At 34.6% G+C, this 72,089-nt stretch overlaps 1 protein-coding gene across 1 annotated transcript; it reads right to left on the minus strand.

The window, feature by feature from the left end:
• Positions 1-32,142: 32,142 nt before the first annotated feature.
• Positions 32,143-36,945, minus strand: LOC131041511 (bifunctional levopimaradiene synthase, chloroplastic-like). Its single transcript, XM_057974627.1, has 13 exons — positions 36,812-36,945; positions 36,133-36,439; positions 35,800-35,983; positions 35,490-35,707; positions 35,228-35,348; positions 34,979-35,091; positions 34,534-34,760; positions 34,252-34,367; positions 33,773-33,871; positions 33,457-33,672; positions 33,026-33,164; positions 32,696-32,944; positions 32,143-32,553 (listed from the first exon to the last, which is right to left on the minus strand). The coding sequence occupies exons 1-13, from the start codon at positions 36,878-36,880 to the stop codon at positions 32,260-32,262; spliced, it is 2,352 nt and encodes a 783-aa protein (XP_057830610.1). The 5' UTR covers positions 36,881-36,945; the 3' UTR covers positions 32,143-32,259.
• Positions 36,946-72,089: the final 35,144 nt, after the last annotated feature.

The following is a 72,089-nucleotide window of genomic DNA, read 5'->3' on the forward strand; positions in this document are numbered from 1 at the left end:
GGATCCATATTTTTTATTCTTTATGTATATATTGTTTGTTTGCAGGTACAATTCTCTTTCTTTGGTTCCTCCTACCTCATCCAAACTGGATAAAGGTTTTTTATCTCTTAGTACGGTATGAACTTGTCTCAGGATATGATCAGCCTAAGATCAAGGAGGACGATCCAAGTCATGCATGAAAGGAGATAATCCTTGTTTGTTCCGCAAGCAATACTCAGGTCAACTTGATCCATTATATCAAGTTGCTTGTATTAACTTGCTATATCAAATCCATGTAAGAAATACTCTGGTCATCTTGAATCTTTATGTCAAGTTGCTTGTATTTTCTTACAACATTTTAAAGCTCAATGATGAAAAATAAAGCACTATGGATCGTCATTTCATCTCATCTGTATATATTGCATTTCGTTGCATTCCACCCATCCATACATTCATAATAGCTGCATATCATGCATACGTAGTCATAATAATGCATACTCTATTTTACTCATCTTCTTCCATAGGACTCGGTCCTAGTCCTCCATATCTTCTATCTAACATCGAATCCCCCCTCACCCTCCCCATCTCGATAATCACCATCACATACCCTACATCATGTCCCAATCAACCTAATCAAGCCACGTTCATCACCATCCATCTCTAAAATAGGAGGGATTGTGTTTCCTATCCTAAGTCATCCAATAAGTCAAGAAAGTTACTCTATTTTGCACAGATACATCGACTCCCACACACCTAGACTATCAACAGATACTCTGATCAAGTATCTTCGGGTCTCAACAGGTAATCGATCATGGTAATCCTAGACTACATTAGGCATTTATCATAATGACCTAGTCTCAACGGGGCTGCTATGATTCCCCACAACCATCCATCACACGCACATACTATCAATTGATCAACCAATCAAACACAATCCAATGGACAATTACATCAATTGTCTACGTCTCAACGAGTATTTTTCTTCATATACCTTGACTTCATCGAGCAATTACATCAATTGTCTAAGTCACATCAGGTCACTTTGATTCACTTACTCAGACTTTATCATGTCCAAGTGACCAACTGACATCAACTGTCACGCTTTGACTTGACCGGGGCAATTAAACCGATTGCACCAGATTGTCCAACCAATTTTGATCAATTGTATAGCATCAATCCAAACCCCACACTACATCTGCTATGTATCTCTTGCATGACCTCAGGGTATTCGTTGGCTTGTTGTTTCTTCATATTCACTCCATTTTCTCCCATTCTTTCATCATTAGTTCTAATTTCTTCTATTCTACCTCCCCTCCACTTTGCATTCTTTTTCGAGAGATTGCCCGATTTAAAAAAAAAAAAAAAAAAAAAATTCGGCCCATCCCTCGAGGGGGCATACCACCCATTAAATTTACATTTTATGGGGCATTTCTTCACACCTATTTTTCTTTCTTTGAAACGATGCGATAAACTGCACCGTCTCAAAGAGGGGCAAATGTAGTCACATAAATCTGTCCACTTAATTAAATGAATATTTAGTATTTATTTGATTATTTAACCATCAATTAATAATTAATTAAATTAATATTTAATTAATTCATCTTAACCCTCTTCTCCTATTAATTAAATAAATTATTCAATTTATTTGATTTAATTCACTTAACCAAATTCAGACCATTAATTAAATAAATAAATCATATTTATTTAATTAAATATTCTCTCACATTTAAATAAATTAATATTTATTTAAATCCCCCAAAATCCCACCTCTCACATTTAAATAAATTAATATTTATTTAAATCCCCCAAAATCCCACCTCTCACATTTAAATAAATAAATCATTTATTTAAATCACCTTTATCCTCCACCCACTTGTATTTTCCTACAAAAGCAAGTTGCACAATTATTTTAAATAAATAATTTATTTAAAATCACCTTTATCCTCCACCCACTTGTATTTTCCTACAAAAGCAAGTTGCACAACTATTTTAAATAAATTATTTATTTAAAATCCTATTTATCCTCACCCACTTGAAACCTTTAATGGTTTCCCTTAAAGTATTCAAACTTGATGGCTTTAAAGTCTTCAAACTTGATGGCTTCCTTCTATAGTCTTCTTAAGACTTTAATGGTTTTCCTTAAAGTCTTCAAGCCTTTAATGGTTTCCCTCAAAGTCTTCAAGCATTTTAAATGCTTTATCTTCATTTTTCTCATTTAAATAAATTAATATTTATTTGAATATTTATCCAAATGCAAATTACACCATTTAATTGAAATAAATGATTTTATTTTAATTGAAAATACCAAAATTTCTCCCACTTGCATTTTCCTACAAAATCCACTTGTATGCCTAAACCCCTTCTAGATTCTTCTAAACCCTTCCTAATTAGCCTAATCCATCCCCTAAATATTGTCACATTCCTAAGCAAATTGGAGTCACTTCTCAAAGACTCCAAAGTCTTTGAAAAACAATTAATGCTTTGTGTGTTCAACAAATTAACCCTCAAAGTCTTGGATAACCTTTGAAAGCTTCCAACCTTCAACCACTAAATGTCTCAAAGTCTTGGATAACCTTTGAAAGCTTCCAACCTTCAACCACTAAATGGCTCAAAGTCTTTGATAACCATTGAAGGCTTTCAACCTTCAACCACTTAATCCCCAAAGTCTCCAATAACCATTAATGGTTACCTCAAACCCTCCCACATGGTTAAAACATTTGTTTTGACTCAACCTCTACCCAACCCAAGGGTCTCATCAAGCCTTTAATGCTTTGACCATGATTATCTCTTAATCATTTGCACAAAGGTTTATCCTTGCATTAACTCCTAATCCAGTGGGTAATCTTAATTTAGACTTGACCCTTACCTTCTAGATAACCATGAGGTCTTCTCAGGCCTTTAATGCCTCCAACCTCTTCTCTCAACCCAATCCTATGTTGACACTTGTCACCATTTTATTGGTGCCAATTGTGCACATGGATCCCCAACTTTCAAACTTGGCCCTTGATTAAACCATTCAATCTTAACCCTTCATTTCCCCATTTCTTCTATAAATAGAACCCTTCTCCTCAAGCAAGGAGAAGCATTTTAGAGTATTGTTGTTATACTGGCATTAGCATAGAGCTTTTTCATAGCATCACTATCTACTCTAGCATAGTATTTAGCTTTTCATTTCATATTTGAAGCTTAGTATTAAATCTCAATCCTCCATAAGCATCCATAGTGCAAAAAGCTGCTGAGAGCTACACTCATTTGGGACTTGGAGAGGAGAGGAACAAGGGAGGAGCAACTATGAGCATCTTGATTAGCTATTTCATTTTATGTTTATATGCTTTCTATTTCATGCTTAATATCTCTCTTGATATGCCTGTTTAGGATAATCTTTTGTTGCTAACACTAACGTTTGTTTCTTGTGCTCTTGTGTGTGTTGCCATCAAACAGATTTTCTAATCCTTTTTGCAGAGCATCATATATAATTTGAGTTATGTCTATTGATTTCATATGCTTCCATGTTTGATTTGCATGTTTACTAACTAATCCACCTCACGCTCCTTTTCCTTATCTTCATTTTGGCATGCCTGGTGGGACCCACATCCCGAATTTAACAAAAAAATTGAGGTTTTTGTGAAGGTTTTTCATAGGTTCACGCTTCAGCGTGAGCACACGCACATCAACGCGACTGTTTCTGGATCAATGTGACCGTCTCAGCTTCGGCGTGACCACACGAAATTTCAAAAAAATTTGGGTGCCTCACTGTGCTTCAGTGCGACCACCTCGGCTTCAGCGTGAATGCCACAAAAATTATTCTATCTCCTCATTCTTCCTCTTATTCATTCTTCTATCTTCTCATTTCCATTTCCTTTCTATTGTCACTTCAGCACGACCACTCTACAATTAGCGTGAGCATTTTTGTTAAAAATTTGAATTAATTTTGAGCGCGAACTATAGTTTTTTTTATGCGAGCCCCCGCACATCAACGCGAGCGCCTGATAATCAACGCAACTATAACTTTCATTTTTCTATTATCTGTTTGTTTAAATATTAATAATTTGTATGTTAGAGCATCCGCTCACGCATTAGCACGACTGTCTGCTAATCAGCACAACCACGTGGATAAGCCATATCTTCTTCATCTTCACTCTGTTTTCCTCCAAACTTCACTAGATCCCCCACAATTTCATTTTGAACATTTCCTTCTTTGAGGAACTTATCCCAAATTCCACTTTTTGAAGCCCAAAATCTCACATTCCTTTATTTTTAGGGTTTACCATAACTTCTAGCTTTATCCAATCACCTCCAAATTTTTCCATGTTATCCATCTCCAACTTTTGTTTCTTTGTCCCTCTTGGACAGTTTTTTCCATTTCTTCACCTCTCCTCTAAAATCCCCATTTTATGCTTGCCGATCCCTTAGAAAGTGGCAAAAACCTAGTCAGACCCCATTTACCCATCAAAGTTTCCTCCAAATCTACATTTGCCATTAGTAGAAAAGTTTTTATTCTTGTTTTTCTACTCGTTCTCAAAAACTTAAAAAAATAAATAAATATTTTTGTCATTCTTTTGTCTTTTGCAAGATGCTTGCTGAAGACTTCATTTTCAAACTACTAATCCACTTTTTTGCATGTTGCCTAAGGAAATCTGACTAAACATTGTGTATTTCTTAATCTTTTTATTTTAGGCACCTAGATTTTAATGAGAGGTAAAATAACTCTTGCTTTTTATGTTTGAGGAAAGTGTAGAGGTAGGAGAGTATGCTCTTGTCTGCATAGACAATTAGAAATCCCAATCCTCAAACCTTTTCTTGTTTTATTTCATGCTTACCCTTAGCGGGCTTGCCCTCCCAACTTTCTCTTTGAGAAGGTAAGAGGGGAACAACCCAAGTGAGTACACCTAGACCTAGGGGTCCCAACTCACTATAATAAATAGGCCATTGACATGAAAGGGTCAATGGTTGGGGCTATATGAGAGTTGACTCTCACATTGGGTGCTTAGTAGGATCCTAGAGATCTCAATCATGCTTGTGTGACTACTAAGTTCTTGGTGCTTCGTTGGGTTGCAGGCCTCAATTGCACTTGCACAACTTCGAAGGGTAACTCCTAATGGGAAGCCATACTAAATACCTTGTGCATAGTGGCCAAAAATCTTCTAGTCATTGGTGCAAGAGGTCGGACCTCTGAAGCCACCCATATTTTTATGGCCCTTAGTAGAGACACAAATTTCTCCATGAGGAGTTTTCATGGGAATTTATGCTTGGCTGCCTCGGAGAAGTGAGTGTCATCAAGGGGAGCCAATGAGGTCAAGCATCTAAGTGTCCATTGTGGGTAAGTGTAGCTGGGAAACCAATTGGGATCCATTGACTATTGTCTTTTCTCGCCATAGGATATGTTTTGAAGGAGCATGAGTGTATTTTGAATCTAACTTCTTTTGACCATTGTGTTTTCTTTACTTTACTTGACATCTCTTTCCAAGTCCATCCCCCACAACCAATCAATTATCCCTCTTTCCAAATTTTATCTTGTTATCATCAAATCTTTAATCCATTTCTATCTATCCAATAAATTCTCCATTCCCCAATCCACTTTCATCCATTCAAACAATCATCCTTCCTCAACTAATATTCATTCTTCCTCTAGTCCAATCAAATCCCCAAAATTCCAATCAATCAAATCCATCTATCTTCCTAATCCGGTTATCCAATCCAACCAATCAACCAATCCAGTCCAATCCAATTCAATCCAATCCAATTCAATCCAATCCATCCAATCCAATCAAACCAAGTCCTAATCCAAGGACTAATTCAATCCAATCAAACGAAGTCCTAATCCAGGGACTAATCAAATCAAATTAAATTAAATCAAATCCAATCCAATCCAATCCAATCCAATCAAATCCAATCCAATCCAATCCAATCCAATCGAAATCGATCCAATCCAATCCAATTCAATATAATCCAATCCAATCAAATCAAATCAAATCAAATCAAATCAAATCCAATCCAATCAAATTCAATCCAATCTAATCCAATTCAATCCAATCCATTGAATTGATCAACCAATCCAATCAAATCAAGTCCTAATCCAAGGACCAATCCAATCGAATCAATTCCAATCCAAATCTAATCAAACCAAGTCCTAATCCAAGGACCAATTCAATCAAACCATTTCCAATCCAAATCAAATCCAATCCAAATCTAATCAAATCAAGTCCTAATCCAAGGACCAATCCAATCGAACCAATTCCAATCCAAATATAATCAAATCTAATCCATCATCATTCCAAGCCAAGTCCTAATCCTCATCTTCATTTAGCATCATCTTCATAGTCTTTCTCCTCCAAAACATATTCATCCAATTCCAATCTAATCCTTTACTCTCAACATGACTACCCAAAATTTCAAAGCTTGGTATGAGAAAATGGTCAAGGAAGTTCACAAATTTTCCTACCAAGTTAATCCCATAATCTCCCACTTGCCTATCATACCTTCATCCATCCTATCTCAACACATTACACCCAATCCAAATCTATACCATATCTCCTATCCTTCCTCTACCTGCGACAAGGGAAATCCATCTTATTCCCCATCCATATTTGCATATTATCCCTCATCCACATACTCCTCTAAATCCCAATCCTTCTATAATGCAATCATTGCCTCTACTCCCCATCTAAATCCTTTACTCCATAGTCCTCCAATCATTATTCCTAATTCCCCAATCCATTATCCTAATCCTCCATCCAATTCCAATCCCAATTCTCCATCTAATCCCAATCCTCCAAAATCTATATTGTCCACGTCCTCCAAATCCATCATCCATAATCTTATCAGACATGCTAGTAAAGGAGACAAAATCATCACCTCAAAGCAAAGTGGCCAAGTGTCCTCAAGTCCTCCATCCACCCCAATCACCTCCACCTCAAAACAAATCCCAATCATCTGCACTTCATGATACCATCATTCCTCCATCCACCCAAGTTGAAGCTTCCATACTTGCCTCCATCACACAATCCCCACAACTCCAAACATGCCAAAAGTTTGTTCCAAAGCATGCTAGCATAGAAACCTCTCCATCTCATGATGCATCTCCCTCCACTCCATCTGATGATCCCATCCCCTCCACTTCCTCTCATGATCATATTATTCCTCTATCATTTCATGATCCTCTTCCATCTCATGATCTAATCACCCCACCCACTCCATCTCATGATACCCTCCCTAGTCAAGATAAAAGTATCCCTTCATCTCCATGTCATGATCCCAATCCATCTAAAGATCCTAATCTTCCTTCCACAGATCATCCCCCTCAAAATGGACTTGCATCTTGTTTCTGAAATAGTGAGAGTCCTCAAGATAATGCTCAATATGTTGTTACATCCTCTATTCCTCCTAAATCCAAGTTTCCCTCATACAAATCAAAATCCCGTTATCCCTCATCTTGTGTATCCATTTTGGGACCCTATAATCCAAAGTTAAACCCTTCATTCCTTTCATCCATTTTGGGCCCCTTTGTTCCGATGCTCAATCCTCCATCTCTTCCATCCATATTGGGTCCTTACATCCCTCCATCCACCACTCAATCACCTCAAATAATCCCTAAGCAAGATCAACAAAGGCACACATCCTTGGATACCTCCAAAAACTCTCTTTCCACCATCCCATCCATAAAATCCATCAATCTTTCATCCTCATGAACCCATCCCATTGGTATTGGAAGCAATTTGGATTCCCAATCTAAAAATAATAAAGCTCAAAATCCATAAAAGTCAAAGGATCAACATGTCCCCTCAAAATGACATGCTCAAAAGAAAAATGTGATCCAAAAGAAAGAAAGAAAAATAAAAAAGGCCCCAAAAGAAAAAATCAAAAACTATGTGGATTCCAAAAGAATCAATGCATCCCAAAGTAAAATCAAAATTGGCATCCAAACTTGATAATCCAAAAGAACCATCCATTCATAGGTCCTCCATCTTCAAAATCCATTTTGGGTCCTTATGTCCCAAAATCCACCATCCCAACTCCATCATCCCCTTCTTCTATTTTGGGTCCTTATTTCCCAATATCCACACTTCAACCCCCATCCAATTTAAAACACTCTCCCCCACTACTCCACCACCCTTCAAGGTGTGTGCCAATGTTGATATTCCACAAATTTTTCAAAACCCCATCCATTATCCACCATTCATTCTTTACAATCCCATTCCATTAGTCCAATCCTTTCAAAATCCTTATCTTCCTTCCCCTATCCATTTCATCTCCCAAATTATTGTTACCAACATCTATGAGCATACCTCCACTTCAAAAAATACTAAGGGATACCATCTATGGAAATAGATGCTTGAGTCCTCCCTTCCTCTTTCATGCATCCACTATCTTCCATATCTAGTCATCCTTCCTTATCGATCCAAACTACAAAAATTCAAAAAAAAAAAAGAAAAAAAAATAAAAATCATTTCATCCAATGGTGAAAACCACTTCTTGTAGTGCCTTGGGTAAGTACCATGATGAAAACTTGGAAAAAAAGCATCATGTGTAATCCCCTCATCACCTTGCACGCTACACTTGGGGACAAGCTTCATCCATGCAATTCTCCCATCCATCTACATCATATGTAAATCCATTATCCTTTCCTATATTTGATCTTGACTATCCTATCCATATCCTCCATCTCATATCCCTCATCCTATCAAAATAAATCCTCCATTCCCATCTTTAATGTTGATCATATAAGAGGAAAAACAATGTATATGCATGCATGCTTTGGAAAACACAAGCCTTAATCCTCTACCATCCATATTTATTCACCATCCTTACATCCTTAATTCCACTACCTCTAGTGTGGGGCATTGCACTCCTTTGCAGCATAGTCCTTGGGTTTCCATCACCCTACCCTCCATCCTTTATTCCTCTATTTCCTATCCATATCCATCCACTTATTCCCTCCATCTCCTATCCAAACAAATCCCTCATCCATCTATCCTCTTACAAATCCTTGGTTCTCCCTTGTGATTGGTTCCATTCAATCAAATCCTATCAACCAATCCACCCCATCCAATCCAATTTATAATCCAATCCTATCTTATCCAATCATATTCTCCATCTCTTCCAATTCAATCATTAATCCCATCCCCAATCCGATCCTATTCAATCATCCATCCCCATTTTTTCATCCTATCTAATCATTTATCCTTCTTCCAATCCTATCTAATCCATCAAACTAAGCTTTCCCCATCTACCCCAGCTCGCATTGACTTGTGACTAATCCAAGCACCCATCCATACTTTGCTAATCAAATCCAAGTGGCAATCCTCTCATCTATAGATCTTGCACATCCAACTTGTATTTTGTCATCCATCAATCAATCCATCACCTGCCCATTGAAACGTCTCCTTCCCTAGTCCGGCAGCTTATCCAAATCCATATCCTACTCTTGGAAAGAGATATCAGTTGGTCAAGTGCATTTTTTTTGCATGCTTGATATTTTCGATTTGTTTTTTCATCTTGTGTCCCAGGACTATACTTGTTTAAGAGTGCCTTGATCATCCTATATCTTGGTATGTCCTGGCTGGTGTATAATGGGGCATAGTTTTCATGGCATGGTGTGTTTTAAGGTCTTCCTTGTACAAAACAAAAACCCTGCATTAGTGTTTATCATCACTTGCATGATTGTGTGCAAGGCATTCGTGTTTGATTGAGCATCAGTCCACACCTCAGATCTTCATATCATCATGGTTCTTATAATCAGTGGTGTAGACTATCCATGGCAATATCAAATATAGGTTTGCTCTCTATACTTTCTCAACAAGATATCCACTCTATTTGTCCTTTCTTTGTCTCATTTCATTCACAACACTCCAACTCATCCTACTTCCCTCTTTCATTATCTTAATCCTTTCATCGCTTATTCTTCTAATTCCTTTCGAGAGCACACCTATGTCCTTCAAACCCTCATGTTCTCTTGAGGGGGCATACCACTACTTCCTCGTCATCCTTCCTCCTCGTCATTCTTCCCCATCCCATGAATAGGGCATCATGCTACTAGTCCTTATAATTTTCTTCCACTATGTTTTATTCTTCTTTGATATAACATCATTTTACAATGCTATATCAAAGAGGGGCAAAATGTAGACACCTAAAATTAATATTTGATTAATTTAAGCCTATCAACATAATTAATGAATTTAATTATATTATCCTCATTCTTCTCAGAATCAATTAAATCTAATTTAATTAATCCTATCACTATTGTCCAATAAATAATTTATCAAATAAATTAATTATTCCCCTATTCCTCTAAAGTCCCTCCAATAATTATTTCCTCTTAACCCACTCAGTTAATTAATTCTAATTAATTAGCCTAGTCATGTAATTCCTACAAATCACTTTTCTTAATCTCATTAACTTAATTAATCCTTCTAGAATCTCTCATAATCATGGTTATCATTATTCCCTCAATTTTTATTCCCACTAATGTCACATCAATATTGAGTCTCTCAAAGAGATTCAAATTTCTTTGAATCCCTCAATGCGTCCTTATTTTGGAATTTTTAATTCCTCAAGTTTTGAATTCAAATTTCTCCCCCCTTTTTCAAAGGAATTTTATATTCCTATTTATTTTCCCAAGGCACCCTTGATCCATGTCTTCTATCTCAAATCAATCTCAACCCTTCATGATCAAATCAATCTTGGTCCTCCATTGGCCTTCTCCAATCTATAAATTGGAGCCTATTATCCTTACAAATCATCCACTTCTCATGCATTGTGATGATTCCTATTACTTCTCTCATCCTCTTCTAATCCTCTCTCAAATCTATCAAATTCATAATCCATCACTCAAATCCAATCCTATCAAATCTATCAATCTATCTTGTTCAACACAAAGGAGATCAATCCACATCAAGCAATCAAAGGAGCACATCAAGTGGAGCATCATCAAGGGGTGCTTTCACTTCATCAATATCAATCCGAGGGAGAGGTAATAAGGTTGTGAGGTATATGCATTTTATTCATGTTTTTATGTGATTTGAGTTATGTCTTTTGATTTCATATGCTTCCATGTTTTATTTGCATGTTTACTTACTAATCCACCTCACTCTCCTTTGCACCATCTTCACAAAGTATCATGGGGAACACTCACTTTGGATTGCAATGCAATAGGCCATGAAATAAAAATTAGGATGCAAGGCTACTTTGGCAAGTTTAACATTATTCTAGCCACAAATTTGAATTAATTGCATTTTATTTTAACCTAGATAAAATATCAAATGAAGGTATGGGGCTCTAGAAATTGACATGGGAGATCATTGAAATACAAAAAATCATAGAAATTTTTGGTTTGACTTGTTGATCAAACAGTAGCACAATATCACAATTTGAAATTAGCTACTCAAGCTAATTTATCAGTATGTAGACATAGCAAACCCACCTCATAAGCCCAAAAAAAGTACTTCAAAAACTCATCAAATATGATCTTGGGAAGTTACAAATGGTCATGGACACTCACCAATAAGAGGTTAACAAGATTCCATGGTGGTTCCTTATGGCCTTGAAAGTAAGCTACTTTGAAAAAAATTTCAAGGGTGTTTTGTAAATGGTACAAGCAATTTTCTTCTCATGGGTTCTGAAAATTTGCTAATGTTTGGAGGTACCAACACCAAGAATGGAAATTAATGAAAGAAAGAAAAAAACATAAATAAGTTATGAGCTAAATAAATTTTATTCAACTAAAGAGAATTAAAATCATACAATGAAGGAGAATGTGCATATGAGAGCAATGTGTGAGTACCTATAGAACCTACCACCCAAGAAACTAAAAACACAACCAATATGGGATAAATTGACAAAGTCCCTAATTAAGCTTATCTAAGTGTGAAGAGAGATATAGTGGAAAAATAGCTAATAAGGAACTAGATATAGCTAAAGAACCCTAGTCACACTAATAGAGTGAATTGTAAACATTTCATGATGTTGAAATATTGATAAGATTCTTTGTTTTTTTGAGTCTATTCCATTATGTTGAATATGAGTTGCATGCCTTGAAATTTTTTATTTGATATCTCTATTTGTTTCTATATCAATATGTTTCTTATAGCAACAATATTATTGTATATACACTTACTTGAATAATTAGCATCTAATAGCCACAAATTCAACTACAAAATGAATATATTGTTTTAAAGACATCTTAGTTAAAAATTAATATAAATTTTTCTTTTAAAATGATAAAAGTCTCTCATAAGGAATATTAATTAGCATAAATTTTTAGTATTAAATAACTACAACTCTAACTAGTGAACTAATACAGACTAACCAAAATTACAATGGTGGTCTCTTTAATTTTATCCTTTTCTATTTATTAACTAAAATATTAGTCAATATTAAAATATGGTAAAAGTGATTGTAGAATAATTAGGAAAATGATATTTCCTTGGATAAATAATTTACAATAAAAATGATAAATTAGGTTTAGAAATTACCTAGTTAAATTGTTTCTTGTTAAGGAAGACATCTAGTTAACTACATTAATCTATTTTGACATCAAACTACTATTTTTCCTTGGTTTTATCTGCCTTTTATTTTAATAGAATACGAATGCTTGTGTGACAAAGAGGTATGTACTATCCTTTTTTGCACACTAGATTTTGTAAAACCTATCTCTAAATTTTTGCCCTATCTTAGGTACCTATAATAAAAATGTAGATAATGTACAGAAGGGTGTACCATATCTTTTTCTAAAGGGTTATTCTTAAACTATTCTATACTAGTAATCATTATAATCACACTCTCAACAAGAGAGGAGTGAAAATCAACAACTTTGCCCAAATTTTTAGAATTATAAGAGGCATAATTTCAATAGTCCCAAAAGAAAGTGGGGATAAAAATTTAGATATATATGAAAATAGAATTAACACAATGCCAAAGAACTCTAATACAAATTTGTTATAACAAAAAATGTACCACAAGAAACATGAGGGATATAGCCAAATAAATAGGAAATATTTGCCATCAGTTTCCACTTAGAAAATGATATATTTCTCATCAAACAAGCAACCCAAAGTATGATATGAGAGTTATTAAGTATATGGAAACCCCTACATAGGGAATAAAAGTGAGACAAATGTGAAAGCAATGATCGTAAAAATCCTATTTAACCAACATGTGAGAAAAATGAATTATACCATGTACATCCACAATAGTAGTGATATCTGTAACAAAATCCAAATTAACTTAGATCATAAGGAGAAAAATTAAATATTTCATGTGAATGGCATGAATGACCAAATTACCAAATAACCATAAGAAAATGATCCTCCATATATATGGTAAATATTATTTTCCAAATAGTGATTTCTAATACATCAATAAAAGAGAAACAAAAGTATATCAATAGAATAGAATATAATGATGATGATTTAAAAACTAAGTAATCATAATAAAAAAAAAGGGGTCTACAAGAAAAAAAAACCCTTATTCAAAATTTAAAAGGTAGTGGGCACAACTAAATCATTTTCAAAAAATTAACTATAGCACACCACTCCATTAATGATCTGGTTGGCCAACCAATCTGTCATGGATTTTGCCTCACAAAAATAATCAAAAGTTCTCATATGAGGCAAAATGTTGTATTTGAATCAGAATCTTATAATTTAAATTCTAGCTAGAGAATGATCTATTAATGATTGTATTAATTACCAACATAGAATCACATTCAATTATCAAACCCTACACCCCAATATTGGAAGCAATATCAATCCTTAGGATTAGAACTTCAAATTCAACTAATTATTTAATCTATCATTTAGCATTTTACAAGATGTCATTACAATTTCACTATCAAAATTATAGATAATTGCAACAATACCTAATTCTCTACTGTTTCTTTAGGAGGCACCATCAAAATTAAGTTTTCTTTTTTTCTTTCCAGGAGGGATCTACATAGTATTTTTATATTTATTCTTCTTTGAATAATAATTAATTGACCCCTGAAGAGGTGGCCTCAGTTGAGACCATTTCTTTAATAGTAGATTATCCCAAGAGGTGAAAAAGTTCAAATTATTTGCATGTCTATAAATGAAACTCATTGTTACTTTTGAAATGGATTGTTTAATTGATATAATAATATCCTATAGAAATACAATTTTTTTCCAAAATTTGCACCTATTCATTTCTAACCATAATTTTTAGATGATAACGGAGGGGCTAAGATCCCAAATGCATGTAAACATGCACTTGCCATAAATACTTTCCCAATATTAAAATTGATCTAAGAGATTTAGGAAAGAGAAGACCAACCCAATTGAACTTAAAGTCAATACTAAAACTTTTGAGAAAATCCACATTGAAGGAGAAGATAGTATGTAGATTCAATGAAAAAAACATAAAAAACACAACGGAAAATAATTATAATTCCCAATCTATGTATCCTCATCCTTGAAATAATTCTATTTTTGAATAGCTAACCAAGGAAAAGTACCAACCTTAGGGAGACATGTTGATCCCCAACATGATTTAGAGGGCAAACTTTTATTAAGAGAAGAGATGATAAGTGAGTTATAACCATCTTTTACATTATAGCTCTCTGATTTTTCTTTAAGCCAAATGATTTAATCTTCTTGATTTGAAAAGATGATAACTTTTTTATTTGAATATATAAGAAAAGGACCTTTTAAATCATAATGAATGTGAATAAAATCTGTAGACTTCCATGACACCACTCGATAAAAACCTAACAAATCTACCTATAGATAATCAACTACATGAATTCCACAAAGGCTTTTTAGAATAGAATCTAATTATGACCAATCTCTAATTTGACAAAGAGGCTTGTTGCCATTCCACACATCTTTTCAAAAGTTTACATTTTTTCCATTGTGAATTAGTAAGGAAATATGAGGAATAATGACCACTCTACAAGAGGTGAATCGGTATCTTGCCGATTTACAGATTTTCTAATCTTATTAAATAAATTGCATTCCAAAATAGTGTACCGGTAAACAAGAATTAGTGCAGTAAATAAGAACAACAACCACAACATAGAAAGCACACCATAACATAATATTTTTAACGAGGAAACCCGATGTGGGAAAAAACTCGGTGGGATTTGTCACCCACAATATTCACTCACTGGCCAATAAATGAATATTACTTACAATAGGGGCCTGCACGTGCAGGAAGGTCAACTGCCTAAAGCTCACTCCTTAATTACAAAAAGGGAAGTCTCACTAACTTAAAAAATGGATTATGCAAATCCAATATCATGTACTGCTTCGGTTTAGCATCTGCTATGCCAGGTTCAGTACCAGTTTAAGCTCACAAAATAACCATAAACCTTACTCCAAAATCTGCCTTAATATTCACATGTTCCTATTACTACTTACACAAATGATTTATAAGATCTCATACTTATATATGAGTCCTATTAAAATTCGTCCTGTTAGCTTACAAAAAGATATTACAATTAAATATATTATGCAATAAATAAAATCTTGTTAACTAGGGTGTCGGTAATCATCTTTGCCACTGCTGGTAAACTATCTGCCGGTGTAGAATGTGTCAGTGCCAGTGCCTACCGGTGTCATAGGATTGCAAGGTTGCCACCAATGACAATACATTCAATCACCTAAAATTTCTTATTGGAGTGTGCATTTTCCAACAATCTCCCCCTTTGGCATTGATGGCAACACTCATGAGAAAAATTCAAAATTGTATCCAAAATGTGTTGTCCAAAAGTCTTACCAAAACTGTCTTACCAAAACTGTGTTTTCCGAAATTGTGTGCTCCCCGTGAGCATATGATCTCTTATGTCATTTAATTTTCTCATCTCCACTACTCCCTCTTTGACATCAATGACAAAGGTTGTCAAAAATGTCAACTGAGTGTAGTTCTCAGCTGGATCCTTGTAACCGGTGGGTTACAATCTGATATAGATCTCCTAGTGCAAAATTTAGGCTGTTAGTGAACCTTTTAATATCCTTCAATGATACTTTTGTCCTTTGGATGGTACCGGTGAGTATGTGCATTTTCTCTTCCAGTGTCTTAAGTCCTGGAACAAGTGCCTCATAAATCTCTTTTCTCAAAGAGATGAGGATGTCTAGTTTCAAACCTAATCTACATTGGAGTTCCTTAGCCTTAAACTTTAATCTCTCCTTATCTTTTTCAGATTTTTCAATTTTCTCTTCGAAGCCTGCAATTTCTACTCTATTACCGATATGGGTTCTAATGAACCTATGAGATTATCAGCAATATCATTTATTTCCTTTTGTGCTTGGTTGATCTCTTTATCTATGTCCTCTGTCAAAATGTTAGTCTTGCATGAATCGTTGTACAACTTCTTAAAGTCCATTATTTTTTTTCCTAGTGCTAGTAACAATGTATCGATGTGTTCCTTGCATCTCTTTATTGACTCTTCAAAGAATTTTTCTTTCTCCTTATTCATTTTCTCACTAAAAGTATCCTTATTAATTTGATCAACTTTTAGTAGGTTGTTGGTTATATACTTAGACAATGTGTCTAATTGGGTCGAAGAATTTTTATTTTCCACATTGCACTTGGGTGCAATCAATTTAAAAATTGGAATAGTGTCATCAATTGCCTTATATGCAAGTGCATTGCAATCTGTTATTTTCTTGATGGAATCCAGCAATACCTCTGTTACATTGGTTGGTCTAAATTTTATTAAGGAGGAACCAGATGACTGTCCAACTGCTGTAACAATCTACAATCTGCTGTTGTGAGTAACCTCTTTGCTTATAATGACCTTGGGTAGGAGAGTTTGAGTTTGCATCTCTACTAGCAAAGGTTTGGGTTTCTCAGTTGTTGCCGGTGGTACTGTCTCTGTCTCAACCTTTTTCCCTTCATGCTTCCTAGAATGTACCTTTGTCGGTTTCCCTAAGCTTTCCATTACCAGTTTCTTTGATTGTGTCTCAGTGTTATCTAGTGGTTTCTTTATGTGTACCTTTGAACTGTCCATTTCTAACTTAGTAGGTTTTTCAGTGTGTTCATCAGTTGTATCTATCTTTCCAGTATCCAGGGGATCAGTGGATTGTTGAGTATGTGTTTCAATCCCAATCTCAACATTTCCAACTGTATCATCATCATGTGTCTCTACAACAATGTTCTCTTCCGGTGGCTCAGTTGCCACATCTTTCTTCTTAGTGGTTTCCTTATCAACCACAATGTTTACTTCTTATGTGCCAATATTCATGGTATACAACACCTCTGAATCAAGATTGGTGTCTTCATGTGTTGTCTCCATGCTTTGAACATTTTCAATTATCAGTGGTGTATCAACAATTTCAACAGGTGGGGGAAAGTTGTATGTTACTTTTATGCTCAAAGGACCACCTACCTTTCCTTTACCTTTATCCTTATCCTTTTGATAGACTCTGAAAGTCTTTGGTTGTTTAAGTTCTTATTAAGTTTCCTTTTCCATGAAGAAAATATCCCATTTGTCTATTGTTACTTCAGATATCTCATTCACTCTTTTAGCCATTAGTGCTACATGCCGGTGACCAGTGGAAAATACTATATGGTTTTCCTCACTTATCAGTTCATCAATTTCTTCTACTGATTTTACTAGGTGAACTGCAAGTAATTTTTCTATCTTTATCTTCTTGTCTAATTCCACAATTTCTAATCTTATTGCATCTAATCTTCTGTGCAACTTCTATCAAATTTTTTTTGTAAATGTCTAAGTGCAAAATAACACTATTTTCTATAATTTCCTTTTCCTCATTGGTAAAAGTACTATACAACTTGCTAACATTTGACAACTTTCCATCTTCAGTTATTTCATTTAGAAGATTGTCAAGTGGAGGGATAACCTATTTTTCCTTCTTCTTCCTTGGTGTTATTTTCTTTGCCGGAGGCCTTACTGCCTATTGTTTTCATCTTGTTCTCTTTGGTGTAGGAGCAGGTACCGGTGAAGGTTTTCTTTTTCTTTCTACCTTTTTGAATTCTGCTGGTATTTCACTGTCAAAGGAGGTAGCAACCGGTGAAAGATGTGCTTCTAGTTGTAACCCTTCCAACTCACTCTCCTTAATACCAGTAATATTCAACAAATCTTCCTTGATTACTTTTTCCTGTCTAATTTCTTTTCTAATTGTTTGTTTTTATTTCTTTATTTGTTTCTATGATTGAACTTTTCTTTCAATGGTTTCAACATTTCCAAATACTTCTTCTGTTGGTTCTTTAGGAGCTTCAAGGAGGGCTTTTGCATATGTTTCTATTATGTTCTCATCTATCTCATAACCCATCTCAGTTACCCAAATTGTTCTTGGAATCATTGCCTCCATCCAGATTTCATCCTTCTTTATGACAAAGCATATTTCCTTTTGGTATTTGTCAACTATGGATTGAGATAGTCTTTCCCTAATCTTCATTTTAGCCTTAAATGTCTAAAAGTGTTCAATTATGTTCTTCTCCCTATCATCTCCCATGTTGTTTAAGATATGCAAAAGTTGTTTTCCTACCAGTATGTCAAAACCAAATTCTTTTCTACCTATACCAGGAACTTCCTTGGTGATATATAGAAATAGACATACAAGTAAGTTACCAAATCTGAATGTGCCTTTCTTTTGACCCTTAATTTTCTACAGATTGTTAATTAGTTCATCCTTTAGCCATTCACATATGTCAATCTTTCCATTACTACTCACCATATCATAAGCACTTTTGATACATAAACTAGAAATAGAGTTTAGTCTGTTAGCATGTGTAGTCTTGTATCCTAGAATCATGATAATGAAGCTTACATTAATATCCTTCACATCATTGACTCTCAAGGATCTGTTATCATATGTTGCACCAATTAGGGTCATCACAGTGTCATTAGAGACCTTCTTTCCTTTTTCTGGTCTACAACCAGTGGAAGGTAAGCCAGTCACTGCCCTAAGTGCTTCTTTTATAATCTTATGGATGAAATCTAGCCAAAAGAATTTGCCATGAACTCTGCTCAATACAATCCTTATAACTTCCTTGGCAAAATTAGGAATTCTAAGTATCTCCACAAAACCTAGGGTTTCAATTCTTGTGTGCTAGTTTAACATTACCATTCTCATCACAGATTACAGTCCTATACATGTTCATAATCTCATTAGCACCAAGTTCCTCAATATGACAATGTATGTAAATCCTAGGGTCTTCAGCATAAGTAACTCCTTTGGGTTTTTTAGAGAATGCTCCTAGGGTATCATCCTGCTTCGCTACTTTGGGAATGATTTTAAATACGGGCCTAGGGCATTTAACCACTTCAATTACAGTAGAATTTGTAATGAATTCAGGTGCAGAGGAGGAAGCCATTGTATGAATACCTTAATTTGCCTTTAGGTTTGAATGCTTAGATGGTTTTTTTTACTTCTCATTGTGGATGCCTATGCTTGGGTTTTTAGTGCTCTTTGGAAATTTGAATGCTTGGTGAATATAAAAGAGTGAAAAACACTTGCTTTATAATGTCATTTTGTTCAACTACCACAATAAATGCCTACCGGTTAAGTGAAAACTTAACTCATCTGCTAGTAAAGAAGCATTTCATCTTCTTACCATCAACCGAGGGTGAACTAGCATATTTTCTATTTTTTTCCATACCCCCAAGGGATTCCTTTTCAATTAGATGAAGAATCTCCTATCAGTGGAGTGATACTCTGTTCTACTGGTGAAGGAATAACTTTATTAACATTCTGATTTAACTTTCTAATCCATTGTTTTGAAAATTCTTGCTTTACCTTATCAACCTTCTCTTTACCTTTCAAACTAGGTCCTTTGTTATTTGTTGGTGATGCCTTACTTCTACAAAATTTTACAACATGTCCAATCTTGTTACAAGAATAACAAGTCACATTATTTTTATGAATAGCTTTTCCATATCCTATGCCAGTATGTGTTCTGTATTAATTAGATAAGTGTCCAAATCTTCCACAAACATAGGATCTTACATTCATTCTGCAGTTTCCTGAATTATGACCAATTTTGTTGCATTTAGAACATTGACCAGTGGGTGCATTGGTGTTCTGATAGTTTCTAGATCTACACTGATTTTCTCTATGACCATACTTGTTACAGTTAAAGCATTTCCCATTAAATTTGTAGGCATTAGTTTGTCTTACCGATTTACTGTGATCATGATTGTTTGTAGTACCAGAGCTTTCACCAACTTCAAAGCCAAGACCATTAGTATCTCCATTAGGTTTCTGATTTTTCAGCATGTCATCAAGTTCTTCTAAGCTTTTCTTGAATTTCTCCTTGTGTTGATTTGTAGTAGCCAACTCATTTTCTAAGAAATCTTTCTATCTCATGAGTTCAGTTTTATCATGTTCCAAATGAATTAGATATGTCTTCAACATATCATTTGCATGACTGAGTCTTCGATTTTCATTTCCAGCATCATTGATTCACCTCACCAAGTCACCTTCATTCTTCTTTCGGTCTTCGATGTCTTTACAAAACCTCATAGTCATATCTTGCATCTCATTCCTCAAGGTCATGTTTTCTTGCTTCATCTTGCTTACAAGATCATTAAGAGTTTCTTTTTCATCATCATCACTCTATATTTTCTCATGAAGTTCTCTTCTTTTGTTCCTATAAATAGTGAGATTTTCTTGAAGTCCTTGAATGGTTTCCTATATAGCCTTTAGATCATCTTCAAGTTTCATATTTTTCAACTTTTCTACATCATAATCTGCAAGAGTTGTTTCCAATTGCTATTTCAAGTTTTCCATCTATACTGGTGTTAGAATCTTCCTCAAGCTATTAGGATTTTGAAAATAGAGGACCAGGCTCTGATACCAATTGTTAGGATTCCCAAAGATACTGAGAGGGGGGTGAATCAGTATCTTGCCGGTTTATAGATTTTCTAATCCTATTAAACAAATTGCATTCCAAAACAGTGTACCAGTAAACAAGAATTAGTGCAGTAAATAACAACCACAACATAGAAAGAACAACATAACATAATAATTTTAATGAGGAAACCCTATGTGGGAAAAACTTCAGTGGGATTTGTGACCCACAATATTCACTCACTAGTCAATAAATGAATATTACTTACAATAGGGGCCGGCACATGCAGGAAGGCCAACTGCCTAAAGCTCACTGCTTAATTACAAAAAGGGAAGTCTCACTTACTTAAAAAATGGATTATGCAAATCTAATATAATGTACTGCTTCAGTTTAGCATCTGCTATGCCAGGTTTCATACCAGTTTAAGCTCACAAAATAACCATAAACCTTACTCCAAAATCTGCCTTAATATTTGCATGTTCCTATTACTACTTACACAAATGATTTATAAGATCTCATAGTTATATATGAGTCCTATTACAATTCACCTTGTCAGCTTACAAAAAGATATTACAATTAAATACATTATGCAATAAACAAAATCTTGTCAGCTGGGCTACCAGTAATCGTCTTTACCACTGGTGGTAAACTATCTTTCGGTGTAGAATTTGTAGGTGTCAGTGCCTGCCGATGTCATAGGATTGCAAGGTTGCCATCAATGAAAATACCTTAAATCACCTACAATTTCTCATTGGAGTGTGCATTCACCAACAATAAGATCCTTTAAGAAATAGTAGAAATAATTTTCTCACAAAATTTATGTTTGTCAGGCCTAGGGAAGAAGGGGATACCCATATACTTTTACGGAAAATTACCAATTGAAATGTTTCACATTGAAAGATCCTCTATTCAACTAGTGGAGACACATTCATGAAAAATATGTTTTATTTCAAATTATTAATTAACTAGCATGAAGAAGTTGAATATTCTAATATAACTTTCTTGATTGATTTTGACTCTACCATAGAACCTTGACTGAATTAAAAAGAATCATTAGCAAATAAACTTTGCATAAAGGAGTATTCTACATTAGGATTTTGATTCCCTTCCATAATCTAAAGTTGTTAATAGCTCTGATTTCTCTACTAAAATCTTCTAACATATTCATGAATAGAAAAGGAGACAATATCTCATCTTGCATCATACCCCTAGAGGAGGGAGAAAATCACAAGGATAACCATTTACTAATAGAAAGAACCTAATATTAGAAATACAACGTGAGATCCTTTTAACCCAGTTTTCAAAAAAAGCCAAATTTTCTCAAGATGGCAAGAAGAAAGTCCCTATGGGAGTTGATAAATACAACACCACATGAGTCTAAATGATCTCTGCAAGTTGAATAAACCTGTAACAAGGAGAAGCAAGGAAGCAACAGAGAAAAACATAAACATAGGAAATGCTCAAGAATATGAGAGCTATGTATTCACAAAATGGTATAATAGAATAATGATACTAAAGAGAAGAATTCAACCTCTAATAGGTCAAAAAACCATAAAATGGAAAACCCTAGGCTTGCACATTATATAATTAATAAAAGAATTAATTATTATGCACCTAATGTAAGCTTATGTGTTAAAGCAATAAAGGGGAACTTAATTAATTAAACAAATGTTGTTTAATTAATCAAGTAAAGACCCGATTACTCTAACACCCCCCCTTAAGCTAGACTTAGGGAGAAGTTAAAACCTAGAATAGCTACTGAAAGAAGGAAAGATGGGTCTCGGCAACAAGGCCTAATCAGGTACCCAAATACAGGGAAATCTCTATGAAACGGAGAAAAAGGAAAAAACCCAATGGAAAAAAACTCCTCTCCAAAAGGAGATAAAAAAACATTCTGAAAGAAATATGAAGGAAGGAAGGTCTCATAAAGACCCCCCAAGGACAACTTCTATCACCCCAAGCATAGAGCGCAACTGAAGATAGCATGATGATGTAAAAGGTTTTGTGAAGATGTCTGCAACCTGCTCGGCAGTGTGAATGTACTCCAAAATGAGAGAACCATCCTGAATCAACTAGCGGATGAAATGAATGTGACACTCAATGTGTTTCATTCACTGATTCTCTACTGAGTTGCAAGAAATGTGAATAGAATTGTGATTGTCACACCAAAGAATAGTTGGACTATCAGGAGAAACTCAGTCATCAACTATTGAAGCCATAAGATCTCCTAACTTGTGAGCACAACAACTTAGTACTCATCCTCTATAGATGATAATGCATGAGCAATTTGCTTCCTGGAAGACCATGTGATAGGACCAGAGCCAAGATAGAAAACAAAGCCAGAAGTATTCTTCTGATCATTGACATCAACAGCCTAATCTAAGCCATTGTAGCCAGCAATGTAAGGTTCCCCTGATGTGTAGTGAATGCCATAAGAAATAGAGCTCCAAATGTATCGTAAAATATGTTTGGAAACTTGCCAGTGACTCTCATGAGGATCATGGGAGAATCGAGAGACAAGGTGAACTGCAAAGAAATGGTGAGGACGAGTGTGTGTCAGGCACAACAAACTGCCAACCAACTACCTATAAAGTGTAGAATATACTGAAGGAGCGGGGCAAGTAGTAATCAAAATAGCTCCTGATTGAAAAGGAGTGGGGGAAAGCTTGCAATCAAGCATGAAAAAGCATTGAAGCATGTCAAGAGCATACTTATGCTGGTAGATGAAGATCCCATCAGAAGATGAAATCACCTGAAGACCAAGAAAATAATGCAGAAGACCAAGATCTATCATCTAAAACTAGTCCATCAAGGCTCATTGAACATGTTGAATCATAGAGGATGAGCTACCTGTGATGAGGATATCATCAACATATAGCACAAAAATCAAGATCTCACCCTCAAGATGTTGAATTTACACTATGTGATCAGAATGACAGTGTGTGAAACTAGTGGAGAGCAAGCAAGAGTCCATCTTCTCATACCAAGCCCGAGGGGCTTGTTTGAGACTATATAATGAACGTTGAAGTCTCCAAACCAAATAACTATCTTGCACAAATCCCTGAGGATGCTCCATATAGATTTCCTCCTACAGGTCTCCATGCAGGAAAGCACTCTTCACATCCATCTAAAAAATGGGCCATCCCCTAGAAGCTGCAAGGGATATTACAAATCGAATAGAGCTCATCTTGGCTATAGGGGCAAATGTCTCAGAGTAATCAATACCCTCAACCTACAAGAAACCCTTCGCAACAAGACGTGCTTTTTACTTATCAATCGAACCATCAACAACATACTTGGATTGATACAACCATCGGCAATGAACCATCTTTCTTCCCTTAGGAAGATGACAAAGATCCCAAGTATTATTCCTCATCAAAAAATAATACTCCTCCTCCATAGGAAAATCCCGCTCAGGGTGTCCTGTTGGCTCTAAAATTTTTTGAGGATCATCTGAAATGGCATGACTCAAAAGACTAGAACCCACAATATGAGAATGGCTGCTGAGGTGGATTAGGTGGAGGTGGAGATGGTGGATCCTCAACAACATCATCAAAATCATCCACAAAATGATCCTCAGGAGATATAGTGGGAGGAGTAGGAAGAGGGGTAGACACTGGAGATAGGGTATCCACTGGAGACAGGGTATCCACTAAAGACAGGGTATCCACTAGAGACAGGGTATCCACTGTGGGAAGGCACTCATCAAACTGAACATCCCATCGAAACAAGACCTCTCTAGAATCAGGATCAAACAATCTTTACACCTTAACATCCTTATAGTAGCCAACAAAAATGAGGGGTCAGCTCTTCTGCTCCATTTCTTTCCTCTAAGCATCAATAATAAATGTCCATTCCTCACTTCCAAATACGCAAAAAAATAAACATCAGGCTTATCATGAGACCAAGCCTTCTCAGAAGTCATATGTTGAATCTCCTTGTGAGGCATTCGATTCTGAATGTAGTTGGGACAATTGATTACCTTAGCCCAAAAAGATGAATCCATGGACCTGGACTGAATCATACAATTCACCATCTCCCGTAAAGTCCTATTCTTTCTCTCAGAGACACCATTTTGCTGAGGCGTGTAGGGAACAATAAACTGATGTTGTAAACCATGCTCAGTTCAAAAATCTTTGAAAGCCTGATTAACATACTCCCCCCCCATTATCCATATATATCCACTAAATAAAACAACCAAACTACTTCTCTACAAATATCTTGAAGATTCAAAATGAATCAAAGACATCAGATTTGTACTTAAGACAGTACACCCATGTGCATCTGGAGAAGTCATCAATAAATGTGAGTACATACTTGGCCCTAGAAAAAGGAGTAGGTAATGACATGAGGTCACTGTGAATCAACTCCAAAGGTGTTAAAGCATGAGGGGCTCTTCCCTTCAGAAAGGGATCCCTATGATTCTTGGCAAGCACACAACCATGACAAACACCATCAGTGTAGGAAATATGTGGGAGCCCAAGAATAAGTTCTTATGTACTCATCTGCTAAAGATATCTATAATTGGCAAAGCCCAAGCGCTCATGCCAAAGCTTAGTCATTGAGTCTGCATGTGCTATAAGAGATAAACCTATACCTATAGAGGACTCAAAACTATAAAATCTTTAAAGACAAGATGCAGTATCAACACTCCCAGTAGCCACAACCAAATCAGAGTCATGGAGGTCCTGAATAACCACATCATGTCGTGAGAAATCAACTATCTTACTAGAGCTAGAATGGCAAATCTGAGAAATGGATAGGAGGTTCATTGAGATGTTAGGAACAACCTGAACATCCTACAAAGTACCCCATCCAAAGAGACAGAACCTAAACCCAAGATTGAAAGTTGAATAGAGTCACCCACTGCAATTTGTGAAGTACCACAAGAGGCAAGAGAAGTAACCAACTACTGAGTGTGAGTCATATTGTGAGAAGCACCATAATCTAAAATCCAAGTGGACCCATAGGTCAAAGATTGAGTAGTGAGAGCATGACCTTTCCCTATGGAAGGAGAAGACGCACGAGGTGAGGAGATGTGATACTGCTGCATGGATTCCTTTAAATCCTCTGATCATTTCCAACACCTAGAAACTAGATGTCCTCCCTTGCCACAAAAACTGTAAGTATCTCCAGATTTCTTCTTAGTCTTGGAGGAAGACTCACTAGACTGTGAAGATTTCTCTTGTTTCAGATTAAATGGTGGTTTAGAATTAGACTTAGGAGGTGGCTTGGAGGAATGCTCACTACCTACATAATTCTTCTTTGCCTTTGGTTTCTTCTTTTGCTTCTCCTTAGATGATTGAGCAACCGAGGCTTTGTTCTTGGACCATGAGAGCATGTCCAACTGAGAAAGGTGAGACCACTAATGAGACAAACAACCACAAAATACATCAAAGGTAGGCATGGTAAAACAAGCACCCAAGCCATCCATGGTGGAGTAGAAAGAAGAAGCAAATAATTGTAAAGGACCCCGAAGCTTCGAAAGGATCAAGTGAATGCACTCTGGGTCTGTCTTGGTCTTTCCACACCCCTCGAGAATAGATCTAGTAGACTTGAATTTGTTCAAAAAATCCTCAATGGTGGGAAAGGAGTCAGGTAACAAGGAAACCAACTCTGCCTGAATCTGTAATGCTTGTATCTCATTAAATCTCCTGAAGAGAGTCTCAAACTTCAACCACATATCTCAAGGAGTGAGCAAAGCATCAAGGTGAAACAAAAGACTATCGGAAACATGTAATGAGAACAAACCCATGGCCTCATCCATCTTATTTATGTGCTAAAGAATCTCAAAAGGATGCTGCAACAGAGGTTGAACCTCATCGAAACAATACCACAACCCTTGTGCCTTAAGAAGCCTCATGATGCAAGGCTTCCAAGTGTGATAGTTGTGTGATGTCAACAACTCAACTAAAGAGTCTGCCATGAAACTTTGCACCTGTACCTGCTTGTGTTTTTTATTATTATGTGATCTTTCAGAGTAGACAAATGAAGTAGAAGGGTTTGGTTATTTTGAGAATTTTGGTGTTCTATATTTTTTATATAAATAACAAAAAGTGAAAAAAAAAACCCCCACAAGAGATAAACCCAAACCCTAGTACATACTAGTGAGAATGAAGCAATGCATAAGAAAATAACACTTCAAACTGAAATATCATGTACCAAATGAAATATCCAAGAAACAAAATCACATATCTGAATAGAGCATGCTGAGAGCTTTCCAATGCCTATTCATTTTCGAAAAATAGAGTCTGTTTGCACATTCTACAACCCCGGAAGTCCAGAAAAGTGACCCTACTTTGACTGGATAAAAGTAAAGTCAAATAGAAAAATTGAAAAAAAAAATTTAATAGCATGAGTTCCGACTCAGAACCATCTTTTTGACACTTATTCATTTTTGAAAAAATGACTCCATATGCTCAAGATATGAAGAAAAAACCAACACCCCTATAAAGGCAAGAGAGAGGTTGGCTGGTGGCAGGGTCGGGTGAAGGTGGCCCAAGGGTGGTGCTCTGATGACACTTTGGTGGCGGAGCGGGCGGCACAGGGGTAGCGGTAGCGGCAGCAGGTAGGCGGCAGCAGTCGATGGGAATTTGGAGGCTAGTGAGGGTTTGGAGGTCGGCGGCTGGCTGGGCTCGCTCTGTTAGGGTCAGCAGCTAGCAAGGCGTGCTACAGGCTAGGGGGCCCACGACACCCTGCGTATCGTGGGTTAAACCACAATTTTTTATTTTTTTTTTTAAACTTTGCCAAATGTTTTTTGAATGACATTTTTTTTTTCTTAAAAAATTAAAAAAAATTCTTGAATTGCGTGCTAGGGTCGTACAGCCTGGTAAAGAACAAAAAAATACCCCTAGAGGCTCAGGTGTCAAAAGTGATCAAGATTTAAATGACCATGTGGGTTTTTGGGCCTTTTGAGCATGATGCTGAGGTTCGTTTATGCCCAAGGTGCTTAGAAAAAAGGCCTATCCCTAGGTGTACAAAAAAACTTATGAAATCCCAGATCTTCTTCGAATGCTAAAAAAGCTCAAAACAAGAATAGGTAGCTACAGATTTGAAGCTCTGATACCATGTGAGAGTTGATAAATACAACACCACAGGAGGAGAAATGATCTCTGCAAGCTGAATAAACCTGTTACAAGGAGAAACAAGGAAGCAACAAAGAAAAACATAAACACAAGAAATTCTCAAGAATATGAGAGCACTGTATTCACAAAAATGTGTAATAGAATAATGATACAAAAGAGAAGAATTCAACCTCTAAGAGGTCAAAAAACTCTAAAAGGGAAAACCCTAGGCTTGCACATAATAATTAATAAAAGAATTAATTATTATGCACCTAATGCTACATTAAGTGTAAAAGAGATAAAGGGGAACTTAACTAATTAAACAAATATCGTTTAATTAATCAAGTAAAAACCCGATTACTCTAATAGTCCCAACTAACCATATCATAAAACTTCATCATGTCTAATTTTAGAATCACTAAAATAATATTTTAAAAAGCAATTGAATGTAGAGCCTTATGAGCTATGGTTGCACCATTAGGAGTTTCCTGACTAAGGACAAAACCCCCATTCTCTTTAGAGATAATGGAAGGAATTAAATTTTCTAGTCACACTAAAATTACCTTCGTAAAGGTTTTATACAATGTATTACATAATGTAATCAATTAGAAATCAGTAAAGGTATTGGGAGCATCAACTTTAAGGATAATTGTAATAAGGGTATAATTAAGTTTCTTCAATATTGACCTATTCCTCCTAGCTTCCTCTAAGGAAAGAAGGATATCATTACCTATTAAGACGTAGCACTTCTAGATAAAGAGAATAGTGTAACCATCTGGACCTAGGGATTTTCTAGTTGACATGGATAAGACAACATCCTTCAATTCTTGAAGGTAAAATTTACCTATTAAGAACTTGTTATCCACTTTTGAAACACACTATAGAATGAATTTTAAGGATGGTCCAAATGAGATGAAATCTTTGATTGGAGAGGATGTCTTTAAAAAATGAGATAACTCAATTTTTAATGCCATCTTTCTCAACCAATAAAATACCTTTTCATCTATTAATACAACCAATCCTATTGTGTTGTCTTCTAAATTTACTCAAGGCATGAAAAAATGGTAGTTTTGTCCCCATTTATGAGCTAGGTTTCTTGAGATCTTTCTTTCCAATAAAGTCCCTCATGAATATTAATTTCCTCTACCTCCATTTTAATGGACCTTCCCAAAGAAAAGGCACAAGTGCCCATTTCATTTATAAAAATGATATCATTCAAGTTAGATAAATCTTTTTTTAGTCTGAATTTATCTCAAAAAATGTTCTTGAAATGAAAATAATTTCATTCCTTTATCTTTCTTTTCATGAAAAACAATTTTCTAACAAATTGGAACATTCAAGATACATCAAAGAAAAGATAATTCAGCCACCAAATTCTAACCATGTGCTCCTATTTAAATGTTGACTTGTATGGATCTTTATCTTAAAAAACTAAAAAGAGAATGGGGAAGTGATTTGAACCAAAGTTTGTAAGGATAGAAGATGAACTTTATCCAAGTGGGAAGGGAGTAAATTATCCAAAGTAAGAAATCTATCCACTCTCTGTTCAATTTGGAAGAAATCCTTTCTCCTATTAGAGCATGTAAGATCCACTCTTAGGTTTGTAATCAACTAGATTATTAGATAAATAAAGTTATTAAAATCATTTATGACCTCTTTAATAGGTATAATGCCCCCTAATTTCTCTGAATCATTTAGTGGTGCATTGAAATGCCCTCCATATACTCTCAATACATTTACCAAAGCTTTTGAGATAAGAGAAAGATGGTCCCAAGTTCTTTTCTTGTTAATTGCATTAGTGGGACCTTACATATTAAAAATCTATAGCTTAACATCTGAGAGTCTACTTTGAACTAGAACTAGCATCTAACATTTTGAAGAGAAAACAAGTATCAAATCAACCTTGCTATATTTCCACAAAACTACTAATCCCCCTAAAGTAACTTTGGTAGATGAAGGCACAAATTTCTATTGTTTCCAAAATTCAAAAAGGGAAAATGCATTTGACTCCATTAACTTAGTTTCTTGCGAACATACAATATCAAAATCCATTACTTTTAATTGATGCTTGATTAAGCATCTCTTATTAAGGGTGTTTAATCCCCTAAGATTCCCCAAACTAACCTTCATTCTTCTTGAGGGGAATTAGTGACTCCCCTCATTTTCTAAGGTTTAGATTGAGAATAAAGGTTTTAAGTAGTTAACTCAACCTAGAAATTCCTCTTTGTGGTAGTTGCCTTCATGAAAGGAGGATTGGAATTTTGTTGATTCTTTTTAGGAGTTAGAGGTTGCAACAATGTGAGTTGGATTACTATATTGATTTTTATATGAGTTTTATGGTGCTTAAGCTACCTTCCTCTCTTATATGGGTTTATTATAGGAGATACACCTTGTGTTCTCTTAGATTTAGAGATAGGTAGATGTGATAGGTCTTTATTAACCTCCTGAATCACACAATTGGCGAAATCATTTGTATGAATCACATTTTTTTTTTGTAATTATTTGGACCATTTTAATAAAAAATTCAGTAGGAATAATTTCATTATCCACTTCCTCAACTCCCACAAGTTGAGGAAACGCATTAAGTGCTATTGAAAAACCCTTAGCAACATCAAAATTTTCAAAAAATATATTCATCTATGGACTATTCAAATGCGAGATACCCAAGAATGAAACCTCCCAAGAAATAGGGATCGTGTCCAAAGAACCGTTTCTAGAATGCTTTTTTTCTTTGAAATTCCTAAAATTATATTATTTGTAGGAGAGGTAATAGTTTTATTTGGTTCTTTTGAAGAGGGATTAGCCTCTTTCACTAAATCAGAAATTGAGGTCAATTTGATAAATATGACAAAATCTACTTAGATATTTGACTTTATAAATCATAAATCATCTTTAACCAATTCTTGATACCATAACTAATAGATTTTAAATTAATAGAATGAGGAACAAATCATCAATCCATTAATTTAAAATCCATTAGATTAGATTTTAAATTAATGGAATGAGGAACAAATAATCAATGAGAACATAGACATGGTAATCAAAACACCATCTTTAAAAAAAAATTAATGATGTAAAAATACCTCCAATAGATTCTCCAATTTTCCTCTATATTGAGGGATCCGTAAACTCCAAGAACATAGACATGATAATCAAAACACCATCTTTAAAAAAAATTAATGATGTAAAAATACCCCCAATAGATTCTCCAATTTTCCTCTATATTGAGGGATCCGTAAACTCCAATGGATGATTAGGAAAAATAAACAAAGTTGGTTCTAAGTTGGAAAAACCTTGTAAAGGTTACATACCAAGGGTTTCAACAGAAAATAAAGAGAAGATTCTTTTTGCAACAATAAAAAGATTTTCTAAGAATTTGATCTTTAGCTTCCTCTGTATTAAAAACAATTACAAATCTACCCGAAGAGAAGAGATGGCAATAGAGAGAATTGTACCAGTTGTAGAGAACTAAATTTTAATGGAGATCACAAGACTTGTAATTAAGATGAGCGTCGTCCATTTTTTTCCCAAAACAATTCGTTCCGACTGTTTAGGATCAACTATTTTTTTTTTGTCTTCCTAGGATTTGCTCGAATAACTTTTTCTGTCCATTTAATGTTCCACACAGCCAACCATTCTAGATAAGGTTTTGAATACCATATTTAGCATTAGTCTGCTTCTTTTTTGAGTTCTGTGACCAACGATTTGGCTTGTATCTCTGCATTTGATAGGTTTTCTTCTTTGGAAACGGTTGCTACGAACACCCATTTCTGATGATCGGATTTTTCTGTGTCGTCAAATCGCAATTAACATGTTGTTGTGGGGATTCTTCAGAAATCAATTGAGGGATATGTTGTGTTCTCGTACGAGAAGTATCTTTGAGTTACTTGTCTGTAAAGTCTACAACATCTGCCCATCTCACCCTAGAACTACCTGTAACCTTTTTGTTCCTCAATAACACCACCCTTTAATCCACATTTAAGTCTAGAGCATATCCATAGAATAGGATGTTTCTGTTTAGCTTGATCACGGATATGAAAATGTTTTGAGTTATATTGGTTTGATGTCTATTGCATTTATTCTAATCATTTGCTTCAATAGTAATCTAAAGAAGCACGATTGATTGTCGATTAAAAAATATTCATACAATTTATTAGTTATATAATAATTATAATGAGATATATTTTATAGAAAAAATTATAGAAATATCATTCAAATGAAAATCAAATATTTTTTATTGAAATATAGTACATTATATAGATTTAATCAAGTACACAAAACTTTTCTTATCATAGAAATAAATAATGATAGTAAACTTTTTTTTATTGATATCTAACTACTAATCCAGAAGATCCAAGTTGGAGTACTTATTCAACTCTTCAAATTATTTATAACATGTTTACACATGTTGATGTTGGATGTGTAGTTTTCTCCAACACAATTAAGTTCATTTGATCTTTTGGAAAAGACATGTGTCCACCATATCCTTCTTATCTTGGATAGAGCTATTAAAGGCGTCGGTTTGCATGTAAAGAAGTTGAGACAATCTAGCTGAATTGAGAAGTACACTTTGAAAGCAACTTGGCAGCTGAGTACACTTGAATAATTCCTCATTCAATTTAATAAGTCCATCTTTCATTATAGCATAAACATTGTCTAAAGCTTCTTCTTCGGAGGTATCAGGGTTGTCCTTCATATAACATTCTATTGCAGAAGCCAGCTCACCACATTCTCTTTCAGCCTTATGTTAGCATTCATTGAAATAGAATTTGTCAATATTGATATTACACATGCTTTATCCATGGTAATAATATTCTTAAACACTTCATTGAATATAAAATAATAATATTTACTTCTGTTGCATAGCATATTAGTACACTTACCTTGAATGTTTTGGTATCATTGACTAGCCTTGTGGTTAAGCACACAAGATTGAGAGCTTTTGAACTCTCATCAATTTGCAACAAGATATTATTGGTAATAACTTCTCTCATTAAGTGGATAGATGTGAGAATAGTTATACCAAACCCTCCAGAAACTTTGGACACATTTATGTACTCATCCCATCTAGGCACGTACTTATGTTTAGACCACTCCGCTTCTTTGGTAAAGGCTTCAAGTTGAACCTTCCACTGATCATATGATTGTCACTTTAGAAATTTGATGTTTGATGAAATTTACATTGGTACTTTCTATTTTTATAGCATACATACCATTCTCTTGAAGTATTCAAGCATATCACGCCCTTGCATTTTATATGCTCTCTCAGCTAACGCACTAACTGTATTGTATAATCCTTGGAAACATATTTTTATATGTTCTGACATGTGATCTGATATATTTAAATCCCACCTATAGAAAAAAGAAAACATAATAATGATAACTTATTCAAAAATCAACTATAATTCTCATTGTAAGTGCAATAAAGTACAAATTTGATTGAAAAATCTAAATATTAAATTTTAAACTCTGCCATTGGAAATCCTAAACTAATTTACTTAAATATTATTTAAATTAATAACATTTAATTTTAAGCAAATATAATTTGACAATACAGAAAATATGATAATTAAAAGTACCCAATTATTTTGCTCTATAATATATATTCTATATGAATATCACAGAACCATTTTTCAAAATTTACCTGTTAAATGCTTCATTGAATAACATAATCTCATCAGAAGAGCTATATTTATCATATAGATCATCCAAAACAACAAGAAGACAACCAACTTTTGTAAATGCAATTCTATAATCACCATATTCAGGTTCAAACATGCCAGCTGCCACCACGAAATATATCTCTATATGCCTCTCTCTTGTGAATTTCAACTTCCTAAACCCAGAATCTATCCACCACCTGTACCAAAATTGATTTCATCAAGATAAAATTACAATTTAAATGGTGAGACTATTTATATTAAATCGATGCTTGTATACCAAAATTAACAAAGCATTACTTATGAACTTGTTGAAGCTCTTTTTGGTGTATGGACTGCACTGTATTGAAATCCAATTTAGCCAGCTCAAGATACTTGCAACTGTTCATATAAGGCAACCTGTTTATGAAAATAAATTGTTTCCCATAAGAAAAGCAATACGAAAGCTAAATTGTTCGCAATATGCATTTCAATAGAAAAAAGTACAAAGTTAATGCTATGTAGGTTTAAATTGGACATGAAGAGTTTTCTAATCATTCTAAAATGTACAAAGAATTCAAGTCCACTCAGCTACTATTGTCACCTCTTTCTTCAGTCCATATATGAAATGGAAATTTATATAAATGGAAGATCTTAATAACTCTTACTTCTTTCTTCAACTCATATATTAAAGGAAATTTAATAATGATAGTGGGCATGTTATGATTAGTCACCTTGTATTCACAAGGGTAGAGGGCTTCACATAACTAGCAAACGAAAGCTCAGAAATAGAATCTTACTTATAAAGGGTTTTCGCTAACAAAATATTATCTGCAAGCCAGAAGCCTTCTATATAAGATCTTGCCTGCAGTCTGGGTAAACTCCGATGAAATCCATATTTCAATTCGTAGTCCACCTACAAATTAAAATAAACTTGATTTACTTGAAAGATTATTGAAATAAAAATTATACACACGAGAAGGGCTTATCAATAAAGACATGTTTTGTATATTTAAAAAGTAAACAATATTTACTAGGCTGTGCCCTCTAAATTGTTGACCAGTTTTCACCATAAAACTTACAGCAAAACATCCAGTGACATCTCTTGCAAGAGCATTAGAATGATTTGTTTCACGAAGATTTCGCAGGTAACTTTCTGTGAAGGTTTTTGCTTCTTTCATTATCGTTTCTCCGGGAAAAGCTATTTGGGAGCACTTGTAGAGACTTAGCATGCCTTCAACTTCTCTGTGTGTTTTGTCAGCAAAACTGAAGAACTCTCCTTTCTCGTTTCCAAAAATTGTCAGAACTTCTGCAAAAGGCATGATCAACCACTGAATGTTAATTTGTTAACAATCAAACAGAAGTTAACTCATTCAGGTCCAGCAGTTCTATATGTAAACTTGAGAAGTTGGAGATACAAGTTTTAAACAATATCGAAGTTAAATCCAAGACTTTTTGTACGTGGGTTTTAAGAAATGTTTTAAACATCAAATTGACATGTAATAAACATTAAGGTACCAACTTTACCCGAAGATACGTCATAGCCATGGAGTCTGAGTATTCCAAATCCCATAGCTGTATCATTGACATTTGCAAGGGTATCATTTCTTCCCCTTCCGATGCCCCCAATATTCCAAAATCTAACAAGAAAAAGAACTTGTAAGACTAGTGAAACTAATTATTTTTCATGCAATCCTAAGAAAATTAACCTGCTTGGGTAAGATTTTTCTCCTCAACTTTTATAATCAAAGGAGTGTAAAGATTAACAGACTGGACCTATATACATAATCCAATGCATTCTTGATTTCCTTTGTGAAATAGCGACCAATTCCCAGATGTTCAATAGTTTCAATGGCAACAAGGCGATCATGGAGATCAGAAGGGTAAAAGCAGGGTACTGTTAACAACCACAAAACAAATGAACACGTCATATAAGACTACATTGTTAATATCTATTGAGTACTCTAAAATATAGCTTCTATCTGGTGTCATTTTTTTAAATTGAACAAAACTTTTCAGATTATGACAATGATCTTACCATAGTCTCCACAAGTTATGACAACGGAGTTTATGAATTCCAGACATTTTTTGTCTCCTGTGTGCATAAAAACACAGGCAGTGGATGCCATTGACACCAACATGTATCCATCCTTTGAACAGAGGCTCAATATTTTTCTCCAATCTATAAGCTCTTGCAATCCCTCCAACGAAAACAAAAGAGATGTCGGTAGGCTATATAAGACACCTATGTCAATCCTGGTTTTGAAAAGAAAAAAAGAGTTGATTAGATTTCAAACTTTACAAGTAAAAAAGAAAATTGTCAATACTGCTGGGTGTGGTTTACTTACTCTTTAAGCTGGGCTTCCCCGGTTTCAAGCATTTTTTTAATGAATGGTATTTCATAAGAAATACCCAGGCGTAGAGCATGAGCTTCCTTCAGCAAAGAAGAAAAGAGGATCACAAATCCATTTGGCAGATTACTATACCCTCTTTCATCTAGAAGTGAGGTTTGATTGTTAACAAAATCAATACCTGAAAATGACCACAAGGAAACAGGATATGTCAATTAAGAATTAGATTTGAACAAAACTTTCTAATGGTGTCTAAAAAATTGGTGATTAGAAAGACCTAATCTAATATTTTTATAGAAGTCGATTTGAGAAACCTATGATATATCTCACCCTTCTGCACTTTCGTTCCCTCTACCTTCCATATTCTAAGTGCAATAACACATGAAAGAGTAATAAGAAGCCTATCATGTGATAAATAACATGATTCTCCTCCCCAAGATCCATCTGTTAATTGATTGCAGACAATCCACTTGAGGGTTTGTGGAAATTGAGGTTGGTAAGGGTTGTCAATGGATGGTATTCTGGCTATCCATGCAGTGTCATATGCAGAGGGGCTTATTTTCCCATTCTCCATAGCCTGAAATATGTTTTTGATCTCTTCTATCAATGCCTCCATTTGTTTGTGGTCTTCAAGGGGCTGAAATAATAAGCAAAATTCATATGAACATATAATTTCATAGAAATATTTACTAAGCATTATCTATGAAATATGGGCTCATAAATTTCACAGAAAGTTATGCAGCTGAACATAAATAAAATAAAATACTCTTATAAACCACAAAAACGCTGTCTACTTTTCTGAATCACTCAATTAAACGACATACTTTTACACACTCTGAAAAATACTTCCTACATTAACATACTTCCAAAAATTCTTCTTCCCCTTTCTCACAATCACATAGAGTTCTGCTTTTCTGATTTTAAGGAAATTAACGAATCAAAAACAGTTAAATAGACTTTGCATATATTCAGAGTATTTTAAGATAATGAATAAAAATGATCACTGTACCTGATCCTCTGTAAATGAATGAATTGCATCATCAGTCCACATACTAGGAGGGTACACGGTGGCAGACATTCTCCTATCTGAACAAAGAGAAGTGAATATACTACTTTAAAACAAAAATCATCAGGAAAATTCATAACAAAAGCATTATAACTCCATAGAATATTAGAACAAATCCTTTGGCTCTGTTCAGCATAAGATGGGCAATCCTTTTATAGAGCCTGAAAATACATCGTGTTTTGGGTGAACTCCAGATGTTACCGAACTCTCTGATAAAGATGTGTTTAATTTTTTAATTTGATCGGAAGAAAAATTTAACATTGTATTATTTTAATTTGTTTAGACGAATTAAGCATGTTTTTAAATCTTGAATTTAGTACATTTTAATGTTTGAATCCTATATAATAAACAACAGTTTCTCCTTAAAATTAGCTTGCCATTAAAATTTTATTATATCTTTAATTTTATATAATAAGCAACAGTTTCTCCTTAAAATTTGCCTGTCATGAAAATTTTGAGCCTAAAACGAAAGCCGAAAAGAGCGCGCCTAAATCGAAATCGACAGAATTGTCGCCTTTGACAGAGAATGGGTATATACATTCTATATGTGTCTGGATCACGTGTTGCGGGTATATACATTTCATATATGTCTTTGGAGGACACGTGTATATTTGTCTTTTGTTTCCGTCAGCCACTGATGGCTTGTTCACGCGCTCTAAGGAGTGGAATGAAAAAGATTGAGGTCCAATTTGATGGTTTATAGGGTAGTTTTTTCAATTTTAGCTTGTATATTACAACTTTATTGTTTTAAAAGAATTGTATATTTGATACTTTGAATTATTCAACTCTAATTTTTTTAATAAATAAATATAATATAAGATTTTAATCTATAAAATTAATATATCATTTTTATGATATTTATTATAACAATATAAATTGATTTAGAATATTTTTAAAGAGTTACAATATGAGTTTTAGAATAGTTTTTAATATAAATTTAAATAAAAAAATGATGTAGTAGAATTCTCAACTAGTGTATAAAATGTATGTAAAAGATTTAATATAAAATTATACATAAATTAAGTTTTTTTTGACAACTTACATTTTTCTAATTTTAGATCATCTTTTGCATTTGTCTATGTCTATTCAACATCCGCACAAGAACTACTTATTTTTTGTGAGATCTATAACCTTTTTTATTACTTTGCAATATTCTTCATAAAATATTCCTTCTAGATAAGTTTTCTTGCTAAAGTAATCAATCTTTGGATTTGATCACATACCACAATTCTAAAATGTTGCTATTGTTCTAAGGTTTATTAGCTAGTGGGATCTTATTTTTCTACGCGATTTTAGTTACCATAAGTAATTTCTTTTGAGTCGCTTGCTTGGAACATGTCGATCTGTTCATAATTTCTTGATTAAATCTTAGCTCACACAACTTGTAATCTGATTATTTTCAACAATTTAAGAAGGAAGAACATAGGTCAATGATTGAAATAGGAAAATATTTTTAATTTTTTTTAAGAGGGGTAGAAATTTATTAATTCAAACCAAACAGTACAAAGAACGGGGCCTCAAGCCCAAAAAAGAATATAGAAATAGAGAACTCTACAAAAAAACCCCAAACGGGCAACAACTAATCCACTAAATCCTCCTTGACAAAACCCTCAAGAATATGAACATACTCCGAGGGTAGATGAACCTATTCTTCAATTCTCCACCCATTCAAGTTGTCTGAAGCCCACTTCGCTAGACAATCAGCAACTCTATTCCACTCACAAGGAACATAACAAAAGGAAACTGCCTCCAAGGAGGCACTCAAAGAAAGAATTTGTCTTCCCACCATAGCCAAATGCCACTCCACATCCTCCATCCTCCGCCGGTTCAACATATCAACCACAACTTGGGAATCAGACTCACAGATAACCTTACTCCACCCAAGGGCACAACCTCTCTCAAGGGCCAAAAAATTAGCAAAGTCAGAAAAGAGAAAAACAACATTACCAGAACTATCTTTGCCAACTCCTCCAACCCCAGCATGCTCGGGATTACCTCTAGAGGACCCATCAGTATTAATCTTAAGATATCCCAAAGGAGGGGGTGTCCAGTTACCATCGCAGAAAATCTTCCTTTTAGCATTGTTGCTCTTGTCCTGTACTTTCTTACATAAAGCATCATGAAATCCTACCCCCAAAATGTTCAAACTTTGAATCACTTGCATGTCATTAGGATTGACATCCTCAGAAAGGTCACACCTCGCCACTAGGGTCTCTTGAATCATATTTAAAACTCTCAACGACACTTTTTGCACCATTTTCATCATATCTTGGAAAATCCTGCAATTTCTTTCCAACCACACCTGCCAAATAATAAAAGCGGTACCAATGTCCCAAGCTACCTCTAGAAAAGGGGTCTTAGTAGGAGGTCTACCAAGACAGTTCCAAAACTCCACCAGAGTGTTAGCATGAACACAAGCATGCTTCTAAACCTCCCACCACCAATGCCAAATATCTCTAGTGAAGGAAAAATGGAGGAAAAGGTGAGAGCTATTCTCTTCACTCTTATTACATAAAACATAGATAGAAGGTCCATGAAAGCCCCTCTTCTGAAGATTCTCTCAGGTAAGTCACTTATTTTGAACCACTAGCCACAAGAAAAAATTGCACGTGGGCCAAAGCAACCTGTTCTAGATTTGCTTCCACCAAGGAACATCCACCTTGGCAAAAGTCATTCATTCCAGCTCTTGATAACCAGAAGCCATTGAAAACTTACCCTTTGAATTAAGACCCCAAGCAAGGATGCTAGCACCTCTAAGAGAAGTACAAAATCTCCCAGCTAATAATCTAACAAGAGCTTCCCTCTCTTCCACAAAACCCCTAAGAGACAATTCCCAAGGTTCCTTCCATCTAGCAATCTCACCACAACCCACCCTAACAATTTCTTTAAAATCCTAAACTTTACTTCAGCCTACTGCCATAAAGATGTCACCAATAAGTTGGAGATGAGGAAACTGAGACAAAATAGGAGGATATCCATCCCAAGAATCCTTCCAAAACAAATCTTTAGAGCCTTTATTGCAAATCCAAAAGAGACCCTTCTTGACAAGATGAGATCCCCTCTTCAGGGTAGCCCAGATCATTGACCTATTTCTTGTCAAGCTGCATCGAGGAACATCCTTTCCTTCCAAATCACCAAGATACTTGACCCTAAGGATATTAGCCCATCCCTGATCCTGATTTGTGCACCATCTCCAAAATAGCTTAGCAGCAAGAGAGCAACCATTCAAACTTGTTCTCTGCAAACCAATGCCACCCTCTTGTTTTGATTTGCAAACATTATCCCATTTAACCAAAACCCACTTAGAGGATAAAATTACTAGTCCATAAGAATTTTCTAGAGAGTGCATCAAATTCCTTAATAAAGCTTATAGGGGTTGTCTACACAAAACACCTATAAATGGAAAGTGCTTGGATAACTGACTTTAAAAGGGTAACTCTACCAATAGTTGAAAGCCACCTATTAGTTTAGTGAAACACCTTGCTCTGAAACTTGTCCAAAATTTCCTGCCAGATAGTACCAAGCAATCTCCAAACCGAAAGAGTAATTCCAAGGTAAACAAAAGTAAGGGTACCTTTTTGAAACCTCAAAATCCATGAAATCCTTTCTTGAATGAGAGGAGGAGTATTGAAGAAAAAGATATGATATTTTTCTTCATTAATCATGTTAGAGTATTCGGGTATTTACTTGATTAATTAAACATTCTTTGTTTAATTATTTAAGTTCCCTTTATCTCTTTTACACTTAAGCTAACTTTAGGTGCATATAATTAATTATTTTAATTAATTATTATGTGCAAACCTAGGTTTTCCTTTTTTAGGGTTTCTTGACCTATTAAAGGTTGAGTTCTTTCTTTTCATTGTACGAATCACATTACATATTTTTGTGAATTTTGAGCTCTCTCTTTTTGAGCATATTGTCTGTGTTTTGTATGTTCTTCAGATTTTGCTTCATTGCTTCTCCTTGTAACAGGTTATTTGGCTTGCAGAAGATCTCAAGGCTCCTATGGTGTTGTATTTCTCGACTCCTATATGGTATCAGAGCTCCAGATCTGCAGCTGCCTGTTCTTGTTTTGAGATTTTTTTTGCTTTGGAAGCAAATCTGGGGTTTCAAGAATTTTTTATGTACCTAGGGTTTGAGCTTTTTTTAGAGCACTTTGGGCCTAAACGGACCTCACCGTCGTGCTCAGAAGGCCCGAAAACCCCTATGGTCATATAAAATTTGACCTATTTTGGTTCCTGAGCCTCTAGGAGCAATTTTTTTCTTAGATCCAGGGCGTACGGCCCTGGCATGCAGATCGAGAAAAAAATTTCAAAAAAAATAAAAAATTTGCCTTTTTCGGGCATGCAGGCCGAAATTTTCTTTTTAAAAAGAAAAGGGTGAAAAAAAAAAGGGGGGGGGGGGGGGGGGGTTTTGGCAAAAGAAAAAATACAATTTTGGGGGTTACCACGGTACGCAGGGTACCGTGGGACCCCTGCAGGTGTCAGTACGGCCCTGCTGCTACCTTCCCTCGGGCCCCGTGCCACCGTTTACCAGCGCTTCTGCCGGCCATTGCATGTCGCCGCTCCGACCCCTGCCGGCCGCCGCTTCCCTTTCGGCCGCTGCCTTCCTGCACTGCCGGCTGCCCAGCCCGCCGCTGCCTGCCGCCGTCGGTTTCCACGCCTGCTTCTCAGCCCAGCTCCACCTACTCCCCGCTCCGCTTGCCATGCTCAGCCCTGCGCCTATCACCTTCCACTGCCGCCTGCGGCACCAAGCTTGCCGCTGCCAGTCGCCACTTTGGCTCCCTGTTTTTTTTCCGACCAGCCACCGCTCCGCCACCAGGCCACCCAGCCACCGGAGCTCCGCCCGACCGCCACCGGTGTGCCACCCACTGGCCACCGGACCACCAATAGGCCACCAAACCCCCTTTTTTGGCTTTTTCAAGGGGGGGGTTGGTTTTTTGGCCCTATCTTGGGCATACGGAGTCATTTTTTTGAGAACGAATAGGCATCGGAAAGCTGGTTCTGAGGCCGACCTCATGTTGTTGGTATTTTTTTTCCAATTTTTCTGTTTGAATATGTTTTTTTTTAGTCAAAGTGAGGTCTCTTTTTTGCACTCCGGGAGATGTAGAATGAGCATCCAACCTCCATTTTTCGAAAAATTTATATTTTCGGAAAGCATGTTCTGTGTATTTTCCAGTAATATGAGTTTTTTTTCTAGATTCTGCTCCATGCATATTTTATTTAGTTTTTTGCTTTTCAGCACTCTGGTGGATATCATGGTTGTTTCAGGTCCTGGGATCTCTTTTCTGAGTAGGGTGTCTCTATTTTGATTCTCATTTCTATTTCTAGTCTTCTTATCATTGTAGCTTGTAATAATGCAACGCACTGAGATAAAGTGCCATCATGCATTATTTACTTGGAATCTTGCATATCTTCTGTCTTGTTGTACATGCACTGTTGATCAAGTGCCATGAGGGGGTTGACATTTGCCTTTGTTTGCCATCTTCCTTTGTCAAGTGAGTGTTCCTTCCATGACATTCGCCTCATGATGATGTGTCTCAGCACCTTTTATGTTCTTGGTTCTTCGTCATGCAGTTGTTTTTGGTTGTCCTTTTCAGTGTTCCTGTCCCTCTCCCACTTCCGCATTATGGGGAGGTTTATCCTATTGGTTCTAATGCTTCCATGGTTCGATTGATCAGCTCTTCAGGCTTTGGTTTCTCATGCCATCTGTATCTTTGATTTCAGTTGTTTTGCCTTGTTTGCCTCCTGATTTGAGTAGTGTCATTTGAGGGCACTCATGCAGATTACAGTCTTCTCTACCTGGTCATGTTCTAGTTCAGTGGATGTTCTTCAGATCAGTAGTTATTCTTCGACAAAGTTTGTAGGGTCTCCATGCTTCAGTGATATTTTTTTCCATCTCTTTTTGGAGTAGAGTTTTGTTCCCACATGGTTTTCTCTATTTCTCCAGTTCATAGAGATTTCATTGTATTTGGGTACCTGATCAGGCCTTGTTGTCGAGACCCATCTTTATTGCTTTCAGTAGCTGTTCTAGGTTTTAGCTTCTCCCTAAGTCTAGCTTAAGGGGGGGTGTTAGAGTATTCGGGTATTTACTTGATTAATTAAACATTCTTTGTTTAATTATTTAAGTTCCCTTTATCTCTTTTACACTTAAGCTAACTTTAGGTGCATATAATTAATTATTTTAATTAATTATTATGTGCAAACCTAAGTTTTCCCTTTTTAGGGTTTCTTGACCTATTAAAGGTTGAGTTCTTTCTTTTCATTGTAAGAATCACATTACATATTTTTGTGAATATTGAGCTCTCTCTTTTTAAGCATATTCTCTATGTTTTGTATGTTCTTCAGATTTTGCTTCATTGCTTCTCCTTGTAACAAGTTATTCGGCTTGCAGAAGATCTTCAGGGTCCTGTGGTGTTGTATTTCTCAACTCCTATAAATCATTTTTTCAGAGGCCTTCACATAAATATCTAGGACCCTTCTAAAATTTGTCACTTCATTGATTTTACTCACCCCCATTAATGCAGTTTCATCCACAAATTGAAGATGGGAGGAGGGAGGAATGCCATGGCCCCATCTCCTGCCCTAAATCAAACCTTGCCTGACTTGAGATTTGAGAAATCTTCCCAAACCTTCCACCATTAAAATAAATAAATAGGGGGAGAGAGGATCTCCTTGCCTGAGGCCTCTAGTTGCACCAAATAGGTCTGTTGGCTCACCATTAATAAGAACAACAAAGGAGGATGAGGAGATGCAACTCATAGCCAAACTAATCCATTCACTTCCCAATCCAAAAGCCAAGAGAACCTTTTGCAGAAAACTCCAACTTACTCTATCATAGGCTTTGGCCATATCAAGCTTCATAAACATGGCCTTCTCCTTAGACACAACCATGGAATGCATAGTTTCAGCAGCTATGATAACTCCATCCAAAATTTGTCTTCCAGAAACAAATCCCCCTTGCTCCCTAGAAATTAATCTACTGAGCCAAGGCTTTAACCTTTCAGCAATCAGTTTAGTGATAATTTTGTAGATCACATTACACAGAGAAATGGGCCTAAATGAGTTAAGGGAATTGGCGCCTTCCTTCTTAGGAATGAGGGAAAGAAATGCTACATTTAGGGCCTTAAGCATATGCTTGTTCCTAAAAGATTCAAGCACAACGTCAAAGATATCTATCTTGACATTATCCCAAAAATCTTGAAAAAAATATATAGGGAAACCATCAGTCCCAGGAGCTTTACCTTTCTTCATACCAAAGACCACTGCCTCAATCTCAAAAAGAGAAATGGGTTTAATGAGAGCCTCATTCATTTATGGAGTAACTATGGAAGGGATGAAATCAAGCACCAATCCCTCCTCAGCACGAGTAGGTATAGAATCTTCTTTGAATAGATTCCAAAAGAATCTAATGGCTTCCTGAGCAATCCCCCTATAAGAGGAAACCCAAGTCCCTTCCATGGTAATACAAGAATTGAGATTACTACTGTGCCTTATGTCCTTTACCGAGTTGTGAAAAAAACTTGTATTTCTATCCCGTTCCTGTAGCCAATCAATTAGAGACTTCTGCTTCCAATAAATCTCCTCCCGGAGCTCCCATTCCTCTACGTCTCTTAAAGAAATAGCCTTTTCTTTAAATAAAGCATCAGACATACCCTTCTCTCTAATTTGATGGGTAATGATATCCAACCTCTACTGAGCTTTCCTTTTGGCAAAGAAATGATTACCAAAACTCATTCTATTCCACTTTTTCAATCTATACTTAACATGTTGCAACTTCTTAGCAAAGGAAAACATAGTCGTACCATAACCAGGCTTCCCTTCCCTCCACCATTCAAATATATGATCCTGAAGAAACGCCTCTGTCAACCACATAAGCTAAAATGTAAATGATGGATTCTTAGTTCTCCCAAACTTAGTGGCCAACAGAAGGACCGACCATTGATCTGAGCCTCTCCAATCAAAAATCTTTGAACTGGTAGTCTAGCTATCCTCCAACCAGTAGCAAGAAACTAGGAACCTATCTAATCTTTCTGATATAGCATCAGCCCCACATCTCCTATTATTCTAGGTAAATAGACCATTGGAAGGTTGGACATGCACAACCCTCAAAAGCTCAATGTTACTGCTCAAGAGCCCCGTAGAAAGGTCAAGCCTAGGAATACCTCCCTGCTTCTCTTCCAAACATAGTACAACATTAAAATCACCTACTAGAATCCAACGAAACAAGGGTGCAAGAGAGCGAACAAATCCTATATGTGACCAAAGTAAGGATTTTCCCACAAAATTAGTTGTTGCGTAAACATTAGTGAAAAGGAGCATCTCACCAGTCTCGCAGCAAGTAGCCACCAAGAAGATGGAGGACTTTCTAGAGATCCACCAAAGTGGGACAAGCTTGCGATGATCCCAAAGCATGGTGAATCCTCCAAAATTAACCTGAGCCCCAATATATTGACAAAGACATCTTGACCAAACTTTAGCATCCGTGTAAAACATACCATCAACAAACAACTTAGTTTCCTGAATAAAATCCACATCAGGAGAATAAGACCGAATCAACTCTGAATAGCTTTTTATCTAGGGATGCTATTCAACCCCCTTACATTCCATGAAAACACAATTATTTCTGGGAAGTTGAGAGAAGTGTCAATGGTCTTCACAACACCAGATTCCACTAAAGTCTCACTCGCTAGTTTTACCTTTTCCTGGTCTTTCTTCCTTCTCATCTTAAGGGGATTGTCCAGAGCACTTTTCCTGAGAGTTTTTTGCTGAATTCCTAAGACAAGGGAAGTTCTATTACCTTTTCTCCCATCCAGTGGATCCTTTCTAGAACAAGTCCCCAAGAAGATAGAACTTGAGATCACTTCCACTTCCATACCTCCACTACCTTCCATCTCACCCATAGGTCTTAGGGAAGTATCCAAGACCATTTGAACACCAACAACTTCCTCCAATGATTCAATCTGAGCATCATTGATCTCTTTCCCACCTATTAGCCCAACCTCCAAAAGATCCTAACCAACAGGCATATTAGCAATAGGTCCATCAAACTGTTCTAGATCTTCAAGGCCACCAAACCTATTGAAGACCTCATCCTCCTACCTGTCCATGAGGGTCCTCTTTAGACCCCGACCTTTATTCCGAGCCTTAACTAGGATGAAACCTTCCTTATTCTCCCTCATAGGAGCTTTCCCTTTATCCTATTTAGGGGGTGGACTAGCTGTCCTAGATTTAAACTCCCCTACTGATTTAGATTTGGGACACATCTTCTGTAGATGCCCATATTCATGACAAATGTGGCAGCGAAACGACAATGTTTCATAATCAAGTTCTTGAATCCATGAACTAGATCCCAATCGAATTTATATGGAATCCAGTAGGGGTTTATTCAAATCAAATTCAATATAGAAATGGGCATAGGTAATTACCTTCTTCTCCATAGTCTGTCGTGAGGGGCCTATTGGCTTCCCCAACTGAGCTATAACCAAATTGAAGATGACCTCTCTCCAGAACTCCAAAGGAAACCAAGGAAGCCTTACCCAAACATGAACCCTCGAAGGAAGCTCTTCTATGGGGTTGAATCCTTCATGCCAAGGTTTGATAAAAAGACCAACCTGATTATAGAAATAAGGGTCCCCTTCAAACACCTTATTTTTGTTAGTCAACTATGAGAATACTACCAAAAAATAGCCATTTGCAGCCAACATCACGTCCATTTCCCCCTCTGGATTCCAAGAAAGGAAAGGACACCTGGATCCTCATAAATTTACATATCAAAGCATGCCTAGATAGATATTCAATGTCCTCTTCAACCGAAGCTGGAGAAATCACAACAACTGGCCTGCTGTCACTTTTCACTAGGCACCCATTAACCTTTGTTGGTATGAAACCTCCAGCTTGAGTGGAATGTTCACCCATGTCTGAACCAGCGAAGCCAAACATCAAATTCTCCCTCATGCAAGAAGAAGAAATATTGCTTGTCATACAATCACAAAATATAATACCCGATGCACCCACAATTGCTTTTTGGGCAGCCATGCAAGGCCCTTCAACAAAAAAATGAAGACCACAAACCCCCAAAATCAAGGGCCCGGACTAATCAACCACAGAGATCATAAAAATCACAAACCCTTAACTCATAATTACACCCAAAATGATAGCACCGAAGACAAAAGCATAGTAGGGTGCCACACAAAAACACAGTCGTCCCCAAACATCGAAACCCCGAAACAAAGAGCGAGCAAAGGCCATGAACCAAGGAATGAAATAGACATGCCCCCTTATCTCCATGCTCCCCCCTATCAATACCTGATCTCCCCCACCCTGGATGCCTGCAGTAGCCGAGAAAGAGAACGGGTCCAAACTAGGAAAAGACCAGTTCAATGGATAGAAGCCATATATAATTTTCAGCGAAGTTGATTTTTATGTTCGTCTTTTCTTATTGAGAAACCTATAGTTTTTTTGGAGGGAGATTTGGCACCTGTAATTTGTGTGTAAACCATTATAGTTGGCTCTAACCTTGCATAAAGTAGATCGACCAAAGATTATCTCGTTATAGAAGGCTATCTATTCTTATCATTAGCAATTTTTTTAATATGGAGGCATTTTTTTGTGTGGGTAGCATAAAGGTCCCCTTATCTTGGGGAGACTATGGTTCTCTTTCTTGTGGGTTAAGGACAATTCCTTGCAGAGGTTTATTCTTCTTACAAGAGATTTTCTATGAAGGCTTTAATTGAGCAAGATGTAAACTTTAAATTCTTGTATGCTTTGTTGCAATTTTTTGTTGGGTGTTCTTTATTTTTATCTATTTTATTTTATAAATTGTTCCTCTCTAATTTATTTTATTTTAGAAATTATTTGTGTTATTAAATCATACATGATAAATTTCTAAAATTATAAATAAATTTTGGGCATCTTAATAAACAAACTTCTATTATGGGGGACATTAAGATCTAGTTTGGTTTGTTTAGGAAGCCTAATATGTTGAATGATATTGTAGGCATATGACACGCACCATGATCCAATCTCTATCTTGATGGTGCATGATTTATATATACATTTTCTAACCTTTGTTTTCCAATCATGCTAGTTAAGTTGAAACATTTGGTTCACTTTGGTTCATATTTTGATTGAGATCCTCTAGTCAATTATCCAACATGGGTTGCATCTTAGTTTGAGGGTCATTTGTCATGTTCGTGTTCTTAAATATTTACGATACTAACTCATATGAATAGTTTTCTTTCATAGTTTGGTATCGGTATTAAAATAAATACAGTTTCCAAATTCCTTCATCATCTTGTGGAGTTCACCTACTTTCCTCTCTTTTTTTTGGTGAGGTAGCGGGAGATTTTCCCACAAGGTTTTTCATAATCATGCTTAATTTTTGGCACACAAATATATTTCTATTCACCTAACCACACTTGATAGGGGTGTTAGTGTAGAATATTCCTTCTAGATAAGTTTTATATTTGATGTTGTCTTGATAGAGTAATAATTTCTTAAGTATGGAATATTACAATAATTACTAAACCAATCTCATTTACAAGGCATAAAATACCCTAACACCATGTTAGATTCTTGAGATCTTTTAAATAAAATGATGGTGTTAATTTAGTGATAGGAATCAAAGAAATCACATCCCTTTTATAAGTTAACAAAGTAATGAGTTTATGCAAGATATTGACACATGTAGTGCCCTCCCATATTGCAGTCTTTTATTATAGTTTTGATAGATACTTATGGCTTTATTTATATTTTAGTTGCTTTTTAGTTTGATGTTAGACATTGCATATTGACAATTGGTACATTATGGTTTTATATGGTTGATGCATACTTAGGATTATTATGAGGATGGGACATATGTTTGGTTATTTACACGCACTCATTATATGCATGTTGTGGTTTATATCTGCTTATGATGATATCGTGCTATGTACTAACTAGGTACTTTGTGCTTATATTGGATATGATGATGTTATTGATGATTTTATGTTTTGTCATGATTGTATTATTGTTGTAGATGTGAAAGGGATGGTGCTATGCCACTCATTTATAAGTAGGGTGTGATGTTGTGATTGTCTTTCACCTGTTTGATTGTTTTATGATATATGCAAATGTGTATGTTGTTATATAGACATTTTATATTATGTAGGATGCAGGTACTAGAAATCAACTCCACCTGGCTTCATAGGCTTGAGTGTGTCTCTAATCCCAATGGCAAGTGGATCGAAGGTGGCATGAGGTCTTATCACACTCTAGGCTTAGTCGATATCTTGTAAGTCCTAGTTTTTTGGCTAGAGTTGCCTTGCTAGATGTTATGTGGTATTTTATTTATTTCGGGCTGGGATGATTATTTGAGTTGAGATAATTAATTAATTGTTATACATAGTTTAATTTTATTAAATTAATTATAATGGTTGGTATTGATATAAATATAGATATATATAAGTATTCGAGTTTTAATAAATTAATATTGTTCGTGGAATTATATTTAGTTGAGTGTTTATGTTATTTGTGTATTTGAATTATTTGATTATTTACTTATTGGTTTATTCTATCATTTAACCTTTCTATCTATTTATTTTATAATTTATTTACTTACCCTTTCTTAGTATTGGTCTTTGTGAGTGGTATTTGGAGATTAGTATGATTTAATTTATTTTATCTCGAATATTGTGAAGGGTTGTTAATAATAATATTATTTTTCTTATTTTTTAATTTTTGTGTGTGAGGAGGTATGACTACTGTAATTTTGATAAAGACAAAAAATAAGATTGCTGTGATATTTTATGGCCTAAAAAAGTTTTCTGGATTTTGATTTTGGGTTTTGGAGGATATGGAATCTACATATGTTTGAAGATTGGAGTTGGTTTTCAATTTCCATTGTTGTTATGTCTCTGTGGGAGTTGTTTTGTATTATATTGTGCAGGCTAATCTCCACATAAAATGGCACTCCAAAAAATGGCCAACCTTAAACCCCACACACTAAGCAACATATTAAGTCTAGGGGATGTTAGTCAATTCTGAACATTTAACACTTTTAAGTCTAGAAATATATTCTTAGTGTGACAACTTACATTAACATGCTTTGCAAACATGTTGCTGTTTCAGTCAACGACATTTTTTCTGTAATTTTGATTCTGACTTTGATCATTTTCGATCGGTTAAATGTTCAACTTGTGATGTTATAAATGGTTGAATATATGTTCTTTAATGAGTTTTTAATGGTGTCCAACCTGCTGTAACTTTTAAGTGGGTAGCTTCAGCTGGTTTTCTTTGTTGATATTCTTTTATATCTTGTTGTTATGTCCTTCTGAACTGATATATAATATATTTTTTATTAATATAAGTATTTGTTCAAAGGTCTAAATGCTTGGCCGGCACGGCAGATTTAAGTAGCTAATAGTGACATAATCACATATGTACCCATAAGCTAATGCCATTGCGTACGTCATTGGTCAGATAAAGTAATTTTTAAAATGAAAGGAATAGGTAGTTTGACATCATTAGCAAACTGAGGACAAAATTGACTGCATGGCGAAGTAAAGAAGGTGAACGGTATCCTTGATTATTGTATTTACAGTTTATGGACAAGCAGATAATATTTTATTTGTTTGGGTTTTAAATTGTAATTTTATTTTATTTTTTAGCTGTAAATAATAATTTTAAAAATTTAATGTTATCATTATATGTAATATGCTTGAATATAACAAGGTTTATAAGTTGATTATTAGTAGTATTTATGATTTTTTAAAAATATGTATTCTAAAATATTTATTTCAAAAGTATAGCAACATTTTAAAAATTATTTAATCTTAAAATTTTGAATTAGCTAAACAGATACTTATTTAAAATTTATTATATATATATAATGCATTTTAAAATATATTTCACAATTTGAATTTGGTATTTTGTATTTTGTATTTTGTATTTTGTTTATTTTACATTTTTTTGTGCTTTTTTCAATGTTAAATTTACAAAAAAATAAAGGAAATATTGTAATCGAAATTACCACTCAATTCAATTGTGTGGTTTTTGTATTACATTGTGTGAGATTTGTTTAGCATCAACCTTTCAAGTCAAGCTCCATGATCCATCATGGATTGTGGCGTTTGATCCTAAACATTGATGCTAAAAGAATCTCATAGGGTAATCCAGAAACAGCAAAATAATTTCAGCATGAATTATCGAAATTTAAATTCCAACATAAACCATATTTTAAATAGGAATGTGTTGTATTTATAACACTAAATACTATTTTGTGGTATGCTATTGCATCATCTATATCATACACAAAGATATTGCATCATCTCTATCATACACAAATTAGAAATAACAAAATTTATGGTTGGTGAAAAGATTACTTAGATTCATATATGTTAGACATAAAAGATTAAAAATAACAAAATTAATGATTACTAAAAATATTAACATTACTACATATGTAATATATTTTAAACAAGAATGTGATAATTTTGTAACATCAAATTATATTATTTTCCAGTTAAATATTTTATGATAATATTTTAGATAAATTTTTTTTAAATTATTTCAAAGTCACATCTCATTAAAAATCTTTGTTCTGAATAAATAAAAACTTATATTATATTTAAAAAACAGAAAACCCTAAAAAAATCCATATAATCGCTGCATACTCTCAGAGTAACTCTGACCACCAGCCCATGTACCCTATTTTTTGGTTCAATTTTTACAGCTATTTACATGTATCTAGTATTTTACAGCCATCCAGCATCCTATGTAATTTTATTTTGACTTGACTCTCTATGTTGTTTTCAAAGGCAACATGTTTTATAAACATGTTTCAATTCTAGGTGTTATTTAGTCAGCGATTTTCTTCTGTAATTTTCTATTGTCAGTTTGATCATTTGAAGTTGGTGATGTAATTTTTAGTGTCATCCAAATTTTTGTGTAACATTTAGTGGGTAGCTTCCGCTGGTGTTTGTTAATATTCTCTATATTTTGGTGTTATGTCCTTATGAACTAATCATATAATATATTTTTCTTTTCCCAATAAAAAAAAAATAGAGTTAAATATTGTATTTGTCTTACTGGTTCTTGCATGACCTAAAAATGAAGAAAAAACATTATGTGATTATCTTTTGTTTCCATTGTAACTCTCTTCTCAATGTTCTCATTTCATTTTGGTGCCATGGTTCAACAATCGTACCAATCTTCACACATTCTAATTACTTTTCATGAAAATCACAAATATATTATCAAGGCTTAAAAGGATTCCATATGATGATTAAGAGATTGAAATTAAAATTTAAACCTTTAATAAATATGGTGATCTGTTATTTTTAGATTTTGATTATGTCATTTTTTTTTATCAATGTTTCAAATCATTCTTCAAGATCTATTATTTTCTCTGTTTTTTGTTTTTTCATTTTGATGGCAGATTATAAACAATGATCCAAAATATTGATGAAGAAAACAATTTACATAGGCAAATCAAGATGACAAAACAAAAGAAGAGAAAATAATGGACCATGAAGAATAATTTGAAACATAGTCGAATCCAAAAATATATCAAGATAAATTTATAGATAGTAGAAATACTACATCTTTGAATGTGGTGAAAATTTTGGCTTCCTATGTCTAACTATGTATAATGATCTTCTATTTCATGTACAAGGGTTAGGAACTCATAAGAAAACATGGGATAAACCATAATATTTATTGGGGATACAAATGAGCTCAAATGTTATTAATTGAAAAATGATCTAGTAAGTCTCAGTTGTACAAAATATACATTATTTAAGTTTCATAATATTTTTTGAAGTTATGAAGAACCCAGTTAAAAGACTTCAAGATTGAAAAGATGGATTCTTAAATAATATTGAGTTTTACTCCCCAAATTTAGACTCAATCATTTAGTCTTCATCTTTACTTTTTGTGTTATCAAAATCAATCTAGGGATGGTTCAACAATCATACCAATCTTCACACAGTCTAATTACTTTTCATGAAAATCACAAATATATTAATAAGGGCTTAAATGGATTCCATATGATGATTAAGAGATTGAAATTAAATTTTAAGTAGATGTAAACAAACTTAAACATTTAATAAATATGGTGATCTATTATTTTTAGAATTTGATTATGTAATTTTTTTTTATCAATGTTTCAAATCATCTTTCAAGATCTATTATTTTCTCTTCTTTAATTTTCTCAATTTGATGGTAGATTATAAACAATAATCCAAAACATTGATAAAGAAAACAATTTACATAGGCAAATCAAGATGACAAGACAAAAGAAGAGAAAATAATGGACCATGAAGAATGGTTTGAAACATAGTCAGATCCAAAAATATATCAAGATAAATTTACAAACAATGGAAATATTACACTTTGAATATGGTAAAATTTTTGGTTTCCTATGTCTAACTATGTCTAATGATCTTCTATTTTATTTACAAGGGTTAAGAACTCATAAGAAAATATGGGATAAGCCATAATATTTATTTGAGGATACAAATGAACTCAAAGGTCCTTAATTGAAAAATAATCTACAAGTTTCAATTGTACAATTTTTGTACATTATTTATGTTTCATAATAATTTTTAAAGTTATAAAGAACACAATTAAAAAACTCCAAGAATGAAAAAATGGATCTTAAATAATATTCTAGTAACAAACAAAATATATTACAACAAAATATATTATAGTAACAATAATAAGTCTAACAACAATTAATGAAATGTGTCAACTAATGACACAATCACCACTCTATTGATGAGAGGTAAAAAATAATTTTCTTAATTATTCCCATCTACCTTCTTTATTTTAGGAGCATATTAAGGTACTACATGGCACAATGATTGGATACTTAAACTTAGGAAATATTCTAAGTGATCTCAAAGATATAGATGGTAAAAGAAGCATGTTGTGCATGCATAACCCTCACACTTGTGTATAAAATATTGTATCTCATGTTAAGAGTGGTTACACACACATACAATCAAGAATCTATGTATAAAATTAATAAGAATATTATGAGGAGAATTATTTTTTATTATAGTAAAATAGGTTTTGAATGGATCCCAAAACTCTTTACAAAAAAGGAACAAGAATCAGGAGAGAACCAGATGCAAAGTAACAACTAGACAACAACAACACAAAAGAGAGAATAGAGGGTCAATAGACTCGAAAGCCTACTGCAAATTATTCAACATTTTTGAAGCTTCAACATTCTTGTGAATTACACCTTCATTGATGTTCAAAACATCATGGAAAATATAGGCTTGATCATTCTTACCTTTACCATGGTTGTGCATTTTGGTGAAGGGGCAAAGAACATGTCATGCCCCAATGCTATCTTGATCTGCTACAACATTCTTCCTAGCATCCTCCAAAGAAGTATAAAGGGATCCATAAATACCCTTTAACTAATCTTTAAGGGTTTGTGCTTTATCATTTAATTGTTTGAGACCTTTGGAACTATTTTACATAGTAGTTCTACTTATAGCCACAACAGCCCTAAGCTTATCATGAATCTTATCAATGGTCTCTTCAAGATAGCTAATCATTTCCTCATGATCCAACTTCATAGTTTTCACATCCTTGGCCATATTTTGGATAAGAGAAAGCATTTTATCTGCATTGTTCACAAAAGGGGTCATGTCCAAACTATTTTGCCCCAATTCCAGTTTGTAATTAAGGGTATTAACCCTATCCTTAAGAAATTTGATTTTAGACACCATTTATTTAAAAAGGCTATTTTCCCCTTTTGCCACATCCTTGGCCACCACCAATATGTCCCCTCTTCCAGTGGTAAAGGAGCCTTTATCCATTGTTGTCGAGTATCTTTCTTAGTTTTAACAGGGATATCAATGTGGACTTTTATCCCCTTTGGGTCTACACCAGAATCAAGCATTTCAACCATGGCCCTTGCCTCCTCATCCATTTTCTTTTTTACATTCACACTTAAATTCTCTAAAATCTTCTTGACATGGGGGGAATTGGATGTACTTTTATCCTCGATGATATAATTAGAGAAATTAGGGCTCTTTTTCTTGTTTTCTTTCACCTTTTTATATTATGAAGATTTAGATCACCAACCTAAGATTTACACTTCTTAGCAGAGTCAGGGGTTAGGGAATCCAAACATACTCCTGTGAGGGTAAATAATCAAAGTCCTATTTACCTATTTCATACCCATGAGGATAATTGGGGTAATAATTATCCTTTTTAGGGTGTTTGTGGTTACCAATATGGTAGCAAGCATCATCATCAAAAGGGGCATCTTCAAAGTTAGTACAAAAATTAGATAAATATCAGCAAACATTTTGGGAAAACTCAATTTTACATTTAGAACAAGACGGTTTATTTCAAATAGACAAATTGTTAATCGTCAACCTCGTGACAAATATTAGGTTGAAGAGCGCATGGAATATAGTTAATTTTTATTTCATTATTCATCTTACTTAGTCAAGTTACCTATTAAGAAAATCTACAAGAATATTCACAAAGACCTAGCTAAGCTCAAAATGAAGAAAATAATAACCACTATTATAAATTAGTCGTTATTAGTATATAATATGTTGATAATTGGGCATGTCCTTACCCTTAAGATAGGAAATTAGTCTATTATTATGGAGATATGATTTGGGAACCAACAATCTTCATGTGATTATTTTTTCTCAAATTTCATAATAATTTAGTCAACACTAGGAGAAAAATGACCATGCAATGGGACTCATAGGTAGTATATGTGTTCCTAGTGGATAAGTACACTAGATTGTGGTGTCCAAAATCTTCAAATTTTCTTCTTATCAATATGTTTTTCAACACAAAGATGATAACCTTGAGTAGTTAATTACATCTACAATTATAAGAGTTATAAATGGTGTTGGAGATGTCAAAGTTCAAATAAATCATTTCATTTGAAAAATAATATATGATATAGTGTACTCTCTCTGTCTCTGTCTCTATCTCTTTGTATATATATATATATGTCTCTCGGTCTGTTTGTGTGTATGTATATGTATATATATGTATGTGTATATATGTGTGTGTGTGTGTGTGTGTGTGTGTGTGTGTGTGTGTGTGTGTGTGTGTGTGTGTGTGTGTGTGTGTGTGTGTGTGTGTGTATCTATATCTATATGCATATACATATATGTCAGTGTGTGTCTATGTACGTATATATGTATGTAGGTATGTATATGTATATGTATATGTATATGTATATGTATATGTATATGTATATGTATATGTATATGTATATGTATATGTAGATTTATATATAAATATTATATACACATACATACATACACACACACACACATATCTTATGCTAGCATTTATGTAATTATGATGTAATAATATTAATGTAGAATTAATTTATTTTCTTATCATACGTTCTTGTCAGGTAGAGAGGGATAGGGCTCAAACCCATTTACAAAACAACCATTAAGGCCAAAAATAAGGGTCTCACAAGAGATGATACTACCAAAAAACTAAAGAGAAACTAACATTGAAATAGGACTAGCAAACAACAACAAAATATAGGGAACCATGAGAAGACTAGCTATAGATAACCCAAAATATTGAAGCCCTCTCCAAATTTCCATTATTTGTTAAGAATTTCTAGCTTCCTTGTAGAGGAGAACTATTTGTTGACATTTTCCTCCTAGGGGGGATGGTGTTTGAAACTTTATCTTTACCTTTTTTATTAAGCATAAGAGACAAACTAGTAGAACCAACCTTCATCCCAATTCTATTACACTTAGCTTTCTTTTTCCTCAACTCATGTTGAAAGATCTACAATGAGACAATGTTTTTCACTATATCCTTATAGTACACTATTTCTTGCATTTATCGTGCAATTTTATTTTGGTTGTCTTGAAGACTACTAATAATTTCCTCCATCTTCTTCCTATCCTATATGGAACCTATAGTAACATTGATATTTTTGACTTCCTAAGTTCCAAAGCATCCCACTTATCAATTTTTTCTATCAATCCCTTTACAAGTGATCAAGATTTCTTATCAACTAGCTTAGTGTGCATCTATTAGTTTTAACCATGGATAAAGCTTCTACATTTATAATCCTAATCTTGGTCATATGAAGTTCAGACAACTCCAACTTAATTATCTCATTCTGTATATTATAACAATTGCACAATTCACTCACTTTAGCACTTCACTCCTCACATGGTTTTCAAACATGGGGGATAGAGAACTAATCTAAGGAACCCATATATAGAGTGGTCTCCCCTTTACAAGAAGAGCAATAAGGGTTAGTAGAGGTATTACTAGTGGTTATAGAGCAAGCTAGGGAATCTTCAGAGGATGGAGACTAGGTTGAACTTGAGTCATTATAAAAATTTCTAATTTTTTTGGATCTTCAAAACCGCATTTCTCTACTTAGGGAAAATAGGAAAATTGGTGGCCTCAGACCTCGATTTGGTAGAGCATGGGGGGTTGGAATAGTATATCCTCTCCTTTGAATGGGGAGTGTTTAAAACATGGGAGAAGGGGAGATTAGTATTTTTAGTCAAGGGGATAGGGCTCAAATCCAAAATGATACAAGGATTAGTAACGTGAGATAAAGAGGGCAAGTCAAGGGTGAGGCTAAGATTATACTAGTAGAGTCAATAAATCAAACCTTGGTGAAGGGGGACTCCTTTTTCTTTGGACTAGACCACATTCACAAACTAGAGGAGGGGAAAATTAATCTAGAATGCAAAACTCACTTTAAAATTATACATGAAGTGGTTGAGAATTAGAAATAACTAGGAATGAAACCTTTTAATTTGACCAATCAGGGTTGCATACCTCATGAGAACCATTGTAATATATTTCCAAATCCCCAAAAATTCCTCATGGGTAAACCCATTTTATATAAGGCTAATTCTCTCCACTCTTTTGAGGAAATTTTAATGTTTTCCTAATAATTTCATTTAGGTTTATTGGGGAAGGAGAATCCATGCACAGGAATAGCAGTAGCCATGAAGATAAGTTCCACAATGACATTGAAAGATATGCCTCTAATATTCACCCACTTATCCTTCCAAGAGTGAATGAATTCTGTCAAGAGGAATGGGTCATGAGCTATCATGGATTCTATATAGGATGCAAAATCCTCTTGTTGAATAATAGTCCAAACCTTTTAGTCATTCTTAAGGGATACATAGTTATTGGGCTCCACTTGAATCAAATATCCTTGCATGGCCGATAGGTATAATGCATAATTAAACCTAAAAATGAATAAAGATAAAAGCTATGCAAGAATAAGGTGAACACCAAAAAGAAAAGTTGGACATAAATGCCATAAAAATAGCAATCAGATCTAGAATGGGGAAGGATACATCTAGCCATAGCCCATTATTGAAACTAGAGCTGTCAAATAGGAGAAACATTATTGCCAATGGGGGAATCAACTCTTCCTCTCACATTACAGGTGTCAGGAGACTTTCTATCATTCAAAATCACCAAACACACATGTTGCCCAAGAGATTGTGCATATTAGTCCATATATTGATGTTATGAACAAATTTGCACATATTTGCCAACCTATCCATTCGCATGTTGGTGAGCAACAACCACCTTAGCATAGTTTGAATATAAGATCCCCAAGTTACCAGCATAAGCTAAAATCATCTTACCATTCTCATCCCTTAAAATGCCACCACCTCTCACCATACCCAAGTTCCCTTTAGCTAACTTGAGAAGAGACATTGATGTCCTATATTTTAATATTGAAGTGAAAAAGTCAAAAAATATGTTTTTATCATTATTTTGTTTTTTAAATGAGGTTAGAAGATAAATATTATTTGAATCTAATGTAAAATTTATTTGTGAAATACAATAATATTATAAAATAAATTGGAATGATTGAATAAATAAGCATAATTCCATAAATGTAACTAGTGAGGTTGAAAATAATTTACACAGTAATCAACTTTAGTTTTTGCTCCTTGTAATTTGATAAAAATAAATGTGATTTATATTGTTGGCGTATTGCACTGTATAAACCGATTGTGGTTTTTATAACTGTTTCCGGTTGGTAACTGTCTGCTTTGTAATGTATAAATTTCCTCTAAACCATAATGTAATCATCAGAGTATTCACCTTATCAGAGCGCTAGCCTGGGAAAGATGGGAGAATAGAAATAGATTAAATTCCTATTGTTGTGGATGAGAAGATCGCTGGCCTGCATCAAAGCGATGGGATAGAGGACATGGTAGATTGAAAGCTATGTAAGCAAGTTCTTGTAATCCTCTAAGAAATTCATGCATGCGCGGCCCATCTTAGGCTATCGTAGCAATCAAAATTCTATAGATGGTTACTGTTGCACGTTGAAAAGGCATCACAAGATATCTGGAGGCACAAAGGCCAGGGTAGTTTTTAGGGTGTATGCCAGTGAAGATCCATGTGTAATGTGAGATGTGTGGAAGGTTGCGCATAATCCCGTTGTAGAAGTTTGAATAATAGGCTGGCTGCATGGTAGAACATATAGGGAGGATAATATGCATTTGGGTGACTGAAGCATTGAAGGTGTTTATGGTGTGCAGGAGTTGTTAGTTGTCATGGGGCGAATGATAGAAGAAGCGATTCACTGAATGAATCATCGATCATCATCAGAGTGGCAATCAAAGGCTTTAGCCAATGGAGGGGTGTGCTTGTTGTCAGTCGTAGTTTCTGTTATACACTATGTGTGAGGTATCCTTTCATTTTAGATTTGAATCTATTACCTATAGCCTACAAATTCATTTGTTTGTAACTAAAAAAATTCACTAAATACTCTACGCTATTTCATCCCTCACATTTTGCTCATGGATAGAGAAAAGGGTTTGGTTAAAGTTGCAGAAATTGGATTGGGAAGGGCGTTTAAGTACATCTATGAGATTGTGACCCTCTAGTATTGAGGTGTTGTGCTCTTGCGAGCCACTCACTATTTCACACATTTTGACATGCAACAACTCCATATTGGTAGGTATCTTGGAACTTCGAATGGAGATATGTGGCCAGGTAGTTTTCTATCAATGTTGAACCAAAGCCCAACAAGAATTAGCAATCAAATAGACAACAAGGAGGGCAAAGGTTGGGAGAATGATTTCCCAACTTCTATAATAGGGGCAGAATTTTGATGACATGAAGTATTAGGTCTAGTAATATGTAACCTTTAGATCATTAAATGTTTTGACAAATCTTACTTTGAGGTGATCTGATCTCTAAATATGAAGGATTAGCTTGTGTTGAGGATGAGGTCTCAAAAGTGCAAGTTAGCTTTTCACTTTGAGATGGTATCTTTTTTTAGAAGTATTTTTAGTGTTTTGTTCACGTTTTTCATTTTTAGTTCTCTTTGTTCATGCTAAAAAATTCAAAGAATACATGTATTGTGAAGTTTTTATTTTTGTAGATCGGGAGAGTTAATGAAAATGTGATCAAGAATTATCATCCTTAAGAGGGTCAAGAGAGAACTTGGAGGAATTTTGTCAGAGCTACACCTTTACAAGGGTCACAAGGCAACTTGAGGGAGTTCCATTTGATTAAGGATTTGTTTAATCAAGAAATATTTTCTCAAATATATGTATTTATTTTATGTAATTAGCAAGTTTTGTTGTGTATGCCTTAAGAGGGGTTCCCTAGGGAAAGATAAATTTAATGTTTATGTATAAATTGATTCTAGTTTCTACAATTGTTTCCAATTGGTAATTCTCCTTTGAATTGTATAAATTTCCTCTAAACCATAATGCAATCTTTAGATTATTCATCTTACTATTTGACATATATTGTAATATATTAAGTAGAAGAAATATAGTAGAAATATCATTGAAGTGAAAATCACATATTGCTTAATAAGAGATAATTGCACTAGATAAAATCATATAAAAGAGTAAATAATATTTATAAGTATATGAGATGGAAAAACTTGGTTACCTTTAATGTTTTGTTATCATTGACTAGCCTAACTTTGTAAGGCATTTGAATTCTTATCAATTTGACATAAAATATTATCAATAATAGTTTCTCCCAATAAATGTATAGACATCACAATAGTTTTACAAAAGCCCCTTGAAATTGTAGACATATTTAGGCTTGAACTCATTCCACTAAGACACATAGTTATATTTAGACCATCTTGCTTCTTTCAAAAATGCTATAAGTTGAACCTTTTACTAGACATCCAATTTTGTCATCTTATAAATTTGAGTTATAAAAAAAATAGATTAATCATTATTTTAATAATAATCCTTGTACTTTGCTACCTTTCTCTATTGCGTTGATTGTATTGTACAATATTAAAACAATATATATTTTATGTAATTTGACATATAATCTAGTATATTTGAATCCCACCTAAAGATAATAAATAATATTTTAATGAAAAACAACAACAATTCTTTTTGTTAGTACAAATTATCTATAATTAATCCAAAAATTGATTTCAGAACTTGCATAATAGAAATTCAATCACCATTTGTATGCCTAAATTGTTGAACTTAAACATCATGCAAGTGTGTATTTTTTAATTTTAAAAACAAACGAGTATTAAATTAAGGACAACGTAAAACAATAAACACACGTGCTAATTTAAACTAGCAAATTATTCTGCTAGTTGATATAAATACTAAAAGAACAAGACAAAACCTTATTGATAATTTACACATTAAATGCTTCATTGAAAAACATTATCTCTTCCAAAGAGCGATGCTTATCATATAGGTCCAACATCAAGAAGACAGCCAACTTTTGTAAAGATATTTCTACAGTCACCATATTTAGGGTCGAACATGACAGCTGCCACCCCCAAAAAATATCTCTCTCTGTCTCTCTCAGGTAAATGTCAATTTTCTAAATCTCTAGTTTATCCACCACCTACATTAAAATTAATCTCATCTACTTAAAAAAGTATTGGAATTATCAAACTATTTATTTATTTTAAATGCCTATTATGGGTAAGTGGGGCTACTGAATGGTAATTCATAAGAAATACCCAGGTTTAGAGCTTGAGTTTCTTTGAACAAAGAAGAAAAGAGTATCAAAAATCCAATTGGCAGGCTGCTAAATTCCATCTAAATACAGAGAGTTTTGATTGTTAACAAAACCAATACCTGCAAATGACCAACATGATTAAACTTTGTAAATCCAGAATTAAACTTGAACGAAAGTTTCTAATGGTGGCTAAGAACTGGATGATTAGGACATATTGTTATTTTTTCCTGTAAAAATAGTTGAGAAATGTGTGATATATCTTACCCTTGTGCACTTGTCTTTCCCCCACCTTCCAAATTCCAAGTACAGTGACACATGAATGAGTGATAAGATTTCTACCATGTGGTATGTAAAATGATTCTTCTCCCCAAGATCCATTGCTTGAGTGATTGTAGAAAAGCTATTTCAGTATTTGTGATTGTCAATGGATGGTATTCCGGATATCCACGCACTGTCAGATGCAGATGTGTTTATCTTCCCATTCTCCATAGACTGGAACATACTTCTCATCTCTTCTATCAATGCTTCTATGTGTTTGTAGTCCTCAAATGGTTGAAATAATAAGTTCATAATTCATAGAAATATGTTTTTTATACAAATTTAAATATTATTTAAGAAATATAGATCAATAAATTTTATTAAAAATTATAAAATCGAATATCAATAAAATATACTTAAAAAAACACTTACTACTCAACACATTCGTACAATAAAACAACATACTTTCATATAATACCCTAAGTACTTCCACTTTTGATACTCGCTGTGCTTTCTCCTAATCACAGTCGAACATTATATTATATTTTCAGACTTCAAAAGAAAATGACAAATCTAAAACAGTTAATTGACTTTGCATACACTCTTAGTATTTTTAGATAATGAATAAAAAGGATCACTATATAACTTGTTATTCTGTGTAAGAGAGTTAACTGCTTCATCAATCCACACACTAGGAGGGTACATAGTGGAAGACTTTCTCGTATATAAACAAAGAGAAATAACAATATATTATCTAATAAAAAAATTAAATTTAACTAATAAAATTTTATAGCCAAACCATTTTTCTATAGAATATTAGAACATGTCCATAAAGAAAGAAACACACATGTGAAAAAAAGTTACGTTGACTATTGGAATGGCTATTTGGTGGAAACCTGTGCTACTGTTTATGCCCTTTGTGTAATAACCCACTTGACTTAATGCAAAAATCTCAACTGTTTTTTTTTTGAAATACTTATCCCCACTTATTCTTAATTATGTTTGATTCAATCGCATACTCTGGGCATCTATCCAAACAGAATAGGCATCCATCCAACAAGGATGGGCATCTAACCATACGGGTTAGGCATCTATCCATATGGGACGGGGAGTTTCATCTATCCAATTCGGGATAGGAATACCCAAATGAAGTAGGAATCTATTCATAAAGAATAGAGAGTGCTCTGGCCGGAGACTTTGGACTCATAGGGACGATCCGAGTCTCAAGTCACTCTCTAAAGACTACACTCCTCTACTAGGAGTGCACTGAGGTCGCCATCCTTAGGAGTAAATAAAATAAAATAATATAATCTTGAGCTCCATCTTAGAATTTGGCCTAAAGCCTCGGGAAGTCAAGTGAATCCATATGGGATTCCTTCCGAGTATGCATAGAAATACTTTTTAATCTTCCAATTAGTGTTTCTCTATCCTTCGATTGAATAAGTATGGAGCTTCGAAATCATGACCAAATCATCCATAACCAAATCCTTATTCCCATCCCTGAACACCTGAGTACAAGGGACAACTCCGTCCCTAGACTGCCTACATACCCGCTTCGCCACGGGATCAAGGCATAAAGTATGTAGTTCTGGGTTCTAACTATGGTTTAATTTAAACTGTTTGGTGGGTATACAAGCTTTTCTAGGGTCAATGTCCCAGACAGTTTTTTCAGATTGCTACCCACGATGGTAGCTCTATAGCAAAAAGGCTTAAGGTCGCCTTCTACTTGTGTCCTAAAATAACCAAGTCTTATTTCCTATTAAATACATCACCCTTAATATGTTATCATTTGTTGAAATTCATCAAGATAAAATAAATTTCCAAGATCATCACACACAGCCAAACCATAATGGGGTTTCTAAGGTTTTAACTGAGCAGAAGTAATTTCATTTACAATTTATCTTTTTATATTATCGATCCAAGGGGGATTACCCACCCCTTGGATTTTAACTTCCAAATGAACCTTATTTCTCCCCGATGATTTATAGGGGCGATGCCACAAATGTCATTGTTGCATCTTTTTTTTAGGCGTTGAAGTGCAGTATTTAAACATGACAACATTACCCGTAACCGTGACCTAGAGGCACCATAGATACCGAACACTGCTAAGTTTTTTGTTTTCATCTCCTCTTGTTTAGTTATCTAACTAAGAAATATAAAACTTACTCTATTACATGAAAAATGATCTAATCACTCGAATACTTTTAAACTTAAAGTAAATAAATTCTCTTGTAGGTATTATTGGCTTTAAATCATGATCAAATCACCCATAACCAAAAATACCCAGCCCCTTTACATGGCTTACAACCAAGTATATATAATCACCAGGCTATGATAGTTTATTACAATTATTTAAGTAGAGTAAGATGTTTAACTCTCCCTGAGAATCAAAGAAGTCTATCCCTATAGCTGAAAACAAACTACTAAACAAGAAAAGAAGCATATGCTGTGAGAAACGACTATGTGATCAATATCCTTCAGTCGATGTTGCCTCCACCTATTTCTCCTGAGGCGAAGCAGTACTATGGATATTGCACCATTCTAAATGAGTTGTAGAGAAGTTGAGGATGAGTTGATAACACGAAAGACAAATATGAAGTATTCATTGCTTCCAAGCCTCCTTATTCTTTCTCACCTATACAACTTTTCCTTTATGTGTCTCAAGATGATCAAAGGAAACAACAAGTATGGATTCGATTCATGCAATTTTTGAGAAATCTTCTATTGTTAAGGATTTTGCTTCCAGGATTTGTTGAACTCGATCCTTGAAGGATTGAATCATATTAGTTGAATCTTCAAGTATATGCCTATCATATTTTAGGAGTTGAATATCTATGCACTTCATATCTTTCTGCATAATATTAATCAGTTCGTTTAACTCCTTCAAAAGTTTGATTGACTCTTCATTCCCCTGTTCAATAATTGAGTTCCTCCATTCAATATTTTCTTTACATATGAAAAGCACATTATAGTATAGACCATGCACTGAATTTTCTACTGAGAAGTTCATGACTCCATACCTTTGGGTATCTCTCATTTGTTTTAGCACAGCTACCCATTTTCTTTTCTCTTTTTCCCTAGACGATTATTTATGTTTCTAACTCATTTCCCACAGACTCTACACTTCTAAATACCTTAATTAGATTAGAGATGTAGCTTGTACCTTGTTGAGCAATTGATTCCAGCCACTCACTAAAGATATATGCTACCATCTGACTTCTCTAAACTTGATCGAGCAATTTCTAGTTCCCTAGTGACTTTGGCTCAAATGACAAAGGTACTTGGGAAAGAGGTTGTGGATTGGGATTTTGTATGGCATTTTTGTACCTGGCCATCTGCATTATAATGTGTTTCATTTCATTTTTATCATTTTTTTGCTTCCAAGTCTTGGTCAGAATTCTCTTTGTGGAGGTCTCCAGGTGTTTAGCATCTGCAACTCAAGAGGTCACACCTAAATCAATCATCTCTGTAGCGAAGTCTTTTTTAGTGATAGTCTCAACATCTTTATCCATTGGGGGTTGAGCTACTTCTACAATCCAATGCCCTGTTTGATCATCCACATCTATCATTACTTCAGTTTTGAGTCTCTTGGACTTTGACATTCTCCTCAAACATTTACTAACCATGTCTTCCATTGGAATAGAGATTGGAATTACATTTCTTTTCTTACTAAGTGAAGTAACCATTTGGGGACAATAGACATTTCCTTGGGTGGAGGTGATTGCTGGTTAGTGATAACAACAACCATGATGTTTACAAATTTAGGTCAACTTCTTGAGTTTCCTTTCCCTTGTCAGTAGCACCAGTAGTGAGTTTGTCCTGCATCTGGGCATCCATTATCCCTTTAATTTATTCTTCAAAGTCCAAATCTACTTCAAGTGGATTGGTAGGGAGTTTCTAACTATTCTTCTTGCTACAAGATTGTGTGACATGAGCAAGGGAGGAACTCAGAGAAGATTCTTCTAAGTTTTCAATTTTGATTTTATGAGTCCTTTGGTTTCCATTACCTGCAACATCAATAGAAATTTTAGAAGAGGGAAAAGATACGTGTGAGTTTGCATGAGTTTGACCAAATTTTCTACTCTTAGGTACAAAAATGGGTTGTTGTCCAAAACGATGGTCCTTTAGCCATCTTTCAATCCATCGAATAACATTGAAGGTTCTAGATTGAATGGTGTCATCTCCTTTTCTATCCTAATCAACTTCTCAAATACGCTGCCCCTGTATCATCTCATTGAACTTAGGATCAACAACTTATTCACCCTCATCCTCTTGTATATCAGAGACATTCATAGATAGACACATCATCACAATCTGTTGAACTGTGAACCTAGACCATAATCTCTTTTTGACCTCAAACTCATCATTACAGTTCTCCCACTAGTCTTCTAGCTGAGGTTCATGATGAAAACCAATATCAACATTCAAGTTTTCTATGGAAAACATTCGACTATAAAATTTACGTCTAGTGACATATGAATGCAAATTGAACTTCTTGGATTCAAGTTCAAGATTTAAGGGATTTGAAATAGATCTATAACTATAATAACCTAGCTCTACTAGAAAGAAAAGCCCAGACTTCCCTTCATTTCTCTTATCAATGTAGGTGAGTCGTCGATTGACTTCAATCAAAATATAACTATCTAGAGCATACCTGGGTAACCTAAAAAATTCACCTTGAAAGCCGCCAACTTTAACATAAGTGAAATGAGAAAAATCAATGAAGAAACTACCATAGATACCCACAAATTCCATCGTTGTTGTTGATAATATTTTCTTTAGGTTACCTGGCAACTCATGAACCAATCTACCTGCAAAAAAATCATTCCACATCTTGAAGTCTTTAGCATATTTCTGCTATTGAAGATGAGGATAGTATTCGTAAACTCTTATCCCAGCAACCTAGGGTTCATTGTATAAGCCATTCCAGTCTCTTGTGCAAGCGAACATAAAAAAAAGGTACGAGGATATATAAAAAACTGCACATCCATGCAAATTTTTTAAAGCCCTCATGTAATCATTCTACAATATCTTGCCCCCAATATAGATAAGCTCTTTCGAGGAAGTCAGTGAGGTCTTCTTGCATCAGTGAAGTGTCACCCATCTCCAGTGGTGAGCCAATTAAATAGGAAGTATGACCCAATTTTAGTAGAGTTGGCCTCATGATAGCCCCTCTCATACTTATCAAACAACTTCAGGAATAAAATGAATTCCACTATTACAACAAAAGAAATGGACAACAACTAGCTTTTGAGCAAGAAAATACAATAGAAGAAGAAACAATTGAAATTAACCCGATCTTGATAGAAAATTCCCAAAACCTTCTGAGTACAGATATGATACCTCCGTCCTCCTTCACTTTCATGGCTACTGAGAAAGTACTAGAGAGATTGCTAGCTTTTGCAACAAAAAAAAAATATAACTCACTCAAATCCTAGCTAGCTGTACTAATTAAGTAAGCTCATGTGAATTGACACTTGATTTGATGGGTATCTGGTATGCATTTAATTTCGGCTCACTCCATTACATGTCACACGAATTACCATGATTTTTTGCCATAATTAGAAACTAACATCTCAAACTACCCAGAATATTTCTTTTCCTGCCATCATTTTCCCTCCATGATATGCACACCACTTCTAAATAAAAGCCTTAGACTATGAATTTTGAACTTTGAACCTTGAACCAAGAACCCAAAGGTTCAAGGGTTCAAGTTCAAGTCCAAGGAGGAACATAGAACAGAACATAAAATAGTCTTCACGACATGAAAAAAAAGACAACAAATGAGAAAAGATATAACTGATGCACAACCAACTTTGAACCTTGAATTTTGAACCAAAAGGTTCAAAGGTTCAAGCTCAACATGAACTTTCAACAAAGCACTCGCCTTTTACCATGAAACAAAGCCACAAAGACACAATGAAAAGGAAAATAAAAAACAAAGGATGTCTTTCGTATTGAAACTCAAAAGAAAAGAAGGGAGGACTAATATTGACTTTGACTGGGGACTAGGATGACAAGGAACTAAGACATGAACCCCAGGATCTCTGGTTTCATAAATAAGGTTTTAATCAAAAGGATCGAAGAAAAAATAAAATAGAACCGAAATAACTAACTAAACATAACAAAACTTATGTACCTGACTTGTAGGGGACTCTAGCTCACAATTGATATAATTTCAAATCCTTCCCATTATAGGACATGAGAAGAACAGTACCATCCTAGTATGCTGGTTTGAAATAATTAGTCCTTTTCACTTCTTCATTTAAGAATGGTTCTTTCCATAGTGACTTGAACTTCCCATGTGCTCCTTTTGGTTCTCTTCTTCTGTCCCAAAGTAAAACTAACTCACCTTGCATAAATTTTAGTGGCCTAACTCTCTTGTCAAATTTTTTTTTGATCTACATCTGATGTTCTGTAATCCAATCAACCAATTTATCTCTTTCTTCTTGAATCCTGATTAAATGAATAATTCTCTTCTCTAGAGAATCTTGAAAATATGCATCTTCAGCAAGTGTTTGTAACTTTGAAGCTGCAAGTTCTAAGGGAAGTCATACTTGAGCTCACATGTCATTTACTAGTTCAAAAGGTGACATCCCTTTGGCTCTTTTTAAAGATGTGCAATCCGCCCAAAGAGCATCGGACAACCTTTTGTGTCAGTTTTTCGAGTTTTCACTCACCAACTTCTTCATAATGTTTATCAGATTTTTATTACTTGACTCCTTCTGGCGATTACCATTTGGGTAATAATCTGAAGAGTGAGAAAGAGATATCCCATGATCATAACAAAACATTGAGATCTCAGTAGGAGAGAAATTGGTTGTGTTATCAGCTACAATCTTTTGAGGAAATGAACCAAAATATTTTCTTTAAGAAAATTACAAACTACCTTAGAAGTTGTCTTCTGCCCTAGAATGGCTTCAACCCATTTGGTGAAGTAATGAGTGGCCCTTAGTATGTGTGTATTTTCAACACTTGAAGTAGGTGACAATGGACTTATAAAATCTAAACCCCACTATTTAAACAGTTCATCAATAACAACGGGTTTGAGAGGAAATGCTACAAGTTGTGGCTTCCTAGTGAATAACTTATGCTTTTCACACTTAGCTAGCCAATAATAAGCATCCTCGAACATACCTAGCCAATAATAACAATTTCTCAATATTTTATAAGAAGTTACTATTGATGAAAAATGACCACCACAGTCTTCATCATGAAAATTTTTCAACAGTGGCTCTTGAAGTAACATCTACGCAGCGTAGGAAAGTCTCATCCAACCCCTTGTTGTACAACACATCATAAAAAATGACATATTTAGTAGCCTTTAATCTTAGATTCCATTTTTCTCTCAGAGAGAGGTGCGCTAGATAGTCTCCATAAGTCAGGTAATATGCAACATCTACAAACCAAATCTCTTGAAGTCCAACAAACAGGACTAAAGGTAGTTCCTCATTCACTTCACTCTTTCTTTCTGCAATTAATTGGCACCAATTTAGTTGGCTTGATATCTAGATTGAACTCTTGTATCTTAGAAATCCATGAGGCTCTATTGTTCATCCTGATATCTTGTTGTGTTCAAATGCTCTTAACAACAGAGTGTGGTACATACACTATCGCATGGGAATGAAGAATATAGTACTTGAATTGTTTTATAGCTTTCATAACAAAAAATATTGTTTCTCCATCAATTAATACTTCAATTGATGTTTCTTGAGAGGAATACTCATAAAGGATATTGGAACTTCTTCATTTTCTTCATTCTACTACGACAAAATTCCTGACATGGTATGTTCTGAGCATAACAATAGATAATAAAATATTTTTTAAAATCTGAATTAACAAGGGTAGGTGCTTGATCTATATATTCTTTTATTGCTTCAAATTCCTTCTTCCCCTCATCATTACACTTGAATACCTTCTTTTCACTCAGCAGGTTCACAATGTATCTTGTGGTCTATGCAAAATAAAAAACAAATCTTCTAAAAAATTTCACTTGTCCAAAGAAGGACCTGACTACATTCTTATTAGATGGTAGACTTAGCTGCTGAATTGCCTTTACCCTTTAAGGATCCATTTTAAATCCCTCTTTATAAATGATGTGACCAAGTAATTTTCCTTCAGTTACCCCGCACACTGACTTCTTCAGATTCAACGACACTCCATGCTCTGGGCATCTCTTCAATACTTGCCTTATGTCTCTTAGGTGATGTTTTATTCTCTTCAAAAAGATAGTTAAATAATAAAGGTATATAACAATTATTTTATCTTTCAGATCACTGAAAGACAAGTCCATAGCCCTCTTGAAGGTTGCTCCAGCATTTATCAAGCCAAACGACACCCTGTTGTAAGAAAAAGTACCCCAAGGAGTGATGAAGGTTGTTTTGTGTTGGTCATTTTTTGAAACAGAAATTTGATTATAACCAGAAAAGCCATCAAGAATAGACATCATTGTTAGGCCCAATATGCAAAGCTAATGTACTGAGAGGGGAGGGGTGAATCAGTACTAAAAATCCTTTCTTCAACAATATCTTTACTGTTATGCATAAACCAAAAACTCCTGTAACATAACATAAAGCTAAAACAAATAAATAATAATCATACATGATTCACTCCATAGCACATATATTTTGGTTACACAAAAACTCTTGGTTAGAGAGAAAAATTGTGGTGGAGATGGCACCCACAAATTCACTACTACAATAATAAAGAGTTCTTGGTTAGAGCTAGATGTTCAGCTATTGCTGATAGCTTACCTTGTTAGGAGTATTGAGATCATTAGATCTACCTTGCTAAAGGATTTTACAACACTTAAACTAAATGTTGCACCTGGTTAAAGGCTTTACAATTTATAGACTTTGTTAGAGTCTTTTTACCCTGTTAAAGGTTTCTCTTACAACTTTAAAATATTACAATAAAATCATTACAAATATCTTCAACTTCACATCTGAAATGTTATAGCAGATACTATGTGCTCAAAATGAGATTACCTTGCTTATAGCATACCTCGGTAACCCATAGAGTAACTCGGTAAACCCTTCTGTTTACTCTGTTCTTTGACTGTTCTCTGAAATCCTTCTCCGTGACCTCTGTGTCTCTGACAGTAGCAATACTTAGTGCTTCCTTATCTATTACACATGTCTTGTTTCATACACCTCTGTATTTCCATATTTTTATCGTTAATCCATGCTATATATATAGATCTCTTATGTCGGTGATCTATTCATTGCTTCAATCTTACAAACATGATTTATCGAATGAATAACCATGCAAAAATATTTCATTGGATAGATGACCTAAAAATCATACAAAATCTTTAAGTGCAATTTCCAATGTGATAACGGTTCTTTGTTCCTCAATCTTGTAACATGTTTTCCCATGTGTCTAGGTTCAATGAATCTGGTAACATGTTTCACTCGGTGTATATCAACTCGGTGTATCATTATTGCTGCGCAATAGACATGGAATGTTACTCGGTAGATAGCTCGATGTATACTAGGCTCTGTGACTACTTTCTTCTATAACCGATTGCTTTGTTCTTACCGACTGAATATTTCGGTAGTAGTGACCGACTAGAGTATATAGAATGACTTTGGATATAAAACTAATGGCAACTTAATAAGTAGTAACAATCTCCCCTTTTGACATTAGTTGAGATGATTGACAAAACTACTTTCAAAGTCATAACTCAAAAATCTATATACTTACAAAATTTGACTAAACAAATAGTATATACATTAGTCAATAAAATGGTATATTCATATATACTCCCCTTATCAATATACTATACAAAACTCTGATTTTGCATGCTCGGTGATCAATGTTCTGTATTTACTGCTTGGTTTACTATTTGGTGATCACTGGTTGGTGCTGTCAAAATTAACTATGCATTTGATACTCTGTTCTACTCGGTATACTCCCCCTTTGGTACTTTGATGCTATACTCTCCCTTTTTGACAAACATAAAAATTTAGTTACCATTCGGTGGTAGAAATTGGTCA

The sequence above is a fragment of the Cryptomeria japonica genome, chromosome 7 (assembly GCF_030272615.1).
Source record: "Cryptomeria japonica chromosome 7, Sugi_1.0, whole genome shotgun sequence".
NCBI classification, from domain to species: Eukaryota; Viridiplantae; Streptophyta; class Pinopsida; order Cupressales; family Cupressaceae; genus Cryptomeria; species Cryptomeria japonica.

What these genes read in the sequence shown, in the direction of transcription:
- LOC131041511 (XM_057974627.1), bottom strand. Translation starts at nt 36,880, where the DNA reads ATGTCTGCCACCGTGTACCCTCCTAGTATGTGGACTGATGATGCAATT. An exon ending in ATTCATTTACAGAGGATCAG is followed by an intron (nt 36,440 to 36,811) that starts GTACAGTGATCA and finishes TTATTATTTCAG; the next exon opens with CCCCTTGAAGACCACAAACA. An exon ending in ATGATACCAAAACATTCAAG is followed by an intron (nt 32,554 to 32,695) that starts GTAAGTGTACTA and finishes TGCTAACATAAG; the next exon opens with GCTGAAAGAGAATGTGGTGA.